Source organism: Podarcis cretensis (assembly GCF_951804945.1).
Source record: "Podarcis cretensis genome assembly, chromosome: 16".
NCBI classification, from domain to species: Eukaryota; Metazoa; Chordata; class Lepidosauria; order Squamata; family Lacertidae; genus Podarcis; species Podarcis cretensis.
In genome coordinates, this window is record NC_137186.1 from 24956826 (window position 1) to 25027707 (window position 70882).

Here is a 70882-nt window from a genome sequence, read left to right on the forward strand (position 1 = left end):
TGGTGCAGGGGAGGGACGGACTCAGAGGGGACTTCTAACATCTAAGGGTAACAGATGTGGAGCCACGGAGTTTGGATGTAATGACGACAATGATCTTCAATAAAACCTTTTGTATATAACTTGGACTGGACTTTGGTCTCTTGTGAGCTGGGACCCAGGGTGGCTCTGACACATAGTATTGCAGTAGACACATTCCAGCCTTCTCCAACCGGGTGCCCCTCCAGATGCTTTGGGCTACAGCTCCCAGCAGTCTCCGATTTGTCCTGCCAGGTTTTCAGGCAAGAAACCTTGCCCTGACAGACCTAGAGATGCCAGGGATTTGAACCTGGAACCTGCTGTGTGCAAACTAGAAGCTACAGCACTGAGCTACAGCTTTTCCCCAACTCCATCTACCGGTAAATGCTGGCAGGATGTGGCTTAACTTTGGCACTGAGATCCCACAACCAATCTTGGATGTTAACTGGGGCACAATTTTGTGGTTAAGAATGGAGGGAGGGGTGTCCCTAGATTCAGCCCCATCCATGTGCATTCTTTTATTTTTTCTTTATAAAAATAACTTCTAGGCCAGTCCTAAATTCCTCTCCCTCTCGCCTCATTTTACTACATATTGCACATCGACTGCAGCTGCCTTTGGATCAGGATCCTTGTACACTTAGAACAAGGTGTTCTTATGTCGACCAGCATCCTTTGGAAAATGCCCTTTGGAAACAGCCCTAGTGGCTCTTTCTGGCTGCTGAGTGGGTAGCTTTGGGGAATAGATCTCTACTTCCTTTTTTTTGCCTGCTTGCGCTTCTTCTTTGATGGCATGGGGGGTGGCATGATGATAAACAGAGAGGAAGTCCTTGCAGGCTTCCCCTAGGCTGGCCACTGAGAGGAAAGGATGCTGGAATAGGTGTGTGGTCCAGGTGTAAAGGTAAAGGGAGCCCTGACCTTAAGATCCAGCCGTGGCCGACTCTGGGGTTGTGGCGCTCATCTTGCTTTATTGACTGAGAGAGCCGGCGTACAGCTTCCAGGTCATGTGGCCAGCATGACTAAGCCGCTTCTGGCGAACCAGAGCAGCGCACGGAAATGCCGTTTACCTTCCTGCCGGAGCAGTACCTATTTATCTACTTGCACTTTGACATGCTTTCAAACTGCTAGGTTGGCAGAAGCAGGGACCGAGCAACGGGAGCTCACCCCATCGCGGGGATTCGAACCGCCAACCTTCTGATCGGCAAGCCCTAGGCTCTGTGGTTTAACCCACAGCGCCACCCGCGTCCCTGTGGTCCAGGTGAACAAACAGCAAAGTCTCTCTCCCTCAGCTTTATACACACACACACATATGCGCAGACCACCAGTTTTTGTTCTTCGTTCCAGGTGACATGCAAAATTCTTTTTGTGAAGACTGAAGGCACCATCAGAGGAACAGCAAAGCATAGTTAAACTATGGAACTCGTTCCTACAAGATGTTTGGACGGCCACCAATTTTGGCAGCTTTAAAAGAGGATTCAACAAAGTCACAGAGGAGAAGGAGGTTAATGGGAAGGATGATAGCAGTCAACAGATATTGAAAGGGTCTGTCATGCAGACAGGACCCACACATTGTTGGGAGGGGGCATTACAAACTTATAGCATGGGCCTCCTCCCACACCCATGCCGTAATCTTGTCTCAACTCATACAGCCTCATGAACTAAAAGTTCTCTCTGACATTACATTTTCTATGTTGCATAGAATCTCAGTGGCAGAGCATCTACTCTGCATGCAGAAGCCCCCAGGCTCAACGCCCGGCATCTCCAGGTGGGCCTGGGAGATACCCCTGCCTGAAACCCCGGAGAGCCGCTGCCAGTCAGTGTTGACAATGCTGAGCTAGATGGACCAGTGCTCTGACTCAGTACAAGGCAGTCCTGTGTGTCTGTTTCATTCAGTCCCTTCTTTAGAACCATAAGGACTAGAATCTTAACATTTTTAAAAAAGGGATCATAGTCCAGATGCTGAGCATCTGCTTTGCATGTGGTAGGTGGACTAATGGTCTGACTCTGTACAAGACACATTGCTATGCTCACATTTCCTTAAGGGAAAAGCCATAAATCAGTGTTTCAATCACCAGCATTTCCAGGTGGGTCTGGGAATGCCCCCTATCTTGAAACCCTGGCTAGTCATTGCCAGTCAGTGTATACAATACTGGGCTCAGAATAAGCCTATGTACATTTCTGGAAATTATGCTGAAGAACGTAAGATAATTCCTGCAGTTGATGCGTCTAGCATTGAACAGGGAATGCTGTCTGCTCCCTTTCCCAAACAACAGCAGAGGCAGTCGCTAGGCAGAGTTTTTAATGGCCTTGTAAAATCCAGCTCTGCAGTCTTCGCAAGCCGTTGCCTAGAACCACCAGGAAACTATTTTATGCTTGCAGAAAGGCTTATCTATATACTTGGTGATGAGGCACCCTCCTATTACCAGCACTCTTCCAAAGATCTCAGGAGACAAAAAAGAAAAGGTCTACTGCCTTTCCCCCTTCCCCCCTGGAAACCTGCCACACACTAAGGGGGATTGCTGCATTTGCAAAAATTTGTTGCATAGCTATTGGGAGCTCTCCAGCAATTGTCTGCAGCTTCCTTTCTCAACAGGCAGGAGAGCTTATTGCAGACGATTCAACAGCGAGTTAGTCTACCTTACTTTTATGGGTGAATTGTGCATGGATATTGACACGGCAGTACGTTCGTTGGAAGCTTGGCCCATGGAGTAAGCCCCCCATTCCAAGCAAGAAAATAAAATCTGGGTTCAGCTACTTTAGGGGAGTTTGCAAACCATTAAGGGGGGGGACCGTTTAGACCGAGCACACTGTTTTTCTGTAGAATTCGCTGAAATTTCAAGAGAGCCTAGGTGGTTTGAGGTAGCATAAGGCGGATCCACATTGTAAGAAGAGTTTGCTGGATCAGACCACCATCTAGTCCAGCATTCTGCTGTCACAGTGGCCAACCAGATGCCCCCATGGGGAAACCCTCAAGCAGAACTAGGGAGCAAGAGTCCTCTCCCCTCCTCTGGCTTCCAGCATCTGGTATTCAGAAGCACTGCTGCCTCCAACTGTGGGCAGCTCTCATGGCCAGTAACCATTGACAGCCCTCCCCTCCATGAATTTGTTTCATCCTCTTTTAAATCCATCCAGGTTGGTGGCCATCACTGTTTCCTGTGGCAGAGAGTTCCATAGTCTAACCAACATTCAGCTTAATCAGATGTCCACCAGTTCTTCAGGTCTTCGTGTTTACTATCCTGAGTTTATGGTACGGAGCTCTGATCTCTAACTCAGAGTTACCAGGGGGTCCAGGGTTTTTTCAGAGGACAGCCTACTTTTTGAATGGAGGTCTTGTCCAAGAACATCAGAAGAGCTTTTCTGGATCAGGCCAGAGGCCCACCTAGTCCAGCATCCTGTTCTTATAAGGTCCAATCCTTTCCCAATCCCAGCAGAAAAAGTGCAGTTAGGAGAAGCATCGAGGGAGTTTGGGGAACCGCCCTCCCGTTTCCTTTTTTCCTCCCACTTGCGTTTTTGTTCCGCCGAGGGATAGCCTTTTGCTGTCGCCTTTGGCGCCGCGCCTTAGTTGATTGACTGGGCGCTCTCGTTGCTGCGCTTTCATTCATTCGTTCCTTCGGCGCTTGCTGCTGGCTGCGCGTTCATTGATGCGTTTTTTCATTCATTTATTGAGCGGGCGGCTGCGTGGGCGGAGCAGCCCGGCTCCCCCAGTTACCAGCAGCAAAAGCGAGGCAGCCCCAGGGTAGGCAGAGGAGGTAAGGGTTGGCCGTCGGAAGTAAAGATCTCCGCTCAGTACGGTGTTTCCCGTCGCCAAATATTTTGGGGCCGCGTAGGAACTCCTCCTCCCCCGCTTAAAAGGTCCATATCGGTCTGGGGCCTGAGTGTTTTCTTTCCGGCTGGGGCTAGAGAGATTCAGGTAGGCAGGTTCTTAAATGAACGGTAGAGGCAGGTGGGGGGTGGAATTAAGAAGAACACAGTGGATGCTTTCAAAGTTCTGCCCATCATGGTTGTGAGGTTTGGGGGATGGGATAATAGAGTGATGCGGGTGGCGCTGTGGGTTAAACCACAGAGCCTGGGACTTGCAGATCAGAAGGTCGGCGGTTCGAATCCCCACCATGGGGTGAGCTCCCATTGCTCGGTCCCTGCTCCTGCCAACCTAGCAGTTCAAAAGCATGTCAAAGTGCAAGTAGATAAATAGGTACCGCTCCGGCGGAAAGGTAAACGGCATTTCTGTGCGCTGCTCTGGTTCGCCAGAAGCGGCTTAGTCATGCTGGCCACATGACCCGGAAGCTGTACGCCGGCTCCCTCGGCCGATAAAGCGAGATGAGCGCTGCAACCCCAGAGTTGGCCACAACTAGACCTAATGGTCAGGGGTCCCTTTACCCTTTACCTTTTATAATAGAGTGGACAAGAGTTTCTCTTTTTTAAATATACTGTATATACATATTTTACAATCGTTTTAACATTTCGAAACTCAACTTCCTTCCCCCTCTTTCTGCGGTTTCCTTAAATTTATTTTTTATATTTTCTACTTTATATTTTATATTCCAAATTAACTGAAGCATTTATTCATCTGCTTTAAATGTATACTTTTATAAAACGGCAGGTTATTACAATAATCCTGCCAATGTTCTTATCTGTTTACAATTTGTTTGCAGATATTCAATAAATCACTTCCATTCTTTTATTAAAAGTTTGTTATCTTGATTTCCAGGAAGTTTCACCATTTCTGCAAAGTTTTTGTATCCATTCTTCTTTTGGCGGGACTTCTTCTTTCTGTTTTTGAACAAGTAACATTCTTGCCGCTGTAGTCGCATACATGAATAAATTTCTATACAGTTTGCGTAGTTCTGCCCCTACAATTCCCAAAAGGAAAGCTTCTGGGTTGTTGTTTTTTACAAATGTTATTTTAAACATCCTTTTTAATTCCTAATATATCATTTCCCAGTAAACTTTAACCTTACTACAACACCACATGTGATAAAAAGAACCTTCTTTCTCAAGTTTCTCTTGAGGCCTGTCTGACTTTCCCCTCCAAAGCTGTGTGGCTGATGGGGCCTCTCGCTGCCGCTGCGCCACCGGAGCATGATTTCTGTTCTCATCCTGAAGCAAAGTTCTTAACCTGAAGCACTATTTCTGGGTTAGCGTATGTAACCTGAGGTACCACTGTAGTCCTCTGGAAGGACAGTGTGGGCTGGCAGCCAGGTGTGAAACCTTTATTATTATTATTATTATTATTATTATTATTATTATCTTCTTAATAACCATTATTGCAGGCTCTTCGGGGCAGGGCCCTGCCCTTGCCCGTTATGCCTGCCGCCTTGTGCGGGGAAGGAAGGAAAGAGGGAGAGAAAGAACCTCTCGCTAACCAAAAGAACCCTCAGCAGGCCAAAATCCGAGAGCCCGGGCGGATGAAGCCGGCGCCTCTCTTTTTCTCTTCCCCCGCCCTCCTTCCGGTCCGTCCCTCCTCCCGCCCCGGCAGTGCTTCTGCGTAGCGTTTTCTTGGCCCCCCCGCCATCCACGGCTGCTCCTCCTCCTCCCGCCGTCACTTCCGCTGGGGCCAGAGCCAAGAGAGGGCGAAGCGGCTGCAGCCGGAGAGGAGCTCAGCGCCAGCGGCTCCGGAGGTAGGCAGGGAAGGGCCCGCCGGGGCTGCCTGCTCGACGAGCCCCGAGTGACCCCACTACCCCTGAAGGGTTAAATGCTTGCGTGCTCTAGGGGCGGGGGGGGGGGTCAGAGCCCCTTTGCCCCCACTGCTTGTGGGGAGGAGGGTCATGGGAGACCCTGCGAGCTTGCATACCTTGCTTATGGGGCAGGGAGGGCTATATGGAGCTCGCTTTGCCCGCCCTTTGGGGAGGGGAGTCTATGAAAGAACCCCCCTTGCCTGGCTGTACTTGGAGGTTGGAGGGCAGATATCTCTACCCCACCTCGCCTGCTTTTGGGGAGGAGGGTCGTGTAGGAGACCCGGCCGGCTTGCTCAGCTATGGGATGGGCAGGTTGTAAGAAGCTCTCTCTCTGCCCTCCATTGGGGGCCCGTGACAGACTGCCTGCCTAGGGGGCAATAGGGGATATCCACTCCCCACCCATCGGCCTGTCCGCTTATGGGGGGTGGGATGGGGCAGTAGGAGACCTGTCCGTCTGCCCTTGAGGAGGGGGGGTCCGTCTGCCTGCCTCTCTTACCTATCCGTACATAATCTTCAGGCTAGAGGAGATTGCTTTCACACACCCCCACGTCTGCCTGCTTATGGGGAGAGGGGCTATTAGGAGACCTTCCTCCTTGCTTGATGTCTACCCCTTGGAGGGGTCTGTAAGAAACACCTCCCTCCCCGCCGCCGCCGCCGCCCTCTCAGTCTGTTCTTGGAGATTAAGGAATATAGGAGATTACTCCCCTGCTGCCACCTGCCTGATGGCCTGCTTGCTTATGGGGAGGGGGGGGCAATAGGAGACCCTGCCTGTCCATCTGACCTTGAGGAGGGGACTGTAAGAGACACCCCCCAAAAAATTGCTTGTCTCTATGCATTGGGGGCAACAGGGATAGACCTTTACTGTACTTGCCTGCCTATATTATATCTATGGGGAGGGGGCAGTAGGAAGCCTGGCTTGCCCCTCAGTGGGGAAGGGGCTGTAAAAGACGCTGTACCTGTGTTTCTGCATGGAGGTGGGGAGCCAACCTCCTTATGGGAAAGGAGGAGAATAGGAGATTGGCTGCCCTGCCGAGGGGGGTCCCCACTTCCTAAGTGATGTCTGGAGAGCCCCATTGCACAACTCTTTGCTTCCCCCCCATGCCCTCACAGTCCGGGTCAGGTCTAAAACTCCCCCCGCACACACACATAGACACCCCGCCCGTGAAAGCCTTTTAATAGTCATGGGTCGATTCTCCTACCTCTTGTTTGTGTGTGTGTTTCTGTGAGCTTTACAATATTAAGTTTTTGGGTGGTGGGGAGTGTGATTTGGGCTCTGGTCCAGCCACTGCATCCGTTTCTAATCACTGGCTTGTGCTTCTTTTCAAAAATGACTACAAGCCAGTGATCCCTGAGCATGCACAAAGTGCATTTGATGAAGAGAAAAATGGGTTTCATGATTTTGGAAGATATTACCAGTCTCCAGTCAAGGCTTGAGTCTTGTTTGCCTTTCCCTAGAAATACCTTAGTTGCTGGGAATGGTTTGGCTTGGTCAGTTGGGCAACAAATGACCAACAAGCTAGTGTGTTTTTCTGGTCTTACAGTGCAAAGGTCAATAGGCTCCCTCCTCAACCTCTGACATGTTCCTGGGTCAGGGGCTCTGCTTCTTTTTAAAACATCAAAGGTTGTGTAATGCATTTGTGTTGTGGCAGCATTTTATTTGTGTGGGAGTGGGAATCTAGGCCCTATAGATTTCACTGGGTTACAGCTCCCATGGTCTCTGACCATTGGCCATTCTGGCCTAGGCTGATGGGAGTCCAGTAAAGGTAAAGGGACCCCTGACCATTAGGTCCAGTCGTGGCCGACTCTGGGGTTGTGGCGCTCATCTCATTTTATTGGCTGAGGGAGCCGGCTTACAGCTTCCAGGTCATGTGGCCAGCATGACTAAGCCGCTTCTGGCAAACCAGAGCAGCGCATGGAAACGCCATTTACCTTCCCACCAGAGCTATACCTATTTATCTACTTGCACTTAGACATGCTTTGAAACTGCTAGGTGGGCAGGAGCTAGGACCGAACAACGGGAGCTCACCCCGCCGCGGGGATTCGAACCGCCGAGCTTCTGATCGGCAAGTCCTAGGCTCTGTGGTTTAACTCACAGCGCCACCCGCGTCCCAGGAGTCCAGTAGTACCTGGCAATTTACTACCCCTTTAAAGGGGTATCTGCACACATAGTGTATGTGTGTGTTTTAGGGGGGAAACACTATTGACTATTAAGAGCACACGTAGAATTGCAGAGTTGAGAGGGACTCCAAGGGTCATCCAACCCCCTGCAGTGCAGGAATCACAGCACATAAGATACAATCCATGAACTGGAACATAACAATGTTCTTTTTTCCTCCTTTTTTTGGGGGGGGGTACACACAGCTGAGCTATGATTGGTGCCATGCAGTTGTCTATCAAGCAAACCCTTGGTGGTATAGGAAAATAGGAAGCTGCCTTATTGGTCAGACCTTTGGTCCAACTAGCTCAGTATTGCCAACACTGACAGGCAGTGGCTGTCCAGAGTTTTAGGTGGGGTCTTTCCCCCAGTCCTACCTGGAGATGCCAGGAGTTGAACCTGCCTGCAAAGCAGATCCTCTTCCCAGTCCTGGCTTGCTGTGATGTAACGTGTTCAGTGGTGTAAAGAATATAGAGGCAGGGAAGTTCCTGGTGCAAATCTCACCTCTGTCGTTTGCTAGAGATTGTAGCTCTGTGGGAGCTCTCAGCAACCTGAACAAACTACAGTTCCCAGGATTCTTTCTGGGGGGAGGAAGCCACGACTTTTAAAGTGGCGTTGGAGTGCTTTAGGTCATTGTCACGGTACTTCCAAGTGGTCGCTAGATCTTCCTGCTGCTGCCTTTAATTGGATGTGTGTGGATGGACACTCACTTGGTTCGGTTGCTGCAATAAGTAAGAATCACATTGAAATGAACAGGCAGCTAAGTTTTCCTGGATTCCCCCCCCCAACCCATTTCCCCTTAAGCCACAAGTAACTAACTTGAGAATATGTAGGTGAGCAGGCAAACAAGGTAAAGAGTTGTGGACTAAACTTACAGCACTGTTTTCTCCCTGAGATCTGGTTTTCTCTCTCTCTCTTTTGTTTGAACCATTGTGCTTGATTTTCTTGTTCTTTCATCCCAGTCCTTTTATAGGTGTGAGGGTAATAATGCGTGCCTGTTAGGCAAATTCTTCACCTTAACACTCTAAATAGTCATTCCCCCAACCTGGAGCCCTCCGGATGTTTTTAGACTAGAACTTCCATCATCCACAGACAGAATGTGCTTGTTGTAGATGATGGGTGTGGTAAAGGTAAAGGGACCCCTGACCATTAAGTCCAGTCGCGGATGACTCTGGGGTTGCGGTGCTCATCTTGCTTTATTGGCTGAGGGAGCGGGCCTATAGCCAGTATGTGGCCAGTATGACTAAGCTGCTTCTGTTGAACCAGAGCAGCACACGGAAATGCTGTTTGCCTTCCCGCTGGAGTGGTACCTATTTATCTACTTACACTTTGACGTGCTTTCAAACTGCTAGGTTGGCAGGAGCTGGGACTGAGCAACGGGAGCTCACCCCGTCGTAGGGATTCGAGCCGCCGACCTTCTGATCGGCAAGCCCAGGGCTCAGTGGTTTAGACCACAGCACCACCTGCTTCCCTGATGGGTGTTGTAGTCCCAAACAATTGAAGGGCCTCAGGTTGGGAGAAGGTTGTTTTAAACATTGTCGAGGCACTCGTGTTGCAGTCCTTTGTGTGCCTGCTCAAAGTTACTCAAAGGGAATCATTGAGCTATATATTATGCGGCTGTTCATCTTAGTCCTGTGTTCGCAAAAAGCAGTTCTGTGGAAGAAATCCCTCTGCTTTGTATCGCGTGTTTAATGTCAATTCTTGCCTGTTTTGGGGATTGTCGGTCTCTAAGCCTGTAGTTCTAGCTAGCGGACTTTCAACTCCCTCACACAGGTAGCGGGGAGTTGTTTAAGAATTTGCTGCAAAGGCAACTGACCTGTAGGGTGAACTCTGCTTATTTATATTTTTAGGAATTGCAAGCCACTGATATCTCTCTGCCCCCATTCATCTTTGTAAGAGCCAAGTTGTGTGAGATCTGCTTAACCAATTATTTGGCTATCTCCCTCTGTTTCTGAACTTCCCTGGCCCGTGCCGTTGCTCACAAAACCCAAATGGCGCTTTCCTTGTTGAAGAGGGAAGTATTGACAGGCTTGAATCCCAAGGTTTGAAAAAGCAAATTAATTTTTCAAAAAAGAAAACGGGATAGGAGAAGCCCCCTAAAGGGGGTAAATGCAGACTGTTATATAGACTCTCCCTTGTAAACAAACAAAAAAATCAGCCTGCAGGTGGAAAACTAGCCTGCTGTGCTAGATTTCTACTTGCAAGGAATTCCTCCTCCACATAGCAAGAACGTCAAAAAATGTGATTCTCCACCTCCAGTTTGGGAAGTGGCATAGTCTGCTGTGGCATCTTGGGCCTCTACCACCTGATGTTTCCGCTTGCCTAGGCCAGCTCTGAGGAAAGTTGAGGGAAAGCTACTTTTTGGTTTCCCAACACCCTGAGTTGCTGCTTTGCAGCTGGGCTTGCAGATGACTCAAGGGAGATGCTTGCCTATTTTCAGGCTTCGAGGAAAGCTGCTTCCTCTGGAGGTTCTCCTTTCTCTGACTTCTCTGTTCCCTTCCTCGTAATTACAAAACAACCTCCGCCTCGTGACTCGCTGCTCTTCCAGCACTAAACTTAGATAAAAGCGTTAAGCCAGCCCTTGCCAAACTGACACCCTCCAGATGTTTTTGGGCTGCGATGCCCATCAAACCCAGCCAGCGTGGGGCCGGTGAGAGTTGCAGTCACAAACTTCTGGAGCCTACCATTTTGTAAATTCTTATGTTGTTGTTTAGTCGTTTCATCATGTCCGACTCTTCGTGACCCCATGGACCAGAGCACGCCAGGCACTCCTGTCTTCCACTGCCTCCCGTAGTTTGGTCAAACTCACGTTAGTAGCTTCGAGAACACTGTCCAACCATCTCGTCCTCCGTCGTCCCCTTCTCCTTGTGCCCTCCATCTTTCCCAACACCAGGGTCTTTTCCAGGGAGTCTTCTCTTCTCTTGAGGTGGCCAAAGTATTGGAGTCTCAGCTTCAGGATCTGTCCTTCCAGTGAGCACCCAGGGCTGATTTCCTTAAGAATGGATAGGTTTGGTCTTCTTGCAGTCCATGGGACTCTCAAGAGTCTCCTCCAGCACCATAATTCAAAAGCATCAATTCTTCAGTGATCAGCCTTCTTTATGGTCCAGCTCTTCCATACATACTTCCATTCCTCACTACTGGGAAAACCATAGCTTTAACTATATGGACCTTTGTTGGCAATGCCAACTTCCCTTTTGAGTGAAAACGGGTAGCAAAGAGAGTCTGGCATCCCCGACTTGGTGCCTTCCAGATGTTTTCGGCTGTAGCTGCCCTTCGAGCCAACCAATGTGTCATAGGCTGAAGAACTCTAGATCTCGAGGGCACCAGGTTGCAGAAGCTACCATGGACCATTTGCCCTTTGAGCCCAGAAGACCTGAGAAGGAGATTTCTTTTTCCCCAGACCTGCTGTTGAAGAACGTGTGGATGGCACCTGCAGCCAGAAGTGGCTAACCTTGTAACTCTCCAGAGGTGATGGACTCCCCTTAGCCACAGCAGCCAGCTTGACCAGGGACAGGGAGCTGTCAGAGTACAGCATCTGCAGCAAGGATAGCCAACGTTGTGCCCTCCAGGCATCATCAGTCCCAGTTGAGGTAATAGGAGTTGTAGTCCAACAACTTCTGGCTGCCCCTACAGGTCTCTTGAACCCCTGCCTTAAGTCAAGGGCTCTATCACTTTTAGAACAGAACAAGTGCAGGATGGATAAGGCCCATCTGGTCCAGCACCCTGTTGTCACATTGGACAACTAGGTGCCTCTCTGCACAAGAGCACTCTCCTCCCCTGTGGTTTCTTGGCAACTGGTATGCAGAAGTATGCCTTTGACAACAACAACAACAACAACAACAACAACAACAACAACAACAATAATAATAAATTTATTTATACCCCGCCCTCCCCGGCCAGAGCCGGGCTCAGGGCGGCTAGCATCAATAAAATCACAGTAAAAACATAATAGGGGAAAAAGGGGGGGGGGACCCAATTTAAAATACAGGTTAAAATGCAATTTAAAATGCAGCCTCATTTTAAAGTAGCTGATAAAATCAAGACCATAAGGGGAGGGAAACATAAGGGTCAGACCGAGTCCAAACCAAAGGCCAGGCGGAGCAGCTCTGTCTTGCAGGCCCTGCGGAAAGATGTCAAGTCCCGCAGAGCCCTAGTCTCTTGTGACAGAGTGTTCCACCATGTCGGGGCCAGCTGAAACCAATCTAACCTCCTTGAGGCTCGGGACCTCCAAAGTGTTGTTATTTGTGGACCTTAAGGTCCTCCGTGGGGCATACCAGGAGAGGCAGTCTCGTAGGTACGTGGGTCCTAGGCCGCGTAGGGCAGAGCATAGCCATCAGGACTAGTAGCCACTGAGAGCCTTACTTCTCCGTGAATTTAACTTTTAAACAAGCTCTTCTAAAGCCACCCAAGTTGGCGGCCATCACTGCCTCCTGTGGCAGTGAGTTCCGCAGCTATGCCTTCCCTGAATCTTCCCACATTCACCTTCCTTGGATATCCCCGACTTCCAGTGTTATCAAAACAAAATAAAAAAATTCCTTCCAGTAGCACCTTTTTTCTTTTGTTTTGACTATGGCAGACCAACACGGCTACCTATCTGTAACTTCCAGTGTTATGAGAGAGAGGGGGAGAAAAACATTCCTCTGTCTACTTTCTCTGTGCCATGCATCATTTTCCTATCGTGTCTCCTCTGAACTCCCCCTTAACTTCCCCAAACTGAAAAGTCCCAGAGCCGGCAGCTTTTCCTCAGTGATCCCCTTGATCACTTTTATCACTTCGCTAGCCCTTTTCTGAACTTTTCCCAACTCTTACAATATCCTTTTTTGCGGTGTAGCAACCAGAACTATACTCGCGGTGTTCCAAATGCAGCCGCACCGTGGATTTCTTAGAAGGTCGTTATGATATTGGCCTCCTTTTGATATCCTTCAGTCCTCAAAGACACAGAAAAGGTGACTAGCAAGTGTGCTGCTGGCTATATTCTGACACAATTGATCCATGTTCCCCCCCACCCCACGCACACTCGGCTTGTGAATCATCTGTTCATCCCGGAGACTAGAAGATGTTATTTGCAGATCTGCTGTTAACAGAACATGTTTTTAAAACTGGGAAAGCGAGAGATAAATTGTATTTATTTATAAAATAAAATGAAATACCGTATTTTTTGCTCCATAAGAAGCACCTGACCATAAGACACACCTAGTTTTTAGAGGAGGAAAACAAGAAAAAAAATATTCTCAATGAAACAGTGGATGTATGATTTTTGTGGTTCATGCTGTGGCCACAGACATGTGATTTGACGGTGAGTTTGGGGTAGCCCAATGCAAAAATCCTGAGGATCCATGTGGATCCATGCTTTGTAACCACATTTATGTGCCATTGCGGCCCCACGAAACAGTGGATGCGTGATTTTTTTGGTGCAGGCTATAGCCATGGACATTCTATGTGATCTTAATTAAATAATCGAAACATTTATATACCACTATGTCACGTGGACTGCAAGAAGATCAAACCTATCCAGGGAAACCATCCCTGAGTGCTCACTGGAAGGACAGATCGTGAAGCTGAGGCTCCAATACTTTGGCCACCTCATGAGAAGAGAAGACTCCCTGGAAAAAACCCTGATGTTGGGAAAGATGGAGGGCACAAGGAGAAGGGGACGGTAGAGGGTGAGATGGTTGGACAGTGTTCTCGAAGCTACGAACATGAGTTTGACCAAGCTGCAGGAGACAGTGGAAGACAGGAGTGCCTGGCGTGCTCTGGTCCATGGGGTCACGAAGAGTCAGACACGACTAAACGACAACATGTCACACACACACACACACACACACACACACACACACACAAAAATCAAAGCTGGTTTGCAACAATACCTATACACAATAAAAACCACTTAAGAAATCTAAAAAGCAGAGATCATCAACTAGCTGCTACAGAAAGGCTTTGGCTGGGGCATGGCAGTTTCCTGGAAGGGGTTTCTCCAGTGAGGTCATTGCTTCTAAGGCTTTCCCATTGGAGTGATGTGGATTTCACCCACCCTTACACAGGAGTGAAAGTCACTGGACAAATCCGAGCTTCCTTCTCATAGCTCCCCTTTTGGATTATCAAAAATATACTGATTTAGTCTTCCGAGATTGCAGCGACCAGCTGCGTCCTTCTAAGTTGCAACAGTGAGGACTCGGAGTACCGGTAATTAAGGAGGGTGGCTTTGGGTCAGGCTGGACATCTGTGCAGGACAGGGTTGGCTCTGCGCTGTGAAAATCTCACTCCGGAGACCTTGAACTTGCTTGATTACCAAATTGTTTCCTGAAGACAGTGGAAAGGGAATAGCAGATAAACAAGTGATGTAATGTGATGCCTCCTGAATTTCAGGTCCTCCTGGAAAGTAGTGGTTTCTGTAGCGCCGTGGTGTATCCAGCGTGGGATAGCGGTTAGAGCAGCAGTTCTCAACCTGTGGGTCCCCAGATGTTGTTGGACTACAACTCCCATCATCCCTGAGCTCTGGCCTTGCTAGCTAGGGATGATGGGAGTTGTAGTCCAACAACATCTGGGGACCCACAGGTTGAGAACCGCTGGGTTAGAGTGCCAGGCTAGGACCTGAGATACCAGGGTTTGAATCCGCACTTGGCCATGGGTTGGGTGACCTTGGGCCAGTCGCTGCCTCTCAGCCTAACCTGCCTCGCAGGGTTGTTGTGAGAATTCATTGAGAGGGGCAGAGCAGCACACACACACCACCTTAAACTTCCTTGGTGGGACCTAAATGCAATCAACCCATGAGTGAGATAGGTCTTTGCCCCAAGCAGCTTACAATCTGACCCTCTCTGCTGCTAGGTGAGGAGAAACAGGTGAAAACAATGTGAGTGTAGTTTTATTAAATTTGCAAATCTCTTCTCATAGCAACGTTCCGAAGCAATTTACAACACAATAAAACACAATAATGAAAATACACAAACATGATGGCTATATGCTGCCTCCGTATATGCTGGGGCAATAACACTTCTGAATACCAGTTGCTGGAAACTTCAGGAGGGGACAATGCTGTTATGTTCAGATCCTGCTTGTGGGTCTTCCACAGGCATCTGAGTGGCCAGTGTGAGAGCAGGATGTTGGACTAGATGGGCCATTGGCCTGATCCATCAAGGCTCTTCTTCTTTTCTTAGGTTTCAAAGTGTGGTTTCCAAAAACCTGAGGCTGGCTCAGATGTCACAGCCAGCCACATTTTGGTGAAACGTGAGCAAGCCTTGAATATCACCTTGGGGTTTCTTTGACATCCTCCATATCGTAATTCCCTCCTCCCTCTTTCTGCTGGTTTTGGTCTGCACGAGCGAAATGTTTTTTGCTTGCTTGCAAAGTTGGAAACCAGTCGCATGCCTCCAGTGCAGATTTGAAAGAAAGTGCAAAGCCTGTTTTTTTCCTGCATTCAGATGATTTCTCAAAAGCCGTGGCTTGCCTCATAAACCAGGAAAGGGGAAACAGCAGTGAGTGAGCCATTTGGCTGTAGCTCGGTGGTAGAGCAGCCACCTTGCGTGCAGGTGGTCCCGGGTTCAATACCAAGGGTCTCCAGTTAGGGCTGGGAAAAGCCCTTTCCCCAAGCCATCAAGAGCTGCTGCCCGTCAGTGCAGACAGTACTGTGCCAGATGGACTAAGGACTTCAGACAGCTTCCTATGATGAGCAAAGTACCAAGCTGTAGATGGACCTCAATGTCTGAACCAGTCCTTAAGTGTCCGGAAAAGCAGTTCAACAGTGCTTAGTCCGGCTCGGACAGTGGCTTCAAAGAACCAGCTGTGTGCTGTGCTCCTCCTTCAGGGATCCAGTTGCTTTGCTGAAGCTTCGGCCTTTTCTTCTGCTCTGGAGCTCAGAATTCTCCCAGAGGCTGGTTTTGAATGAAGACTTCTTTCTGAACCAAAAACATCCAAGCATCACCAAAAACACCCAAGCATTGACTGTCTTTAGCAGTCTCTCTTTGAATGCAGTGTCTCTCTGAAAGTTGGTGGTGGTGTTTATATAATGCAGGAACAATCCTAAGCTTCCAGGAACAGGCCTGCAGGGACCCAGGTTTATGGAGGGCAATAGACCCACGGTGCTATTAGCTGGTCTCCATCATTCTGTAGAGAAGGGCAGATTATGCTTGGTTGGAGGAAAGAGGTTGGTCCATCTAGCTCAGCATTGTCTACTCGCACTGGCAGTGGCTTTCCGGGGTTTCAGGTGGGGGAGATTTCCAACCCTCGAAACGCCGGGAATTGAACCTGGGACCTTCTGCATGCAGGGCAGGTGCTTATACCTCTGAACCATGCTCCTTCCCCTAATTTAGGCACCCCCAAACTCGGCCCTCCATCTGTTTTGGGACTACAACTCCCATCATCCGTAGCTAAAAGGACCAGTGGTCGGGGATGGTGGGAACTGTAGTCTCAAAACAGCTGGAGGGCCGAGTTTGGGGATGCTGGCCCTAATTGAAACCCTCTTTCAAAGGCCATGTGCTTCGTGCATGCAAGGTCCTAAGTCCAATCCTGGACATCTCCAGGTCTGATTGGGGAAAGACTCTTGGCTGAAACCCTGGAGAGACCGGCTTCCAGCCAGTGTAGGTCGGTCGACTAATGATCTGAGTAGAAGGCACCTTCCTCTGTTCTCCTTGAAAGCCACTTAGCCTGAAACCCACCAAGAGCTGTTCTCCTTGAAAGCCACTTAGCTAGAAACCCACCAAGAGCATCCCATTATGACAGTGGATTCCTGATGTGAACTGGGTGTTTGCAGTTTGTGCGTGTGTGGCACTTCTCTTTAGAACTGCCTTGCTGATCCTTTCGTTGGCACTGAATATGCTGGTTGTTTCTTCGCTCCTGGCATCTCCCCAGATGGTGTGGGTTTTTTGGGGGGGGTTGTTATCCAGCAAACCTGCTGGTGTATCTCTGCGCGTAGTGTTTTTAAAACCTGATCTGTGGGTCTGACCACCCACCGTTGCTCTTCTGAGAATTCCCCTTCCACGCCCTGCCAAAGGCTCCTTCCAGGGACTTAGCAGCCTCTGGCAAACCTTGTTAAGGCGTCTCTGAAAGTCCCAGATAAGAGCCTCTTCTCCAAATGCTGGTTTCTCTTCCCCTCTCCTTTGTAAATTTCTGAATTTGTCCTTTCTCTCCCTTTGTGTCCTTCCTTCCTCTCTGTTTATCCTTCAGGGTTCGTTGGGCGTTAAAACCTCTTCTTCTGCCGCCTGCTATATTTTTATTCTTTTTTTCCTCTTTCAGAAGCAGCAACAAACCAGGAACCAAGATGTCAGACTCCAAGTATTTCACCACCACCAAGAAAGGTAATATGGGTTGCTTTTAGATTGTGTGTGTGTGTGTGTGTGTGTGTGTGTGAGAGAGAGAGAGAGAGAGAGAGAGAGAGAGAGAGAGAAGTGCGTCGAGAGCCTGATTTCTACAAATGGCAATCCAATCAAGGCTATAAAATTGTTCCAGGACTCTTTCCATGTCAGAGCGTCAGGTTAGACTCTCCCTAATCATAGGAGAGGGACGCAGGTGGCGCTGTGGGTTAAAGCCTCAGCGCCTAGGGCTTGCCGATCGAAAGGTCGGCGGTTCGAATCCCTGCGGCGGGGTGCACTCCCGCTGCTCGGTCCCAGCGCCTGCCAACCTAGCAGTTCGAAAGCACCTCCGGGTGCAAGTAAATAAATAGGGACCGCTTACCAGCGGGAAGGTAAACGGCGTTTCCGTGTGCGGCTCTGGCTCTGGCTCTGGCTCTGGCCAGAGCAGCGATGTCACGCTGGCCACGTGACCCGGAAGTGTCTCTGGACAGCGCTGGCCCCTGGCCTCTTAAGTGAGATGGGCGCACAACCCCAGAGTCTGTCAAGACTGGCCCGTACGGGCAGGGGTACCTTTACCTTTACCTTTAATTATAGGAGGAGAAGCCATTCCTTGCACATAGAAAACATATCAGGGAGACATGTTTGACGTGCTTTTTAATATTTTAATATATGCTGCAAGCCACCCAGAGTAATATACATTTTTATATATGCTGTAAGCTGCCCAGAATAGTGGTATTATTGTTATCATCCTCATCATCATTATTTTCTTTTCTTTTTTCTTTTTTTATTGTTTGTTGCTTCATTCGTTTTAACAAGAAAAATTACAATCAACCAAAAAGAACCAAAGTATATGATTTACAAAGGATAAGTTAAATTCTTACAACATAACTTCCGTTGTGACTTCCAGTCACCCCCTCAAGGGTCCCAGTCATCATTATTTTCTATTCTTGCCTCCTTCCTGAAATGCTATCTTTCAATATGGAGAAATCTCTCCCCCCCAAAAAAAAAAAAAAACAGGAGAAAACTCTCAACCATGTGGGAAAGCTTAAAGAAACATTATTTTTAGTTAGTTATTTTATATTTTTGGTAATGTGTATAAAAAAAAGAGAGAACAGTTATAAAGACAGGTGAAAATTATAATTTGAAGAATAAAACAATAAAATAGGCACGCAGAATAAGTACAGTTGCAGATGGATTAAAATAGCAAAGGCGAAAGAAGAAAGTGAGAATAAATGTTTCCTTCACATGAATAATATTAGGGTTACTTGGTTGTCAAGTCTAGTTTTATTCTGTTGTGCATGTAATTAAAGGAATGGCAAAACATATAACAAGTTTCTGGAAGTTCTAATATTTTTATTTATGAATTTATATGAATCGCCTTTTGCATATATCTCAAGGCAACTTGTAGGCTTTCCCCCCATTTATTTTAATAACTTGCATACCATCTAGCATCGGTATCTCTAAGCAGCTCGTATAAGTTAACAGCCATGAAACCACAAGCAAAATCTAAGCACGTAGCATCAAAATACCAGAAGTAAAATGTTAAAAGTGAAGTGATGCTTATGGGCTTGTTGTAATGCCTTCAGAGACAGGGCATAGTTTCCCCATGACCCTGGCTGAAACCCTAAACCCAGGGGCCAGAAACCTTTTTCAGCCATGGGCCGGTCCACCGTCCCTCAGACCATGTGGTGGGCTGAACTGTATTTTGAAAAAAAGAATAATGAACAAATTCCTATGCCCCACAAATAACCCAGAGATGCATTTTAAATAAAAGGGCACATTCTACTCATGTAAAAACACCAGGCAGGCCCCACAAATAACCCAGAGATGCATTTTAAATAAAAGGACACATTCTACTCACGTAAAAACATGCTGATTCCCAGACTGTCCGCGGGCCGGATTTAGAAGGCTATTGGGCCAGATCCGGCCCCCGGGCCTTAGGTTCCCTGCCCCTGCCCTAAACTGTGGTTAATCTTAACTGCTGCCTGTTGAAACAAGCCAACTTCACAACTGTGCAAAGCAACTCCAAATAGTTTTTAAAGGGGTACGAAAAGCAACCGAAGGTAGCTGTTCCTTTTGCGTTGTTTTTAAACCTAAAGCAGAAACCATTTTTCCAGCTTGAAAAGCCGGCTAAAACAGAAAAATCCTTCACCTTGTTTCCACAGGATGGGAGCATGCCATATGTCAACAGGGATGCTGTTCCATGAAACCGGGGCAGCTGCGCCGAAGGATGATTATTATTATTATTTTAGTTTTTCGTTGTTCTTAATCTTTTTTTAAATTGAAGGATTATTACATCCTGCATTTTGTCTGCTGCCGCTGGGATTTGTTCGGATGAGCGGCAATTGAGAAAACTGCAAAATAATTCATAAGCTGGTTGGAGAGCATAGGAAGCAGAATATTGATTCATTTCCCACGTCGCTTTGCCCGCTCCCCTTGCCAAAGCAGACTCTGAAAACCTGAATCGTGGAGGCAGAACGCATGAGCAAGTGGTGGCTCTGTGGTAGAGCCATCTGCCCAGCATCTCCTGGCAGAGCCGGGAGAGCCTGAAACCTGGGAGAGCGGCTGCCTGTCACTGTAGGTCAGGGCTCCGGAGCCGCATGTGGCTCTTTTACACCTTTGCCGCAGCTCCGGGGCGGATACTAGCGAGGGGAGGAGGCGCATTGTGCGCCCCAACACTCCCCACTGTGGCGGGCGCTGTACTGGCTGTGACGTTGCATGGGGGCGGTGCGTGTGTTAGTCACGCACCATCCCGACGTCACCTTCCCGCCCGCCCGCCCGCTGCATTGTAAGGGGCATGTACGCTGGTCACTGTTTTGAAGGGGAGTGAAGAACACACACACAAAAAAGGTAACTTGTTAATTTAATGTTTATTTCTATGAGGAGGAGTAATTCTGAGGGGTCAAACAAAGAAATAATAAAAAAGTGACAAAAAAGTTGTTTTTATAATGACGAGTTTTGCGGCTCCCAGGTTTTTTTTCTTCGGAAACGGGTCCAAGTGGCTCTTTTTGTCTTAAAGGTTGCAGACCCCTGGTGTAGGTAGTCATAATCATAATCATAATTTTTATTTATACCCCGCCCTCCCCAGCCAAGGCCGGGCTCAGGCCGGCTAACAAGCAATAATAAAAACAAGTTGAATGAGTACAACTTAAAAACAAGATTAAAATACAACATTAAAATATTGAAACATTAAAATATTAAAATGCAGCCTCATCACAGGAGGAGAAAGGAAAAAGAAAGAGGGGGAGGGAATCAAATTGGCTCCGAGCCAAAGGCCAGGTGGAACAACTCTGTCTTACAGGCCCTGCGGAAAGAAATCAGATCCTGCAGGGCCCTGGTCTCATGAGGCAGAGCGTTCCACCAGGGTCCTAAGCCGTGAAGGGCTTTAAAGGTCAAAACCAGCACTTTAAATCTGACCCTGTACTCCACCGGGAGCCAGTGCAGCTTGAAAAGCACTGGGTGAATATGCTCCCATGGCAGAGACCCCGTGAGGAGCCTCGCTGCAGCATTCTGCACCCGCTGGAGTTTCTGGGACAGCTTCAAGGGCAGCCCCGCATAGAGCGAATTACAGTACTCAAGCCTGGAGGTGACCGTCGCATGGATCACTGTGGGTGATACTGGGTTAGATGTGTCATTGGCCACCTGGGATTATCTAATTCTTTTGGTGTTCATAGTTTAAAGGTAGAGCACCTGCTTTGTCTGTGAAAGGTCCCAGATTCAGCCCCCAGGGGCATCTCCAGGTGGGGCTGGGAAAGACTGGCACCTTAGAGAGCTGCTGCTGGTCCGTGTTAGCAGTACTGAGCTAGACTGGGCTTCCTGTGTAAGCTGCTGCTCTTGAGTGCTGTTGTGCTGCCAGTTGGGGTACTTTCTCTAGGTGCTGAGCGGGACCTTGATTTAAACTTCCACGGTTTTTCCCCCCTCTCCAGGGGAGATATTTGAGCTGAAGGCTGAGCTCAACAGCGACAAAAAGGAGAAGAAAAAGGAAGCTGTGAAAAAGGTGATCGCGTCCATGACGGTGGGGAAAGATGTCAGGTACGTTGCCATTCTGGAGATGCGTTGGTCCAACATCTGAGCCAAACTGGGGTCTCCAAATACGGTGTTGGGCTACAGCTCCCATCGGCCTCAGCCAGCGCAACTGGGGCTCAATGGCTGTGCTGGCCATAGCTGTCAACCTTCCCTTATTTGGCGGGAAACTCCCTTATTCCAGCGCCGTTTCCCGCTGCTATCCCAGATTGTTGATATCCCGTAAATTTCCTGGATTTCAAAGGAAGCAGCTCCTCTCCCTCCCTCCCTGCTGGCCAGGGAGGCTCTTCAACTGCGTTGCTCAGCTGCGGAGTCTGAGAACGACTGGGGGGGTGGAGCTTGCATGCCTTGTGCCTCCCAAATTGGCCACGTTGTCTGGGGACTTGCCTTTGCTTCAGCGCTTCCCAGCAGTGTGGTGGTTTCCTTGCTGCTGTATCCCTTTGCTGGGTCGCTGCGCTGTGGGAACCACCACTTGAGGCTTCATTTGGCTGCTGGCTGGGCTTTGGGCCTTTGGCTTGGAATGCACCTGTGCTTGGAATCGGATGGATATATCGTCATTGATGGCCCACTCACCCTTGCTGGGGATAAGGTCTGTCTGGAGCAGGGGCACATGGGAGAAAGAGAAGGAGCGTTGAGTACATTGGTGGGCAGCGATCTCGTGGGAGGGGAGCTTTTGGATTTGTTTTGGAGGCTCCTTCCATTGACTGTTATGGGGGAAAGGAAAGGAGCTGGTTGAGTACAATGGCGGGCGGTGAGCTGCTGCTGATCCCTTATTTTGGATGCTGATCCCTTATTTTCAAATCTGAAAGTTGACAGCTATGGTGCTGGCTGATGCTCTGCCCCATTGCAGGTGCTCTCCCACTGAGCCTATTGCCTTCCCCATGGATTACCTGGTAGATTATGCTTCATGGTGAAGCCCCAGCAACTGTTTCTCTTCCCCAGGCAGTCTTGACTGCCTGCAGACTGTCTTGCTTGCCAGAGTGGTGCATGCTCTGGTTATCTCCCGCTTGGACCACTGCAATGCGCTCTACATGGGGCTACCTTTGAAGGTGACCCGGAAACTACAACTAATCCAGAATGCGGCAGCTAGACTGGTGACTGGGAGTGGCCGCCGAGACCATATAACACCAGTCTTGAAAGACCTACATTGGCTCCCAGTACGATTCCGAGCACAATTCAAAATGTTGGTGCTGACCTTTAAAGTCCTAAACAGCCTCGACCCAGTATACCTGAAAGAGCGTCTCCACCCCCATTGTTCAGCCCGGACACTAAGGTCCAGCTCCGAGAGCCTTCTGGCGGTTCCCTTCCTGCGAGAAGTGAGGTTACAGGGAACCAGGCAGAGGGCCTTCTCGGTAGTGGCACCCGCCCTGTGGAACGCCCTTCCATCAGATGTCAAGGACATAAACAACTGACTTTTAGAAGACATCTGAAGGCAGCCCTGTATCGGGAAGTTTTCAATGTTGTTTTTTATGTGCTGTAAGCCACCCAGAGTGGCTTGGGAAACCCAGCCAGATGGGTGGGGTATAAATAAAATAATAATAATAAGAAGAAGAAGAAGAATAAGAAGAAGAAGGCTGGGTAGTTTTAAGCATGGCTGTGATTTTTGAGAACATAAGAAGGGTCTGCTGAATCGGGCCACTAGCCCATCTAAGCCACCCAATGGCCACCTTGATTCCCCAATCGGAAGCCCGCAAGCAGGACCCGAACACAAGAGTGCACTCCTGATTCCTGTGGGAGGAAGTTCCACATTCCCACCATACGCTGCGTGAAGAAGTCCTTTCTTTTGCCTGCCCTGAATCTTCTAACGTGAGTTCCGCCCACGAGTTCCGTTGTCATGAGAGCCGGGCTGAGAGATTCCTGGCTCTCGACTCGCTGGTGCCGTTCCTAGAATGATCATTTTGGAAATGAGAGAGAGGTGGAACAAGTGGTGATTCTCACAAGGTCCTCTGCCTGGTTTCATTGACTTGGCCTTTGCCTTCTGCCATAGCTGTCACCCGTCCCTTATTTGGAGGGAAACTCCCTTATCCCAGCGCTGTGTCCCGCTGCTGTCCCTTATTGATGATGTCCCTTAAATTTCCCGGGTTTCAATGGAAGCAGCTCCTCTCCCTCCCTCCCTGCCGGCCAGGGAGGAGGGAGGCTCCAACTATGTTGCTTGGCTGCGTTGCTCACCCAATAAGGAGTCTAAGAATGACTGGGAAGTGGAGCTTGCATGCCTTGTGCTGATCAAATCGGCCGCGTTGCCTGGGGACTCGCCTTTGCTCAGCGCTTCCCAGCGGAGAGGTGACGGTGGTTTTCCTTGCTGCATCCCCTTTGCCGGGTTGCTGCGCTGTAGGAACCACCGCTTGAGACTTCGTTTGGCTGCTGGCTGGGCTTTCTGCCTTTGGCTCGGAGGGGCTCAGAAGTTGAACATACCTGTGCTTGGAAAATCCCTTATTTTGGCTGCTGATCCCTTATTTTCGAGGCTGCTGGTCCCTTATTTTCATATCTGTAAGTTGACAGCTATGCTTCTGCGCACCAAAGCTTCAAGTCATCAGCCTCGCTTCTAGTTAAAGATGTGTGGCGTAGGAATAATCCGGATTCTGGGCTTCTCTGTTTGGATTAAGGAGGTCGGCTGCATCCTTGACCTTCAGGGAGCAGGACTCTTCGCACATGCTGAGCATTTTGCGGCTTTGAAATTGGACCAGGGAGCAATTCCGTTCATTTTTATTTATTTGACAAGGCCTGTATACCACTTGGTCATGGCAAAACCTCAAAGCGATTTAGAAATAGAACACTGAAACAGTTGAAAGCAACTATTTATAGAGCCCTCCTGCGGTGCCATGGGGTCAGTGCGTCTGGCTGTTAACCAGAAGGTTGGTGGTTTGATCCCACTCAGGGATGGTTGTGGGCAGAATTCCTGCACTACAGGGGGTTGGACTAGATGACCCTCGGAGTCCCTTCCAACTCTACAATACTACATTCAAAAATGAATTAAACTCTAGGATAAGGAGGGCTGGGTGGGAAGCCCGCACCGAAACACATGTCAACGTGCCTGGATTGACTTGCCTGAACAGAAATGTTTTTAGCAGGCACCAGAAAGTGCACAGCAAAGGCATCTATCTGATACCAATCGGCAGGGAGTTCTGAAGTGTCAGCATTGCTGCACTAAATACCGTATTTTTCGCTCTATAGGACACACACGACCATAGGACGCACCCTTGTTTTAGAGGGGGAGAACAAGGGGGGGGGAATCTCCCCCTCTCTGCTCAGCACCCCTTTAGCGAAGCGGCAGGAGAAACAGAGCCCCTTCCATTTCTCCTTCCACTTGGCTGAAGGGGCTCTGCGCAGCTCTCCCTCTCTGCTGAAGCCAGGAGAGTCTTGCTCTCCTGGCTTCAGCGAAAGGAACCCGAAGCCTTTGGAGCACAGCGCAAGGTCCCTCTGCGCTCCAAAGGCTTCAGGCGGCTATCCCTGAAGCCTGGAGAGCGAGAGGGGTTGGTGCACACCGACCCCTCTCGCTCTCCAGGCTTCAGTGAAAGCAACACGTAGCCTCCGGAGCGCAGAGGGAGCGCTCCCTCTGCGCTTTGAAGGCTTCGCATTGCTTTCGCTGAAGCCAAGGAGCCTGCATTCGCTCCATAGGACGCACAAACATTTCCCCTTAATTTTTGGAGGGGAAAAAGTGTGTCCTATAGAGCGAAAAATGCAGTATATAATTTTCTTACAAATGCGGAACGTGTATTTTGTGGCACGTGTAACTTTGCCAGTTCTGTAGATCAGAGCAGTCTAGTGGGGCATCAATGGGGTAAGACGACCTCACAGGTAAACTTGGTTCCAAGCTTTCATATACTAATAGTCACAACTTTGAACTTGGCCCGGGAGCAGATGAGCAACCAGTGCAGCTCTCTTGAGCAGAGGAGCTGTATTCCTTCCAGCAATTGCATAAGGGAAGCCCCACTTAGAGCATATTGCAACAATCCAGCCTTGAAGGAACCAATGCACGATAACAAGGAGGGAGGGAAAACGTAGTAGTCGGGGCCAGGAGGAGAGGCCTCTGAATGGTGAAGCCAGAGCAGTGAATCTCAACACAGGTACTGATTTAAAAAATGAGGATGAAAAAATAACATTTAACTCTGCTTTCTCCAGCCTACTGCCCTCCATCTGTTCTGGGCTAGAAATCCTATCGGCCTCTGTTAGCACAGCTCTCTGGCTGGATTTCTTTGTGCAGGGAATTTTGGTTATGAACGTCAGGAGTGCAGTAGGAAGCATTCAGTGGTGTGATTGTCCAGTGGTCATTCTCTGCAGGGATATTGTAACCAAGCAACAGGCTGTCTGGACAGACTTAAGTTAGCAAAGCAGTTGCAAAGCCTTCAGGCAGATAGTCCAAATCTGGCACGGCAACCTGGGAAAAGTTAATATCTTTTTCTAGCTGGCCTGGTAGATTTAGGGATTCCTCGTCTTTCTCCGGTGGGGCGATGGGAGGAGAAATTGGTCCATCTCTTTCAGTACGGTCTATACCAGGGCTTCCCAAACATGGGTCTCCAGCTGTTGTTGGACTACAACTCCCATCATCCCTAGCTAGCATGATGGGAACTGTAGTCCAAAGACAGCTGGAGACCCAAGGGAAACCACACTGTCCTCATCAGCCTTCTAGGTGTTCCCAGCCCTTACTGGATATACCACTGGGGATTGAACCTTAGGACCTTCTGCATGAAAAGCAGATGGTCTACGCCACCAAGCCCCAGCACTTGACGCCCCTGGAAAGTCCAGAAGCAAGAGCTGGGTGCGAAAGCAGCCCCCTCTCTACTCCCAGCAGCTGGAATTCAGAGGCCTCCAGCGTGGCTGCCTGTTGTCTTCCTGCTATAGACATCTGAAGGCTGCCCTGTATTGGGAAGTTTTTTAAAACTTTGACATTTTTATTGTGTTTTTATATGTGTTTTGGAAGCCTCCCAGAATGGCCGAGGCAACAGAGCCAGATGGGCAGGGTATAAATAATGAAATCATCACCGTTATTACTATTATTTCCAAGGCTTACGTTTTTCCTGGCCCATTGACCAGCTGCTCTAAAGCAGCGCTGCCTGGCGTCAAGGGTGTGTGTGTGTGTGTGTCTCCCCATCTGTATCCTGGTTCCTCACGCCGCCTGCCTGTTCTCCGTTTCCAGCGCTCTCTTCCCCGACGTCGTGAACTGCATGCAGACGGACAACCTGGAGCTCAAGAAGCTGGTTTACCTGTACCTGATGAACTATGCCAAGAGCCAGCCAGACATGGCCATCATGGCTGTCAACACCTTTGTCAAGGTGAGTTGCAGGAGCAGGAGCAGCACCTGCTTTCTAAACCATGGGTAGGCAAACTAAGGCCCAGGGACTGGATCCGGCCCAATCGCCTTCTAAATCCGGCCCGCGGACGGTCCAGGAATCAGCATGTTTTTACATGAGTAGAATGTGTCCTTTTATTTAAAATGCATCTCTGGGTTATTTGTGGGGCATAGGAATTTGTTCTTTTCCTCCCCCCAAAAATATAGTCCGGCCCCCCACAAGTTCTGAGGGACACTGGACCGGCCCCCTGCTGAAAAGGTTTGCTGACCCCCGCTCTAAAGTTTTAAAAATGGAAGTGCCCATTTTCCCCAGCGGACGAGCGTTTCGATCTTTCTTTGAGTGTGTGGGTGTTTCATAAGTATTATTTATTTATTTCACGAAATTTGAAAGCTGCCTGATTGTAAAACAACAACAACCTCAAAGCGGTTTACAAAAAGAATAAAACAATGAAATGACTCAACTATTTTAAAACATTCAAAAGTGAGTTAAAATCAACGAGAAGCTAAGAAACAAACAAAACCCCCAGCTTTGAACGCAGGTCAGCATTCTGTGATGTCCATATAAATGAAAATAATTTTCAGCAGGTGCCAGAAAAAGTCCCCCAGAGTGGCCTATCTGATGTCAATAGGCAAGGAGTTCCGGGGGGTGGGGTGGTGTGTGCCACAATCACACTAAAAGAAAAGTCGATTTCTTACAAATGCGTATTATGTGGGACCTGTAATCGTGCCAGTTCCGTTGATCAAAACAGCCAGCTTAGGCGAAGAGGGGGGTCATGCTATTTTTCTATGGCTATCTCATACAAAATCTCAGCTTTAAGGCAAAGCTAAAGAGTGATCAGGACGCGGGTGGCGCTGTGGTCTATAAACCACAGAGCCTAGGGCTTGCCGATCAAAAGGTCGGCGGTTTGAATCCCTGTGACAGGGTGAGCTCCTGTTGCTCGGTCCCTGCTCCTGCCCACCTAGCAGTTCGAAAGCACGTCAAAGTGCAAGTAGATAAATAGGTACCGCTTCGGCGGGAAGGCGAACGGCGTTTCCGTGCGCTGCTCTGGTTTGCCAGAAGCGGCTTAGTCATGCTGGCCACATGACCTGGAAGCTGTCTGCGGACAAACGCCGGCTCCCTCGGCCAATAAAGCGAGATGAGCACTGCAACCCCAGAGTCGTCCGCGACTGGACCTAACGGTCAGGAGTACCTTTACCTTTTTTAAAGAGTGATGATGCAGTCTGTTCTCCCAGTCATCACCCAGGAAGACCACAAGCAGGACGTGAGTGCAACAGGACTCTTCCCACTTGTGATTCCCAGCAACTGGGATTCAGAGGCATTGCTGCCCCCCACTGCGGAGGCAGATCAGAGCCTTCATGGCTGGTGGCTGTCGATAGCCCTCTCCTCCTCTTACAAATTTGTCCAATCCTCTTTCAAAGCCATACGGATTGGTGGCCACCGTTGGCTCCTGTGGCGGTGAGTTCCACAGTTCTATCTGCCCTGAAATTTCCCACAATTGGCTACGAGTTCCAGTGGACATCGGTGTCTCCTGTGGAAGAGAGTTCCATAGTTTGACTACGAATTGTCCTTTTTTTTACCCGTCCTGAATGTTCCAGTATTCAGCTTCATTGGATGTCCAGAAGTTTCTGGTGTTACGAGAGAGGGAGAACAACTTTTCTCTATGTGCGCCATGCATAATTTTATAAGCTTCTGTCATGTCCCCCTTTGCTCGTCTTTTCTCTGAACCAAGAAGTCCCAAACGCATATGTGGTGGCCTTGTCGTAAGGTTAAAAGCTTACTGGGAAATGATATACAATGAATTGAAAAGGATGTTCAGAATAACTTTTGTGAGGGGAAAAAACAACAACAACCATAAGCTTTTCTTTTGGAAATTATAGGGACAGAACTACCTAAATTGTATAGAAATTTATTTATGTATGCAACTACAGCGGCAAGAATGCTACTTGCCCCAAAGTGGAAAGAAGTCCCAGTAAAGGAAGAATGGATACGGAAACTTATGAAATAAGCAGAAATGGCGAAACTTGCCGGAAGAATAAGAAATCAAGATAACAACCTTTTTATAAAAGAGTGGAAATGCTTTATTGAATATTTACAGATAAATTGCAAACAGATAAAAACATGGGCAGGATTATTGTAATAACCTGCAGTTTCATAAGAGTATATATTTAAAGTAGATGATTAAATGAGTAAATTAAATGAATTTGGATATGCAGAAGATACAAAAAAATAAATTTAAGGAACCACAGAAAGAGGGGGAAGGAAGTCAAATTTGTTAAATTGATTGTATAAGTAATGAAATGTATAAATTTGAAAAGTATAAATAAAAACTTTTTTATGGTAGCTAAAAAGGTGAAATACCTGGGAATTTGGCTGACATCGAAAAATATAAACCTGTTTAAAGACAATTATGAGAATGTATGGAAAGAAATCAAGACTATTCCTCATAGGCGAGTCACTCCACACCTCGAGTGTTTGGGTTGCCCTATTCCGAACCTTTTCCCAACTCTGTGATGCCTTTTCCATACCCCACAGGACTGCGAAGATCCCAACCCCCTCATCCGGGCCCTAGCGGTGCGCACGATGGGCTGTATCCGGGTCGATAAGATCACCGAGTACCTCTGTGAGCCGCTGAGGAAGTGCCTGAAGGATGAGGACCCTTACGTGCGCAAGACGGCGGCTGTTTGCGTGGCAAAGCTCCACGACATCAACGCGCAGCTGGTGGAGGACCAGGGCTTCCTGGACACCTTGAAGGACCTCATCTCAGACTCCAACCCTATGGTGATGGACCCCTTCTTGCCTGGGGGCAGGGAGGGAGGGAGGCTTGTGGGGCTTGTCCAGGCTGCTACTCCCCTGCTCCAGCTGAACCAAGCTCCGCTAAAGGCTTTGGGTCCGGAGGGATTCCCAGGTAGTCGAAGGGAGGAGCCACTACTCCCAGCCTTCGCTAAGTTTGTAGTAATAATAATAATAATAATTTTATTTATATCCCGCCCTCCCCAGCCGAAGCCAGGCTCAGGGCGGCTGACAACAATAAAATAGTACAACATTCTAAAATCATTTCATTATAAAAGTAATTCAAATCAAATTGATGGCAACCATTGGGCCAAAGTTCTGTGAAGATTGCCAAAGGAGGGAGTCAGGCTGTGCCCTGGCCAAAGGCCTGGTGGAACAGCTCTGTCTTGCAGGCCCTGCGGAAAGATGTCAAGTCCCGCAGGGCCCTAGTCTCTTGTGACAGACCAGATTGGAGCCACAGCCGAAAAAGCCCTGGCTCTGGTTGAGGCCAGCCTAACTTCTCTGTGGCCTGGGACCTTCAGGATGTTTTTGTTTGAAGACCATAAGTTCCTCTGTGGGACATACCAGGAGAGGCGGTCCCGTAGGTACGAGGAACCAGGCCGTATAGGGCTTTAAAGGTTAAAACCAGCACCTTAAACCTGATCCTGTACTCCACCAGGAGCCAGTATAGCACCGGGTGAATGTGATCTCGCGGCGAAGACTCCGTAAGGAATCTCACCGCGGCATTCTGCACCCGCTGGAGTTTCTGGGTCAGTCTCAAGGGCAGCCCCACGTAGAGCGAGTTACAAGAACCAGCTGCAAAAGGTTCTTCTCCTCCGTTCCCTTACATAGTTAGCTCAAATGTGTAAGGGCCGTCGGGAATTGCTAGCGTCCGTGATGGTTACCAAAAACAAGGAAAGATAGCAGGTCAGGAATACGTCCCCCTGATCCGGCTATCTTTCTGTCTGCAGCACCTGGCCTGGAGCCAAACTTGCATCTTTGAAATGGAAGCAGTTGAGCGGCAAAGTGTTGCCTGCCGTCTTGCACGTTAAACCAGCGTTGGAGAAACGCCCAACCCGAGCGCTGCTCCTTTTCTTCACCCCACCCCACCCCACCCCGCTCCACGCTTCCTACATTTTTAAAAGGAATGTAATGAGAGAACTATCGGCCGCCTCTGCAAACCAAGTTCCAAATGAATTTTTAATTTAGGCCAAATGGCCTCGAATACTCCTTGGGCCCGTGGGTTGCTGAGAGGAATAGTGGTCTTGCTAGGAAGCCTTGCTTCACGCAACAATAACATTCGGTTTAATTTTCTTTCTTTTTCGGTAGGGGTGTGTTCTTTTCCACACATCTCTGTACCCCCGGTGCCTCCAGGAGCATTTTCTGTGGAGAGGTTTTTTTTTAGAGGCAAGAGCTGCTGATAACTGTTTGCCTGGTGAGGCCTACAAGACTTAGGCCACATTCACACCCTACGTTTAAAGCACTACGGTACCACATTAAACAGTCATGGCTTCCTGCAAAGGATTCTGGGAACTCTGGTTTGTTATAGAGCAGGCATGGCCAAACTTGGCACTCTAACTGTTTTTTTGAGACTACAATTCCCATCATCCCTGACCACTGGTCCTGTTAGCTAGGGATGATGGGAGTTGTAGTCCCAAAACAGCTGGAGGGCCAAGTTTGGCCATGCCTGTTATAGAAGAAGCCTCCTTTCCCCTCATGGAGCTACGATTCCCAGAGTTCCCTGGGAAAGAGAGATTGACTGTTGGAGCACTCTGGGAATTATACTGAGCTAGACAGACCTGCAGCTGTAGCTCAGGTGGCAGAACATTTGCTTTGTATGCAGAAGGTCGCAGTTCACTCCTCAGTATCTCAGTGGGCTCGGCAGGACTCCACCTGAAACCCTGGAGAGCTGCTGCCAGTCAGAGTAGGCAGTACTGAGCCTAGATGGACTAACAATTTGACTCAGGATAAAGCAGCTTCCCATGTTCCTATTTTCACAGATTACTCTCTTTTGTTTTCCCCCAGGTGGTAGCTAATGCTGTAGCAGCCCTCTCAGAGATAGCGGAATCTCACCCCAGCAGCAACCTGCTGGATTTGAACCCACAGTCCATCAACAAGCTGCTGACTGCCCTGAATGAGTGTACGGAATGGGGCCAGATCTTCATCCTCGACTGCCTGGCCAACTACATGCCCAAGGATGACCGCGAGGCGCAGAGGTGAGAGCTGCAGCTTGGCTCACTTACTCGAGCCCCGTGTCGACCATGCTGCTTTGCAGGCACCGTTGTGCGAGGTGCCCTTCCTTGCCCAGAGACAGCCCAGTCTGTGTGCAATTTGTGTGTCTGTCTGTCTGTCCGTCCCACGCCTCTGTTTTTGTTATCAACGGAGCCAAATTCTTTACTGTAGTACTCTGCGATTCAGAAGACTCTGTACAGATTTTTTTTGAGAAAGGGCATCATGTTTAGAGGAAAAGCGAGTAAGAGGAGATATGGAGAAAGTGTTTTTATCCTTCTCTAGAACTCCTGGACATTGGAACGTTGGAAGATTCAGATGAAAGAGAGGATTTATTGTAAACTATGGAATTCGCTGCCCCGGGAGGCAGTGACAGCTACAGACTCAAATGATGTTAAAAGAGGATGAGAGAAAGTCAGGGAGGGCAAGTCTATCAATAGCTCCTACCCACAATGGCTATTCTTGGCTTCCCCAGTCGGAGGCTGCATGCTTCTGAATACCAGTAACTGATGGAAGCTTTGTATTTTCCTTCCTCCTCTTTCTCTTTCTTTTTTATTGTTTTTCTTTTCTTTTCCTTTTTGTATTTTATTTTTATTGTATTGTGTTTTTTATTTTTTATATTATTAATTTAAACATTTTTATTGAAAGTTCAAAAAGTACATAATTATATGTGCACTAAACATGGAGAGACATAAATAAAAGAGAGAAAAAGAGAAACAGCACCTGTGTAGAAGGGAAAATAAAGGGGGGAGGGAGGAAACCCAAAACTGTATACCGTATTTTTCACTCTGTAAGACGCACCAGACCACAACACGCACCTAGTTTTTGGAGGAGGAAAACAAGAAAAAAAATATTCTGAATCTCAGAAGCCAGAACAGCAAGAGAGAAAAAGTGAGTCATACAGCAAAAAATACGGTTCTTTACAAGGTTGTTATTGTACTTTACCAGATCTTAACCTGCTACAGTATTTGTAAGAATGGATTCCAAATATCATTGAATTTATCCGTGGCAAGCCTGTGTTTATATGCAAGTTGTTCATATGTTGCAAGTTTGTATAAGTCTTCAATCGTAGAAGGGAGACACATTTTTATTTCTCCAATCCATCGGTATCAGTCTTTTTGCTGTGGTAAGGGCATGGAGAGTGTTTTTATTGTTTTTATTTGGATTAGTTTGTTTTTATTGTATTGTATGTTAAACAGTTTTATTTTATTTTATTTTATTTTATTTTATTTTATTTTATTTTATTTTATTTTATTTTATTTTATTTTATTTTATTTTATTTTATTTTATTTTATTTTATTTTTAAATGAAAAGAAATAGCAGCTGGAAAATGCAGGTCCTCCTTGTGGTATCCTGAGCAGGGCTAGCACAGAGCACAACTCTTCCTTTTCTGCCATTTTCCCAGATTGCCCAATGGCTGCAGTGCAGGACTACAGAAAACAGGGTTTTGTTGGTTGCACCTAGGAGGCTGGACTGGTGGGTCAGTGGCTTTGTGAAAAATCTCCTCTGGCATTTGTCTGCTGCATCTTCCTTTTCCTTCTCTTCCCCCCACTGCAGCATCTGTGAGCGAGTCACACCCCGGCTGTCCCACGCTAACTCCGCTGTGGTCCTCTCGGCTGTGAAAGTGCTGATGAAGTTCATGGAGATGCTGTCAAAGGACCTGGATTATTACGGCACTTTGCTGAAGAAGCTGGCTCCCCCACTCGTCACCCTGCTGTCTGCTGAGCCAGAGCTGCAATACGTGGCTCTCCGAAACATCAACCTCATTGTGCAGAAAAGGTGATGATGGATGCTCTGTTGGCTACAGGTGGGCAGGGTGGTTGGCAGGTAGCACTGCTTCCAGGGATACAGTGAGATGTTCTCAGGCATGTAACTGGGTTTGTTGGGGGTTTTGCTAAAGAGGTTTCCTTTTATAACAAATATAAAACAGAGAAGCTGTTGTAGCAACAGGTGAAAAACCAGAAGATGAGAAGCAAAACTATAAAACAGGCACATGGGTTAAAATACCAAAGTCCATGGGAAATGATCCACAATGAATTGAAAAAAAATGTTTAAAAAGTACTTTCCCAAAAAACCCAGAGTCCTTTCTGTTGGGGATAATTCAGAATGAAATTCCCAGGTGTCAAAAAAGGTTATTTATGTGTGCCACTACTTGCGACCCGTGTTTTGTTAGCCCAAAAATGGAAAACGAGCGAGGTCCCAACCAAAGACGAATGGCAACTTAAGTTGACAGAATATGCACTGACTTAACATATTGAATAAGAGAACAAGAAGAACATACGTTTAGAGAAAATTGGAATACTTTTATTGAATATGCGGGAAACAACTGTGTACAGCTGAAAACGCTGGCAGCATTAAATTCAACAGTGTAAATAAGTTACGTTGGATGTAATAATGGAATACTGAATGGTATAGTTCTGTAAAATATGCAGGGATTTATGATATGTAAAATGAACCATGGAAAGAGAAGAAGGGAAGTCACTGATATCTTAAGGATGTAAAAATGTCAAGTATAGTTTGAGATTTGCCAGGCTTGTGACGAGGGCTGACTTGAAAATGATGGTTCCATTACAAAACATACCGTATTTTTCGCCCCATAGGACGCACCGCCCTATAGGACGCACCTAGTTTTTTGGGGGAGGAAATAAAGAAAAATTTTTATTTCCCCCCCAGGCAAGGGGCTGGCGCAGGGGGAGCCCGAGCTTCCCCCGACCCCAGCCCCCAGAAGAGCCTGCTATCCGCAAGCCTAGGGAGCCGCGCCGGTCTCCCCAGGATTGCGGACAGCTGTGCGAAGCCCAGGTGCGCTGAGGCTTCCCAATGCAGGCAGCTCTGCGCAACCCTCCGGAGCCCGGCACAGCTTGGAGGGTCGCGCAGAGCTGCGCGGACCCTGGGAGGGCAGGCAGCTCTGCGCGACCCTTCGGAGGCCGGCACGGCTTGGCGCCGGGCTCCGGAGCGATGCGCACAGCTGCGCGGACCCCGGGAGCGCAGGCAGCTCTGCGTGACCCTCCGGAGGCCGACGCGGCTTGGCGCCGGCCTCCGGAGCGTCGCGCAGAGCTGCACGGAGCCCGGGAGCGCAGGCAGCTCTGCACGACCCTCCGGAGGCCAGTGCGGCTTGGCGCCGGCCTCCGGAGAGTCGCACAGAGCTGCGTGGAGCCCGGGCTCCGCGCAGCTCTGTGCGACCTTTCGGAGGCCGGCGCGGCTTGGCGCCAGGCTCCGGAGCGATGCGCAGAGCTGCGCGGACCCCGGGAGGGCAGGCAGCTCTGCGTGACCCTCCGGAGGACGACGCGGCTTGGCGCCGGCCTCCGGAGAGTCGCACAGAGCTGCGTGGAGCCCGGGAGCGCAGGCAGCTCTGCGCGACCCTTCAGAGGCCGGCGTGGCTTGGCGCCGGGCTCCGGAGCGATGCGCAGAGCTGCGCGGACCCCGGGAGGGCAGGCAGCTCTGCGCAACCCTCCGGAGGCCAGCGCGGCTTGGCACCGGGCTCCGGAGGGTTGCGCAGAGCTTCCTGAAGCCTGGAGAGCGAGAGCCTCTCGCTCCCCGGGCTTCATCAAAAGCCTGTATTCGCCCCATAGGACGCACCCACATTTCCCCTTCATTTTTGGAGGGGAAAAAGTGTGTCCTATAGGGCGAAAAATACGGTAATTAAAGGAATGCCAGATCAAATGAAAAGTGTCTGGAGGTTCTAGACCTTGTCGAAATATCAAATTATGCATAGTTTTTCCATTATAGCTATATTTCAGAGTGAGTGGTACCAAGCTCCCGGTGTAAAATTTGGGGGCTATTTTCCGTTGAGTTGCAATTGCTATGCGAGCTGCCAAGATCATATATAAGACCTATGGGCATGTAAATATGTCTGTATAGAAGGTAGATCTTTCAACGGTCCAGAACTGAGACCCACCTCTGACTCCCAACCTGCAACATGGCACCTACTTTTACAGTTTCATTTTTGATTTACAGTATAATTACTGTACCGGTGCTAACAAGGCACACGATTCATCCTAAAGTGACACTTCCGAGAGCAGTGTTGCCTAATAGCTCAGTCGGTAGAGCACGAGACTCTTAATCTCAAGGTTGTGGGTTTGAGCCCCACGTTGGACAAAAGATTCCTTCAATACAGGGGGTTGGACTAGATGACCGCCGCGGTCCCTTCCAACTCTACCATTCTATGCTATTACTAAATGAAAACATCCGATTTATTTTTTTTACTTAAAGATTCTTTTGCAATCTATAAGTTGCACAGCTGGGTATGTTTCTTCTCCGGATCTCTTGATCGCATCTTTTCCTCTTCTCCCAGACCTGAAATCCTCAAGCACGAGATGAAAGTCTTCTTTGTGAAGTACAACGATCCGATCTACGTCAAACTGGAGAAGCTGGATATCATGATCCGCCTGGCCTCGCAGGCCAACATTGCACAGGTAAATCCTCCTCTTATCTCTCTTCCTCCCCACCCCCTGAATTTGCTTCGGAGTCTCCACTGCCCTGCAAGGATGAAGACTGAAAGGAATTGCAATCCCGCAAGATCTGGAAGGCACCCACTGTTTGGGAAGGCTGAAGCCAGCTATTGCCTCTAAAGAACACATTCCACTCTTCTCTCCTTCCTGCCCCAATTTTTCAGCGCGTGCATTTTCTAGCTGCCACTCAGCACTTCAAAGTTACTGAGTATGCTCTGCCCTGGGCTTGCTTTTTCCTTTTTTTCTTTGCCCCACGTCTTCTGATAAAATGGCCTTGGTCCTGTATATACCTGAAGGAGCGTCTCCACACCCATCGTTCAGCCCGGACACTGAGGTCCAGCTCCCAAGGGCCTTTTGGCGGTTCCCTCCCTGCGAGAAGTGAGGTTACAGGGAACCAGGCAGAGGGCCTTCTCGGTAGTGGTGCCTGCCCTGTGGAACGCCTTCCCAGTAGATGTCAAGGCAATAAACAACTATTTTACTTTTAGAAGACACCTGAAGGCGGTCCTGTTTAGGGAAGTTTTTAATGTCTGACGCTGTATTGTTTTAGATATTTGGTTGGAAGCCGCCCAGAGTGGCTGGGGAGACCTAGTCAGATGGGCGGGGTATAAATAATAAATTATTATTATTATTATTATTATTATTATTACTACTACTACTACTATTATTATTGTAGGTTCTTGCCGAGTTAAAGGAGTACGCAACGGAAGTTGATGTGGACTTCGTGCGGAAAGCCGTCCGGGCGATTGGCCGGTGTGCCATTAAGGTTGAGGTGAGCCAAAGTGTGGTCCAGAACATCTGGAGGGCACCAGTTTGGGGGAGGCTGGCATCTATCCGGGAGAGTGGCCTGATTCTGCAAAAGGCTTCACTTCAAACATACTTGGCTTTCCAAGCTTTTAGAGGCTGCAAGTAGGAGAGCACAAATGAATTTTGCATTCTGTGTTGTGACCCTCCCCCCCCTTTTCTCTTTTTGGGGAGGGTGGGGGCTGAAGACATTAGGGAGAGGAGCAGAGAGTGTTCTTGCACTCGAATCGTGCTTGCAGACTTCCCTTTGAGGCACCTGGTAGGCCCCTATGAAAACAGGATGCTGGAATCACTGGCCTGATCCAGCACGTTTTTCTGACATCCGGTAGATCTTGGCTCTTTGGAAACGGGGGTTTGACCTCTACAGAGTCTTCCAACATTAAAACTGGTTTTTCGAGGCAAGCGGTGTCCATAGTGCTGGAGATCAACATGTCTTTGCACAGAGAGCCAGGTTTTTTAAAATACAGTGGATGCTCGGGTTGCAAACGTGATCCGTGCGGGAGGCACGTTCGCAACCCGCAGTGCCGCATCTGCGCACACGCAGGTTGCGATTCGAGGCTTCTGCACATGCGCGACAGCCAAAACCCAGAAGTAACCCATTCCGGTACTTCCAGGTTTCGGCGCATCCGTAACCTGAAAAAACGCAACCTGAAGGGTCTGTAACCCGAGGTAACAGCGTTGGAGGCATCCCTCATAGCATGGGGATCCTGCCTCCCCCTTCCCAATTGGTCTTCTCTAGTGTGCAGAAGGCTGCATGTGACTCTTGTTTTGTTACAGCCAGGAAATTCCTGGCTTTCCTGCTGCTGACAACCCACCCTGGCTGGGAGATAACCTAGGTGTCCTTTAACTTCCCTGTTTAAAAACAAGTATCCGTAGTTTCTCCTAAGCCTCTTGGCTAAACCCCAGTTCCTCTCCACGCAGCCCCAACCCCCTTTCTCTTTCTTCCTGCCCAGCAATCGGCAGAGCGTTGTGTAAGCACCTTGCTTGACCTCATCCAGACCAAGGTCAACTATGTGGTCCAGGAAGCCATTGTCGTCATCAAGGACATCTTCCGCAAGTACCCCAACAAGTAAGAAGCCCTCCTCCAAAAGTTACCATCTTGATAACACATGGGAACATTTTATTGTTTATTATTCGTTGCTGTTTTTAAAACTGGTGGTTTGGAGTAGCTCAAGTCGGTAGAGCGCGAGACTCTTAATCTCAAGGTCGCGGGTTCGAGCCTCACGTTGGGCAAAAAATTCCCGCAGTGCAGGGGGGTTGGACTAGATGACCCTTGGGTGTCCCTTCCATGATTCTGTGAGAAGGCAATAATAATAATAATAATAATAATAATAATAATTTTTATTTATACCCCGCCCTCCCCAGCCAAGACCAGGCTCAGGGTGGCTAACAAGCAATGATAAAAACAAGTTGAATGAATACAACTTAAAAACAAGATTAAAATACAACATTAAAATATTGAAACATTAAAATGCAGCCTCATCACAGGAAGAGAAAGGAAAACGAAAGAGGGGGAGGGAATCAAATTGGCTCCAAGCCAAAGGCCAGGCAGAACAACTCTGTCTTGCAGGCCCTGCGGAAAGAAATCAGATCCTGCAGGGCCCTGGTCTCATGAGGCAGAGCGTTCCACCAGGCCGGAGCCAGTGTTGATAAAGCCGTGGCTCTGGTTGAAGCTAATCTAACTTCCTTAGGTCCCGGGACCACTAGGGTGTTGCTATTTATGGACCTTGAGGCTCTCTGTGGGGCATACCGGGAGAGGCGGTCCCGTAGGTACAAGGGTCCTAGGCCGTGATACATGAGCAATGATAATGATACAATGAAACCTATCCAGAAATATAGAGCCTTCGATTTTTCTTTTATTTATATGTTTTGCATCAGAACTGGCTCTTGATGACACGGGATGCCCAGCACATGCAGAGCTAGTTCTTGGCCTTTGAAAGGATCTATCCTGTTGTTCAGAGGCATTCCTATCCTACTTTTCCACCAAGGGCCCTTACATAGTTCTTTCTCTCTCTCTCTCCGTATTTAATCCCCCAGAACAGCCCTGTAAGGTAGGTCAGGCTGAGCAGGGGCAGTCGGCCAAATGGTGGGATTTGAACCCTGGTCCTCTCCCGGGTCGTAATCTGATGCTTCTCTAACCGCTGCGCTGCACTTGGTTCTCCGTTGTCTCTTAGCTCCTCCCACCCCTCCTGTCCCCCCTGACACGCAGGTACGAGAGTGTGATCGCCACCCTGTGCGAGAACCTGGACTCCCTCGACGAACCTGAGGCTCGGGCAGCCATGATCTGGATCGTGGGCGAATACGCAGAGCGCATAGACAACGCCGATGAGCTTCTGGAGAGCTTCCTTGAAGGCTTCCACGACGAAAGCACCCAGGTGAGACGGGGCAGAGTCTTCCAGGTGGGGTGGCTGAGGATTAGGCAGCAAAGGCTGCAACGATTCCCTCCAGATTTCCCCCCATGGTGCCTTGCCTCCCCCAAGCAGCCAACCCGTGAAGATCTTGCCCCACTCCAGGAACCCTAGAGGTTGTGTCTTGGGCGATGCACCTCTCAGGTTGCACGTCAACTTCATTGGCACCTCCTGTAGATGCCCATCAACAGTTCTGATAATCAAGATGTTTCTCTTCCTTAATTTATAACTAGTATCTTGTAAACTTTGGCTCAACCTTGCATTTGGCACTGCCTAGCCAACCTTGGCTCAGCCTTGCATTTGGCACTTTGATCGCCAAAGAATTGATGCTTTTGAGTTATGGTGCTGGAGGAGACTCTTGAGAGTCCCATGGACTGCAAGAAGATCAAACCTCTCCATTCTGAAGGAAATCAGCCCTGAGTGCTCCCTTGAAGGACAGATCCTGAAGCTGAGGCTCCAATACTTTGGCCACCTCATGAGAAGAGAAGACTCCCTGGAAAAAACCCTGATGTTGGGAAAGATGGAGGGCACAAGGAGAAGGGGACGACAGAGGACGAGATGGTTGGACAGTGTTCTCGAAGCTACGAACATGAGTCTGACCAAACTACGGGAGGCAATGGAAGACAGGAGTGCCTGGCATGCTCTGGTCCATGAGGTCACGAAGAGTCGGACACGACAAAATGACTAAACAACAAAGCAAAGTGCTCAGCCCAGCCCAGCTTCATGCAGCCTCCCAGTTTAGGGGAGTTAGAACAATAAAACAATGAGATAAAACAATAAATGAAAACAACAAAACGAAGCACTAAAAGGAGTTAAGAAATAAAATGGAAGAGGGGATAAAAACGAATGCTAAGGGTTGGTTATAGAGCTGAAACTTGCCTTAGAGTTGGCCTTAGAGCTCAAAACCCTGCTTCAAGCATTCAGCAGCCATCTTCCTCCTAGATGCCCCCTTTCCCTCCTGCAGCCTCCCGTTCAGACTGCTTGTGCCAATTTCTTCCAGGATGGTAGCAGTAGAACGCCACCTGTTGCATGCAGAAGATCCCAGGTTCAGTCCACCTTTTTTTCTTTCGTCCACTGCAGGTGCAGCTGCAGCTGCTGACGGCCATTGTGAAGCTTTTCCTGAAGAAGCCCACCGAGACCCAGGAGCTGGTCCAGCAGGTCCTCAGCCTGGCTACACAGGTAGGGGAAGAAGAGGCGGCCTCGCTTTGCCTTTGTAAACCTGGAGGCCCCCTTTACGTCTTTGCAGGGGTTCTGCAAGGTAGCCAGTGGGGCGGAGGCTTTGTCAGTCTGGACGACCTCCTGAGGACCACATGCCAGGGGTGGGAGGGGCCAGAAGCAAAAGTGGGCGGAGCTACAGATGCAAATTTGACCCTCTGTACACTAGAGGCTAGTTTCTACGCAACAGTTGCAGGCTCCTTTCCCCCCTTCATCCAGGGAAAGCAAGAGGCACGACTGGAGTTCAGGGACACTTCCAAGCCAGGAGAAAACACTCCAAGGAAGGGGGTGGTGACCTGAGGAGAGGCTTAAGATCCAGAATTATTTATTTATTACATTTATATACCAAGGGACTGGAGTTCAGACTGGAGTTCAGGGACATTTCTAAGCCAGGAGAAAACACTCCAAGGAAGGGTGCGGTGACCTGAGGAGAGGCTTAAGATCCAGACTTATTCATTTATTACATTTATATACCAAGGGCGGTTCACAGAGTGAAATACAGCCGTACCTCGGAAGTCAAACGGAATCCATTCCGGAAGTCTGTTCTGTTCAACTTCCAAAACCAAAATGCAGCTTCCGATTGGCTGCAGGAAGCTCCTGCAGCCAATCGGAAGCCGTGCCGGACGTTCAGCTTCCAAAAACCATTCGAAAATTGGAACACTCACTTCCAGGTTTCGATCGTTCGAGAGCCGATTTGTTTGGGAGCCAAAGCGTTTGAGATCCAGGCTACGACTGTACAAGATAAAACACAAGCAAATGATTAAACAGTTTTAAACTTGCCCTGGATTTATGTTCGTCGCTTTAAATGCTTTCAGGCCTTTTTTTTTTTTTTTTGGCAGTCACAAGGACTAGAAACTTTGCTTTCTTTTTAAATGAGAAGTGTCAGCACTCTGACATCTGGCCTCTGCAAGGATGAGAAAGAGTGAGGCAGAGCGGCCTGCATCTATTAAGATATCCAGTGTGTTAACTGACCTCTGGGCAGGTTTGGAGAGTCCCTGGTGTGAAAACACACACACATGCTCCTTTCCTTGTCTCTCTCCCCCCCCCCCCCACCGCGGCTACCACCACTTAGGATTCGGATAACCCCGACTTGAGGGACCGTGGCTACATCTATTGGCGCCTGCTCTCTACCGATCCTGTGGCAGCCAAGGAGGTGGTTCTGGCAGAGAAGCCACTCATCTCTGAAGAGACGGACCTGATTGAGCCAACTCTGCTGGACGAGCTGATCTGCTACATCGGCACACTGGCCTCCGTCTACCACAAGCCCCCCACTGCCTTCGTGGAGGGGAGCAGAGGCATCGTCCATAAGACCCTCCCTCCAAGGACAGGATCGTGAGTACTCTTTGGTGGCAGTGGTGGTTGTGCAGGAAGAGGTGGTTCTGTTGTTCCTCTCTACAGTCCCCTTGGTCTTTGGCTCTCTTTTTTTCATTCTATTTATAAAAATACCATATTTTTCGCTCCTGACCATAAGACGCACCTAGTTTTTAGAGGAGGAAAACAAGAAAAGAAATATTCTGAACGAAACAGTGGGTGCATGATTTTTGTGGTTCATGCTGTGGCCACAGACATGTGATCTGATGTTGAATTTGGGGTGACCCAATGCAAAAATCCTGGGGATCCATGTGGATCCGTGCTTTGTAACCACGTTTTTGCGCCATTGTGGCCCCATGCAACAGTGGGTACGTGATTTGTTTGTTGCAGGCTGTAGCCATGCAAATGCTATGTGATCTGATGGTGAATTTGGGGTGACCCAATGCAAAAATCCTGAGAATCCATGTGGATCCGTGCTTTGTAACCACATTTTTGCACCATTGCAACCCCAGGAAACATCTTTTTGATGTAGGCTATAGCCATGGACATGCTTACATACCGCCATGCATTTAAAAAATAAATAAATCTAGAGTGGTTTGCAATGATTCTGCATAACGCCATACAAGAGAAAGCATATAAAAAAAGAAACCAGCAAACTGTTAGGGAAAGGAGTGTTCGGCATTCCCTGCAGAATAGGAAGGGTTTTCGGCAGGTGCTGGCACAGGTGGCGCCTGCTGGATTTCTAGTGGCAGAGAGTTCCACAGGGCCGGGCCAACGACACAGAAAAGGCTCAGTTTCCCGCTGTTGTCTTGCCAACTCGAGGAACGGCCAGATGATCCCACTGATCAGGCTTGAGATACAAGGGTTCGGGTGGTCCCTGAGGCACCCTGGACCTAAGTCATTCAGGACTTTACAAATGAATGCCTTGAGTAGTAGAGGGGCAGCTGGTGCAGGTGCTTTAAGAGCCATGTCTCATGTTGCTTGCCAGATGCCCCTGTCAGCAGCAGTCTGGCCTCCGCATTCTGCACCAGCTGGAGCATCCAAACCAGGCCCAAGGGCATAGAGGATGTTGCAGTGATTAGCCTCAAGGTTACCAATACATTGACTACTGTGGTTGTAGCCAATGTAGCACAAAGCTGAAATTACTTAGCGGTCCATGTATTCCACGGGCGAAATGTGCTGTGCCAGCAAAACGTCACTGTGCCAGATTGCCGGAAACTTCGCTGCACAGCAGATTTCACAATCTCTTTCATAGCCGGTTTCCGCTAGCCACAACTTCTGCATTGGGTTCCACCCGTCTGCTGGTGCAAGGGACCCTGGGGTAAGGTGGCTGGGTAGCAGAAATAGACACACACTTTTTCTTTTGGGGGTGGTGGTGGTTTAAAATAATTTTTTATTAATTTTTCACAGTTACATTTTCACAAGTGAAAACAGTAATTAACTCACATTTCTACCAAATCTAAATTTATACAAGTACCTTTTCACGAACCTTCTCTTTGAGTCCAGAGATCCAGAGAAAGACACACTCTTGAGTCAGTGGTTCCCAAACTCCCCTCCGCACCCCACCCCAGGCCACTTGGAAATTGCTCATGGTCTCCGTAGACTGCAGTTGCTACAGCAGGCAGAATAATCATTAAGCCATGTGCTGGACGAGATCCTGTATGGTACATAATTGGGTTTTTATTGCTGATTTTTATTTTTATTCCATTGAATTCGGATCGGGATACAATAAAATGCATTTAACCATCACGCAGCATCTCGCCCAGTGTATTATAATCACTACGGCAGACAGAAAATTCACTGATTATATATGAATATTTTATGCAGGCATGCAATGAAACACACACACACACACACTCCAAAAAAATGAAGCATGCAACCCGCTGGTGGAACATGTGCCACAGTTTGCGTACTCCTGATCTGTGTCTCTTTTTTTGGAAGGAAGGAAGCAGGCCATTTTTAAATTGTCGTCTTCGTCTCTTCCTCACCACCCCACCCTATACTATGAACACAGGAGCGAAAGCGCTGAGAGCCCGGATGTTGCTCCAGCGGGTGCCCCCCAGGCTGAGCAGCCAGCGGTCATCCCGACACAAGGAGATCTCCTGGGAGACTTGCTGAACCTTGACCTGGGACCCCCCGTGAGCGGCACTCCCGTTGCCACCTCGTCGGTGCAGATGGGCGCCGTTGACCTTCTTGGCGGTGGCTTGGACAGCCTGGTAAGCCCTAATCCTGCCCTCCCGAGGATTTGCAACATTTTCATTGGAGGACCTTGAATCCTCGAAAACAGCAGCATTAAGTGTGGCCGCTGACGTTATGCTCTGTTGCTGTTGGTTCCCTGTCTGCACATGTTTCACGCTGCCTGTGTGTTTTAAGACTGTGTGTAGATATACAGCCGTGTCCAGCTTAAGTAATACTGAGTAGACCCACTGAAATTAATGGACCCAAGTTGGGCCGCGTTCATACATTTAAAGCTATGGGATACCACTCCAAACAGCCATGGCTTCCCCGCAAAGGATTCTGGGAATTCTCCTTGAGAGTTATTACTAAGCCCTTCTATTCCCCTCCCGTAGCCACGGTTTCCAGGGCGGTTTAGTGGTCAATCTTCCTTCCCTGGAAACTGGGAATTGTAGCTCTGTGTGGGTAATGGGGGAGTCTCTCCTAACAACGCCATTAACAAACGACAGCTCCCAGAATTATTTGGGGGAAGCCATGACTGTTTAAAGTGGCACCGAAGGGCTGAAGACATAACCTCTTCGCTCTTGCCTTTTCAGCACGATTTGTATGTTTCAGGAGCTGCCTTGTTTTTTGTTATTGTCCGTTGTTTCAAATCGTGTTTTAATTCAGTAACCCGCTCTGGGACATTAGGGTGGTGGGCAGGTAATAGATAACAGCAGCAGCAGCCTCAGCAGCAGTAACAACAACAGTCGTTAACAGTAAGAATAAAAATAAATAATGTGCAGTCTGAATGTGGGCTTAGCTGTGTCCTTTCATTTTCCTACTCTGAATATGACTTCAAACAACTGGACACAATCCATTAATCTTTGGTCCCGTTTTGCACAGAGAGGCAGCTGAGGAATCTGTCCTTTCTCACACCTTTTTTGGATCAGGGTGGCCAAAAGGTGCCCGCCAGATGTTGCCCGGGGTCTCATCACACCCCCAGGCAACATATCCCAGTGGTCAGGGATGATGGGAACTGTCGTCTTATCTGGAGGGCATCAGGTTGGCCACCATCCACTTTAGGACATAAATGGTTAGGTATGCATGGGCAGTGGAGGATGAGCCCCTTTTCGCAAGGCTGGCAGGGACACGAACTCAAAGCTCCGCTGGGAGTTGGCAGAGGCGAAACTGTTCAGTGCGAACGATTCCCAGTATAGCTGAAGGAGCGTCTCTGCCCCCACTGTTCAGCCACTGAGGTCCAGCTCCGAGGGCCTTCTGACGGTTCCCTCACTGCAAGAAGTAAAGCTACAGGGAACCAGGCAGAGGGCCTTCTCGGTGGTGGCACCTGCCCTGTGGAACGCCCTCCCCTTAGATGTCAAGCAAATAAACAACTATCTGACTTTTAGAAGACATCTGAAGGCAGCCCTGTTTAGGGAAATTTTTAATGTTTGATACTTTATCGTATTTTTAATACTCTGTTGGGAGCCGCCCAGAGTGGCAGGGGAAACCCAGCCAGATGGGTGGGGTATAAATAAATATATTATTATTATTATTATTAATATTATTAGAACGGGCAAGGCAGAGCAGAGGGGGTGCTGCGTTCTTCTTGTGGGGAGCTGTCTTGTAGTGCTGTGGCTGATAGCATCTGTGTGTTGTAGTCTTGAGTGACTAACCACTCTTTCACCCCTTCTTGTTTTGTCTCTTTCCCTCCTCCCCCCCCCCCCCAAATCCTGGCTATTCTCTCTCTCTCTCTCTCTCTCTCTCTCTCTCTCTCTCTCTCTGCATGTGGCTGTCTCTTCTCTTCCAACTTGCCTGCTGCTTCTTGGAGATGGGGGACGAAGCTGAAGGGGTATGGTCCAGCCCTCTTACTAGCTTTCCCTTCAGTGAGCCACCCCCTTCCTCCCCACCCTTCCCTCCACTCTTTCCTGCTGGGAAACCGGGGCTGGGGGGGGCGGGGTGGGGAGGACGAGGTGGATGGTACTCTTAGCAGCATTAATTGCCTTCTACCTGATCATCTCAAAGTGTGAAGTACACTAAAAATGCAACAAACCAGATCTATCTAAATACATAAATTAGTCTGACCCAACAGGCATGTGTGTGTGTGTGTGTCTCTGTGTGTTAATGGCATGTTCTTGGGAGAGTCCCCCCTCCCAGCCCCCTCCCATGTGTTGGTTTATTCATCCTGTGTGTGTGTGTGTGTGTGTGTGTGTGTGTGTGTAAATGCAGACAAGGTCTGCAGCTCATGGCCTGCACAAGCTCCCAGATTCAACACCTGGTTCGACTCCAGGTAGGACTCAGAATTTGTCCTGCCTGAAACCTCGGAGAGCCACTACCTGTCTATATAGACAAGGCTGGAGGTAGATGGACCAATGGTCTGATGCAGTAAAAGCTTGTGCATTTGCCTCTTCTTTTAAGTCACGAAGTGGCCCTTCCCAAAGGGGTGCCAACTGCTGCAGCTCTATGTAATGTCTTTTGCTCCTCCGCTCCCTACTCTCAAGCCACCTCCTGTAGGCACATGTCTCCGCCCACCCCACTGCCTTTGGAGTTGCCTCTGTGAACTTGTAACATCTTGGTGTCTTTGTCTCCCTGCAGATGGCAGGCCCCAGTTTCACAGCACCCAGCGCGGTCATGCCCTCCAACTTGGGAGCGCCCCTGGGCGGGGGCTTGGGAGACCTCTTCGACCTGGCCGGCGGCGTGGGAACATTGTCCGGGTCCTACGTAGCTCCCAAAACGGTGAGTAGCACTGGCCCCCGAGGAGTGCCGGGGTCCAAGTGGCTCTCGATACCATTGCTTGTAAGATGCCTGGCACCTCTCTGTGGGTAACGGGCTTCTTTGCTTTGGCTAGACCCAATGGTAGGGCCGGCCCCAACAGGGAAAGAGAAGGCCTGAGCTCCCTAGGTGCTCCATGAGTGCATTGGACTAGAGAAGGGATGGGGAATGTCTATGATCCTCCAGATGTTGTTGGACTCCAGTTCCCATCAGCTCCCCCAAGCAGCATGACCCGTGGTGAAGAATAATGGGAGCTGTAGTCCAACAGCTTCTGGAGGCCACAGATATTCCCCATCCCTGACCTGGTCTGATGCTCTCCTGGAGCTCCCAGTGAGTATCAGGTTCTCTAATACTCTGTTGGGGCCGGCCCTACCATTTGGTCATCATCCCTGATTATTGACCATGGTGGTTGGAGCTAATGGGAGGACTACATGTTCCCCATCCCTAGACTAGTGCGGGGTTATGTAACCTGCACCCACTAGTTCTCCCAGCAGCAGCAAAATCCACAAATTATTGTTATTATTTATTGCGTCAAAAACTTCTAAGTACTATAGAGTAGTTTAAAAAAATCAGGCCCTGCTAAGTAGACTTACAGTTGAGAGGGATGAGGCGCTATCCAATGTCAGCCGTACTCCGAGCAATCAGTGGGGTTGTGTTACTAGTCAAATTATAAATTACAGGCTCCTCAATGTTGAGGACCCGTCCTGTAGAAGTGTAAGCTATAAAAAGAATGGATTGGGCCCAGGCTAAGTTTGCTGAACTTGGGTGTCCCATCAGAATTGGTGGGGAAAATTAAAGAGTGCTTGTACAACTTAATTTTACTCACAGTAGACCCATTTCAATTAACACCATCGTGTTCATTTGTTTTAGCGGGTCTTTTCTGTGTAAAACTGAACGCTGCCCTTAGTCTTGACATTGTTCCAGTTGAAATCCACATGATTTCAAAGTGAGACTGACTTAGTCCAGATCGCACTCCAACATTTGGGTAGGGGGGCAGGTTCTTGTTAGAATTTTTTTGTTTTTCGTTTTATAAGATACAGTTGTACCTCAGAAGTCGAACAGAATCTCTTTGGAATCAACTTCCAAAACATTCGGAAACCAAGGCGCCATTTCCGATTGGCTTCAGGAAGCTCCTGCAGCCAGTTGGAAGCTGCGCCAGACGTTTGGGTTCCAAAGAACATTCACAAACCGAAACACTCACTTCTGGGTTTGCGGCGTTTGGGAGCCAAAACATTCGAGTGCCAAGGCGTTCGGCTTCCAAGGTACAACTGTATATAAAAGAGAGCAATTATAACAACAGATGAAAACGAAAAGAAAAGAAAAACTGTAAAACAGGTCACATACGGGTTAAATAACAGAGGTAATGAAAGGAAAAAAGTGGAAATAAAAGTTGTATTTTCACAGATAAATAATAACATTGCCGTATTTTTCGCTCTATAGGACGCACCCGACCATAGGACACACCTTGTTTTAGAGGTGGAGAACAAGAAAAAAAAATCTCCCCTTCTCTGTGCAGCGCACCTTCAGCGAAGCGGCAGGAGAAACGGAGCCCCTTCCATTTCTCCTCCTGCTTCGCTGAAGGGGTGCTGTGCAGCTCTCCCTCTCCCACATTGCCTTCACCTTCAGTGAAGGCAACCTGAGGCCTCCAGAGCTCCCGCCACGCTCCGGAGGCTTCAGGTTCCTTTCGCTGAAGCCAGGAGAGCAGGACTCTCCTGGCTTCAGCGAAAGGAGAGGCAAAAGGAAAGGCTTCAGCGAAAGGAGCAGCCTTCCCGCTGCTCCCAGAGTTTGTTGGGGCTGGCGGGGGAAGCCCGGGTCCACCCCCCCCCCAAGCCCCAGGGACCACACATTCGCTCCATAAGACGCACAGACATTTCCCCTTAGATTTTAAGAGGAAAAAAGTGTGTCTTATGAAGCGAAAAATACGGTAAGTGTTCCTTGATTGTCAAGTAGAGTTCCAGATTTTCCAGGCTTGTGACGGTGGTTTCATTGCAACGGTGACCCTGCTATATGTGCAATGAAGGAATCTACCCCCAATGCATCAACTAATGTCGCCTCGCACCATTTCAGGTCTGGCTCCCGGCGGTGAAGGCCAAGGGTTTGGAGATTTCGGGTACCTTCAGCCGGCAAGTGGGCTCCATCTCCATGGACCTCGTGCTTTCCAACAAGGCCCTGCAAGTCATGTCTGACTTCGCCATCCAGTTCAACCGGAACAGGTAAAAGCCGCCGCCTCTTCCCTTTCTGTGCTGTGTTTCAGTGTGGCCTTCTCTCCCCACCCCCACAAGGAGTCCTCCCATGCAGAGGAGGCGCCATAGCCAGGGAGCCTCTTGTGATGATCTTTGTGTCGCTGAATGGCTGGTTTGATGAACCAACCTTGCCCTCTAAGAAGTTGACTGAAGAGGCTTAACCAGCTAGGATGGTGCGGGGAATATTCTTTCCAGCCCAAGAGCCACATACCCTCATATACGACCTTCCGGGGGCCACTTGGCAGTGGTGGGCAGGGCCAGAGTCAAAACTGGGCAGGGCCACAGTACTGCGCCCGCCAGTAGCATGGCCAGGGATAGCAGTCCTTGACGGAACATTTGAAAATTGCTGAAGTTCTTGGCAGACCGCTTAAGGCAGCAATTCCCAAACTTGGGTCTCCAGCTATTTATTTATTTTTTATTACAACTCCCATCATCCCTAGCTACCGGGACCCAGTGGTCAGGAATGATGGGAATTGTAGTCCAAAAAAACCCCAGGTGAAGACCCAAGTTTGGGAAACACTGACTTAAGGGGGAGTTTATTTATTATTTTTGCCTTTTGTAATGCGCTGTGCTAGAGGCGGTAGGATATTGAATTGGATCCTTATTGTTTCTTGCATATTGCACTCAGTTGCATGATGTGTCTATGCCATTTACTAATTCCTGTGCCAGTCGGTTCGTTGCAGAGCATGTGCTTGGGGAGCGGAAGTTCCCAGGTTCAGACCCCAGCAACTCCAGGCAGGGCTGGAAGTGTCCCTTGCCTGGAGCCCTGGAGAGCTGCTACCAGTCAGTGTAGGCAATACTGAGTGATATGGACCAATGCATCTGACCCAGTCTATACAGCAGCTTCTTATGTACCCCTCACACTCTTGCCAGCTTCCTGCCTCCCTGACGGAGAGTGACCCGGCATCTAAACTCCTTTGCCAAAGAAAGCCTGTTGCTGGTTTCTTTCCAGAGTCTCTTCTAATCTTAAACAGGAGGGTTTTGTAGCAGCCCTTTAAATATTTCCTTGTGTTTACACTAACTTGCATCCTTTCTTTACGATATGATAGAGATTTATATACAATAATTTTATTAGGAAATGCACTGAGCACTGTATTCAACAATGGATTATAGGAAGGGAGAATGCAAGAGGCAAGATGTATTTTTGCTATTAGCCTATCTTCTGAGATTAAACAAAGCACAACTGTTAAAATGGTTCCAGCTAATCCAGTGAGACTTCTAGGGTTAGCATTTTAAGTTCTCTAAAGACTTGTGTGTATGGGAATATAATGTTTAACCTTCTCTGAATCGTGTGTCGCTAGAGAGGTTTGTCACTGGCTAATGGGAATTTAATGAAGTTCAGACTGCATAATCTAGTATTAATTGTCATTAACATCTGTATATTTGTAAAGTAAAATGTCTGAAGCAGAAGTCATTTTACCGTTTTTATAGCTGGCAGCATTAAACCTTAAACGTTCATACTATCAATAAAGGTTTTTATTTTTATGATGTGAAGAAAAGAAGAGAAAAGAAAGCCTGTTGCTGCTGCTGCCACTGCTGGTTGCAACTTGCTGTCTTTCCTCGTCCGTATCCCTTGCAACCCCCGGTGTTGCAAGTAAATAAGGAATACCTGTTGCCCACTCAAAATGTGTCCAAGAATCAACAGACGCGGCAGTGGAGAAAAAGAAGACAAAGTTTATTGCTGAGCAATAAAGACCCAGTGGAATAGTTTCCAGAGCCTGGGCGCCAAAGCCACTGTGCATTGGGTTTTTATACCTGAGTACAAACAGCATAAAACATGACATATTTGTATGTTGCAGCAAAAATCAAACCAATGAGCGTGCACCAGCTCTTCCTCTGCCCATGTAAAGAATACTTCTGCTTTTCTCAGATGGTGCGTCAATTTGCCCTTTACCTTAATTTTCAGCAATAAAGAGGAAAAGAAACCTATTTGGCCGTTGAAACCTGAATAACCCCCACCATCTTAGACTTAAAACATTGCATTGTGGCTGACTGCTTTTTCCTGTTCCCTAACTCAGCCCCATCTCGAGAGCCTGAGAAGCTGTCTGGAGAAGGTTCCCTATAGAAAATGCCAACACATCAGATTTATCGTTTCCTTCAAGCACAATAGCAGGGCAGAGAGAGAAATAGGGCAGAGAGCAATTTCTGGATTTTTAAGATTTAAGCACTTTTAGCTCTGCTGAAGCCTTAGTGATTTGAACATCATTAGGATACATGGATATATAAAAATCATCATTAGGATATATGGTTATATATGGATATATGATTATATAGAAATCATAAAGGTAAAATTCTTCCAGGTGGTCTTGCCACACCGGGGGCCCTCCCCTTCTAACTGTCTGTTCCCTTTCAGCTTCGGCCTGGCCCCCGCTGCACCCCTCCAGGTCCACGCCCCTCTTGCTCCGAACCAGAGCGTGGAGATCTCCCTTCCCCTCAACACGGTCGGCTCGGTCATGAAGATGGACCCCCTGAACAACCTCCAGGTGAGCCAAGGTGGCAAGGGGCCAGCAGCAGGTCATGTGGTGCAGAGGCCGTAGTTCAGCGGCAGAGCCCCTGCTCTGCATGCAGAAGGAAGTCCCAGGTTGTGTGCCAGCTTCAGTCCCTGCCATCTCCAGCCTGGGCTGGGAGAGAGACTTCCCTGTGTAAAACTCAGGAGAGAGCTGCTGGCAGTCAGTGCAAACAATACTGCACTGGACGGACCCATGGTCCAATTCAATATTGGGTAGCTGTTTAACTCTGGTCTAGTTTTTTTAACCACATGGACTAGAATCTTAATGTGGTCTGTAGCTTAGTGGAAGAGCATCTGCTATGCCTATAGAAAATGCCAACCCCCAATGGCATTTCCAGGTAGGACTGTGAGAGAGACCCCTGCCTGAACTCCCTGGCTGTTGGTGTAGACAATGCTGAACTGGACATCTATTTATCATTGGGTATCTATTTATCATTTCTATTCTATTTATTTATATCCCGCCTTTTCCTGTCACAGGGATTCAAGGCAGCTTACAACAAAAATAGAAACAGCGAAAAACATTGGGGGGGAAAGCAATCATTTTATAAAAAACACAATTAAACGTCAGTAGAATTAAACTTTTAAAAAGTCATCTCTATATCCTCGTTTTAATCCCAAGGGGAAATACTGAAGAAAATAAAAATTCCTGCCTATTGCACAAAAGGTCATTCAAGGCAGTTAACAATGTTAAAAAGAAAAACCATTAACAGTGGCAAACTTGGAGTGATCCAACATCTAAGGATCGTCGGAGACTCCAGAAGCTGTAAAACAACAACACAGCTTTTGTTTGTCACTTGATGGCCACTTTCCAGAGCTTCTATCTGTAAGAAATCAGAAACAATCTCAGGACAAAACAGGGCAAGGAAATAATGAAGACAGAGCTCCAGTGGTTCAGGACAATTTGTTCTCCCTATTCCAGGGAATCCTAATATTTGTGCAGGCAAAAACAAAAGAGGAAGAAATCTGGTAGAGAAATAATACATTTCTTCTAGTATTTTTAGATCTGGCCATTTGTATCACACCTTTCCCTCCAGCGAGCTCAAGGTGGCGTGTGTGCTTCTCTTTCTCCCCGTTTTATACTCACAACAACCCTGTCAGGTAGGTTAGGCTGAGACATTGTGAGTGGCCCGAGGGAAACGCTCTTGTCTGGAGCTCTGGAGAGCCACGCATCAGTCACATTGATAAATAAAAGGACCCCCCCCCCTTTCGTTTTGCCCATCATCAACCCACACAACAATGTGGCAGGGTGATCCACATGCGACGTTATTGCAAGAACATAAGAAAAGCCTGCTGGATCTTTCAGGGGCCTGTCCTAGCCCAGCATCTTCTTCTCACAGTGGCCAAGCAGATGCCTGGAATTGTAGGTGATATGCTTGCAATTTGGCAAGTATTTATGTTTGTGGTTCTGTACAGTTCTATGGAAAATCAGTGGAAGCTTTTACACACGCACGTGTGTGCACATTTACGCAAGCCTTTGCAAGGCACCGGCTTCTGTTTCGGCAGGCTTTGTCCGTAACGCTTTGGAACACATCTTAAGGGCTAGAAACTTGAATAGTATTCTGAAACAAAGTTCTGTTCTGTGCTCCTGCAAAATTGCGGCTTGTGTTTCTAGCCCAGCTCTGGAATGTCTGTTGGTGGGTCCCAGCCTAGCCAGAGAATCTTATCTTCTTCTTCCCCACCCTGCTTCTCTGTTTGGTTCCAGGTGGCCGTGAAGAACAACATAGATGTGTTCTACTTCAGCACCCTCTACCCTCTGCACATCCTCTTTGTGGAAGACGGGAAAATGGGTAGGTTGGCAAGAGTCTGGGATGCAGAAGACAGGAAGACCCTGAAGCTGGAAGGATGAAAAAGACTTGGGTTCCTCCTCCAGGAGTAGCATTTTTGGCCGCATCCACACCATGTGTTTTAAGCACTGCAATACTACTTTATACCCTCATGGGATTGCCCCAGAGAATTCTGGGAGCTGTAGTTTGGTGTTGTTAGGAGAGACTCCCTATTCCCCTCCCAGAACTACACTTCCCAGAGTTCCTCAGGAATAATAATAAATTTTATTTATACCCCGCCCTCCCCAGCCGTAGCCAGGCTCAGGGCAGCTAACACCAATAAAATCACAGTAAAAACATAATAGGGGGGAAAGAGAGTGGGGGGGGGGAGAAAAAAAAACAATTTAAAATACAGGTTAAAGTGCAATTTAAAATGCAGCCTCATTTTAAAGTAGCTGATAAATCAAGACCATAAGGGGAGGGAAACATAAGGGTCAAACCGAGTCCAAACCAAAGGCCAGGTGGAACAGCTGTGTCTTGGAGGCCCTGCGGAAAGATGTCAAGTCCTGCAGGGCCCTAGTCTCTCGTGACAGAGCGTTCACGTCGGGGCCAGGGCTGAAAAGGCCCTGGCCCTAGTTGAAACCAATCTGTTGATGGTTAAATCACTCTGAGAATCGTAGCTCTGGGAGGGAAACAGGTGCCTCCTATCAACTCTCTCAGCACCCTTAACAAACTACAACTCCCAGGTTTCTCGGGGGCTGGGGAAGGCCATGATTGTTCAGAATAGGCTTCAGATGTTGTGGTGTGAAGGTGGCCCAAGTCTTCATGTGCCACAGAGAGTGGGGTTGATTCCCCTAGATCAGTTCAGCAAGCTTCAGAGCAGAGTGACAGTCTAAGCCTGGGGTTCCATAAGAACCCAGCAAGAACCTAGTGGCTGGATCTGACCAAAGGGGGCCTATCCAGTCCAGCATTCTCACAGTGACCCAACTGGATGCCTCAATGAGAACCCCACAAGCAGGACCTGAGTGCAACATCCACACACCCTCCCCTTGTGATTCCCTGCACAGCCTCTGGACAGCAGAGGCATGAACATAACCATGGACAGCTTCTACCCTCCATGAATTTGACTAATCCCCCTTTAAAGCTGTCAGAGAATTGGTTGCACCACTTCTGGGGGCAAATTCCATAGTTTTAACTTGATGCTGGTCGGAGGAAGTGTTTCCATTCATCTGCCCCGAGTCTTCCAACACCTTCCTTATGCTAGACCCCAAGTGAGTCTTGAAGACCACCATAAAGATAGAAGCACCTGCCATTCTACACTCTTTGGAGTACTAGACCTGGGGAAAAGGCTGGTGATAAAAGCAGTTGCGGACCCAGGTTTCTTAGGAGAGGTGGCTCCTGCGTCTCTTTAAAGGAGGGAACCTTTTCTGGAAAGGCTTCCCCCTCTTCCCCCCACATCCAACCCACACTGGAGAGCCAGTGTGGTGTAGTGGTTAAGAGCGGTAGTCTCGTAATCTGGTGAACCGGGTTCGCATCTTTGATCCTCCACATGCAGCTGCTGGGTGACCTTGGGGAAGTCACACTTCTCTGAAGTTTCTCAGCCCCTCTCACCTCACAGAGTGTTGTTAGGGAGGAAGGGAAAGGAGATTGTTAGCCGCTTTGAGACTCCTTCGGGTAGTGATAAAGCGGGATATCAAATCCAAACTCTTCTTCTTCTGCTTCTCCCTCCTCCAGAGCGACAAATGTTCCTGGCTACCTGGAAGGACATCCCCAACGAGAATGAAGCACAGTTCCAGATCAAAGACTGCCCTCTTGGTGCAGGTGAGAAGAGAGCTGTCTGATCTAGAATAGCTGCTGACCATGTGCTTATATGCCCTCCTGTTCTCTAGAGAGCTCAGGCCAGCTTCGCTGTGGTTCCTAGGCACATAACGGCGACGGCAAGCTGGAATTTGTAAACTGGTGTGCTGTTGTACTAAGGAGCTAGGGCAGGTTGCCACTTCCACTTGTATGGACCCAGCAGTAGAGACTCTCCAGTAGAGAGCCTTTTGACCTGTGACAACCGGTGCCCTTTGGGACCAGTAGGGCAGAAGGCAGGGAGCCCAACAGTAAAAGGGGCCACTGATTGTTACGTCCAGTCGCAGACAGCTCTGGGGTTGCTGCGCCCATCTCGCTTTATTGGCTGAGGGAGCCAGCGTACAGCTTCCGGGTCATGTGGCCAGCATGACTAAGCCGCTTCTGGCGAACCAGAGCAGCGCACGGAAACGGCGTTTACCTTCCTGCCGGAGTGGTACCTGTTTATCTACTTGCACTTTGACGTGCTTTCGAACTGCTAGGTTGGCAGGAGCTGGGACAGAGCAACAGGAGCTCACCCCGTCACGGGGATTCGAACCGCCAAGCTTCTGATCAGCAAGCCCTAGGCTCTGTGGTTGAGACCACAGCACCACCCGCGTAGTAGGTGGCGCCAAAGCTAGTGACAGGCACAGCCAACTCATTCTTAGTTTCTCCTCTGTCCTCCTCCCTTCTGAGTTCTATAGGAACAGCTCTGAGACTTAGGAGGAGGAAGAAGCTGATTGGACACTCCCATGCCCTTGACTGGTGGTTAAGTAGGAAGGCTTGCAGGTGGGGGCTGACTGAGTTTGGTGGGGCAGGGCCGTTACATTACCCATTGCGGTGTAGCGGTTAGGGTGCCAGACTAGGACCTGGGAGGCCAGGGTTCAAATCCCCACTTGGCCATGGATCTCACTTGGGTGAACTTGGGCCAGTCACTACCTCTTAGCCTAACCTCCCTTGCAGGGTTGTTGTGTGGATTAAAGAAGGGGAGGAGAAGAATGTTCATCACCTTGAGCTCTTTAGAGGGGGAAAAAGCAGGATGGAAATGCACTGAATAAATTTAATTTTCCTAGGAAGCTCCTTATACTGAGTCAGACTCATGGGTCCATATCGCTCAGTATTATCTACACCAACAGCCAGCAGCAGTGCAAACATAAGAACTAGGAACTTGATTCTTTCTTTTCATCCAAGAGCTGGACATCTCAGGCAAACTGAAGCTGGCGCCCATTCCGTTTTGTGTGCATGTGCAATAGCGCCACGATTTATTTGCATGTGTGTGTGTATCTGGTCCCACAGATGCAGTTAGCAGCAAGCTTCAAGGAAGCAACATCTTCACCATTGCAAAGAGGAATGTTGAAGGCCAAGACATGCTGTACCAGTCCCTCAAGCTGACCAATGGCATCTGGGTCCTGGCAGAGCTGCGGATCCAACCTGGGAGCAATAACTTCACGGTAGGGCCCTTCTTGTGCACCTCCCTGCTCTTTGCAGAGGTTCTCTGTATAGTTCTATCATTGTTTTAGGCATAGATAAATCTGTGATATTAACAGGTGCTTTTAAAATTTGCTGGGTGTGGTGCAAATATCATTGCCCACCTGCTCACCCCACAGATAGCACCTTAGATCTTCCCTTCCCACCTTATGAAACTCCATTTTCACAGAGCGACCTTTCCCCCACCCTTTAGAAGATTGGAAAACAGCCAACAAGGACAAAGTGATGAAAACCTTGCAGTTTTATTGTATAGTAAGATAAGCCATACCCCAGGCTTGGTGCAAGTAGTCAGCTGGGTTGGGCACTGGCCAAGTGTCCCTCTCCATCCTGACCTGGCCACACCGCTACTTATCAGACACATGCCACCAGGGCCCACAAGTGCCTGATCTGGCTGACTACTGGTATCAGGCCTGTGGAATTTCTAATTTTTGCACAGTGCCTAAAAAAGCAGCCTCAAAAAAACAAAACAAAACAAAAACAGGTGAGGGAGGAGGAATTGGCCAGGTTAAAAAGCTTGTGAATTTCTTAAAACTCAAACCTCATTGGGGTGAGAATTCCCTAGTCAGGGTGCTGCCACCAAGAAGTCTCTCTGGTCCCCCCCCCCCATTATTTGGGGTCTCTGGAGAAGGGCCTGTAGTTGAAGCCCCACCCTTTCCATACATCTGAAATGAGACATTATTACCAAAACCATATCCACCTGCTTCCCCGCCCCATTGGATAGAACTGGTACTGTGTTCTTGTTTTCCCTTCCTGTTTTGGTTATGAAACATTCTTCCCCCCAACATTTGGGGTGACAATTTAATCTATTTGTATGTGTGTGTTTTTGTTTTTCCATGTCCATCCGCCCTCCCCATGGGCCGCCCCTCCCTGATCTTTCAGGATTTGGAGGTTAGCAGAATATTTGTGTGCTTTTCATTTTCATTTTTTTTTTTTTTAAAGAAATCTTCTGAATCCAGCTGCTTACTCTCCACTTCACCCCCTTCCATTTTATTCCAGCCCCTCCCCCTGCCAGCTTGCGCCTGATGTTCTTTTTGGCAGTGCTGCACCACCAAGCCAGCACCATCCTAACAAATAACAGATCGTGCCAGTGGTGGGGGGGGGGGAGACTTCAGAAGAGCAATGACACCGCTGATGGGGGGGAGGGAATGGGTGCTAATCCAGATGTTGTGGGACTCCCATCAGCATCGGCAACCATGTCCACAATGGTCAGGGATGATGAGAGTTGTAGTTCAGCAGATGGCTGCAGGTTTCACTGTCACTGAAATAATACCTTGCTCATTACCAGAGTTTCTCCTTTCACCTTGTTTGGCAAGGCCAGCCTGCCCTTTCAGTGGGTACTAGGGCGGTTCATAAGACATGTGGTTTTTTTAAAAAAATGCCTGCCCCAAAGGTTTTATCTTACTACACTAGGGATTATATAGCTATATCTGAAATTTCATACACATCAGTTAATATCTTGACCCTCCTTCACGAAAACAGCTGTTTACTTGGCTGTTTTCCTGTGTCGTGAAGGCTGAAATTTCAGTTCAGTGGAGCAGGGTCAATATATTAACTGATATAGCTATATAATCCCTAGTGTAGTACGATGAGACCTTTGGAGCAGGCATTTTCTTAAAAAAGGTTTTTTATGAACCGCCCTAATGGGTACCCCTCCCTTTCCCAGGTTATTAACACAAGCTGGACCAGTGCTGTCTCTAAAAACCCTAGAGAGACAAGGTGGTGTAGTGGTTAGAGCAGTTCCACCGACCTGGCAGCTTCCTGATGACGCTGGACTTGCAAGTCCCATCATCCCTGACTCAGTCCCTTGCTGACATCAGTGCCTTTGATAGAGGGAGGGATTGGCTGTGTCCACAATGGCTCCTCCCCCCAGCCCCGAAGAATCCTGGGAGTTGTAGTTGGTTAAGGGCACTGAGAGTTGTTAGGAGAGAGCCCTCTAGTTCTGCTCACGGAGCTACAATTTGCAGAGATGCCTGGAAAAAGGCATTGACCACTCTGGGAATTGTAGCTCTGTGAGGGGAACTGTAAAGCTCTCTCCTAACATCTCTTAATGAACTACAACTCCCAGGATCCTCGGGTGGGTGGAGCCATGACTGCTTAAAGTGGTAAAGCGGTGCTTTGATTATATGGTGCAGATGTGACATTTGTTTCAGGGGAAGGGAGAGGAGGGGAAACTTCCAATCTGGAAAAGGCCGCCTTGAGCTAAAACTGCAGCTGCCGCTCTCTTTTCCACCCACTGATAACTTGGCATAACCGTCCTCCTTTTAATCTCTGAGCATGTCGTCTTTTGTTTTTTTCCTCTCCCCCCATCTCCTGGATTAAATATGCTCCAGTTTACTAACACTGCAGGCCTAGTAAGAAACTCTGCACTTCTGTGTTCAGAGGGAGAGAAAGAGAGGGATGCATACATAAATACATATATCTCCTTCTTCCTCCTTTTCTCCTGCAGCTATCTCTGAAGTGTCGGGCTCCTGAAGTGGCCCAGCACGTTTTCCAGGCCTACGAAACCATCCTGAAGAACTGAAGTCTCCTCCATGCGCTGCTGCTGCTGCCCTCCCGTCTCTTTTCTTCCCCTTCCCTCCTGAACCCACCTCCTCCTCCCTGCCCCCCCATCCCAGAAGCGGTGGTGAGATTTCATTGGGACCAACAAACAAAACACCCCAAACCCCTCCAAGCCTGCCCCTCTCTTTGTGGAATCGAACCCCTCCCGATGCAAGCTGTGTTTTCAACGCTTCTGAAATGATGGCATTAATCGCCTAAAAATTGGGAACCGGCAAGGAGGGCAGGGGTGGGGTGAGGTGAGGTGGGGGGATGTTGGAGAGCAACCGGGATCCAGTCTTCAGCTTCGGGGAAAACGTAGAGGTGCTGGGAAGAAGATCTCTGCAGAGGGAATGGGAGATTTTTCTGTGTGGGTGTGTGTTGCATGTCAACTTCAGAATTCCTTCCTCCTTGTTCCCCTCGGCTGACGTTCTGCCTGTTCTTGAGAGCCCTGCACTCAGCTCTCTCTCTTTTGCCCTTTGTACATGTGCAGAAGTTGATCAGCGTGAGATCACGCGCACCGTGCTGTGGCTACGCGAGTCAGGGAGGTGGTGATGTTGATGATGATGCCCATGCACCTTCTTAGCGTCTCCCCACCCCCACCCCACCCTTTGCCGTCTTGCTAGTCTCTCATCTGAATAAACAATCAAACGCTCCTAGTGCTGAAAACGAAAGCGAAGTGGTTTGTGCTTTCTTTGCCCAGCCTTAAAAAAAACACCAAAAAGATATCTGTGCATGTTGGGGGTGGGAAAATTAATAATAATAATATTTTTTATTTATACCCCGCCCTCCCCAGCCAAGCCCGGGCTCAGGGCGGCTAACAAGCAATAATAAAAACAAGTTGAATGAATACAACTTAAAAACAAAATTAAAATACAACATTAAAATATTAAAATGTAGCCTCATCGCAGGAGGAGAAAGGAAAAGAAAAAAGAAAGAGGGGGAGGGAATCAGATTGGCTCCAAGCCAAAGGCCAGGCGGAACAACTCTGTCTTCCAAGCCCTGCGGAAAGAAATCAGATCCTGCAGGGCCCTGGTCTCGTGAGGCAGAGCGTTCCACCAGACCGGAGCCAGAGTTGAAAAGGCCCTGGCTCTGGTTGAGGCTAATCTGACTTCCTTAGGGCCCGGGACCACTAGGGTGTTGCTATTTATGGACCTTGAGGCTCTCCGTGGGGCATACCAGGAGAGGCGGTCCTGTAGGTACGAGGGTCCTTGGTTAAAATTGTGGGTGATCACTTGCTTATAAAGCAAGGGAGGTGGGATCGGTGACCCTGCAGATGTTGCTGCCTGTCATTTATGCCAACAGGTCTGTAGGAACAGAGGATGCTGCCTTACACCGACTCAGACCATTGGCTCGGTATTGTCTTTGACAATTGGTTAATCTGCGGAACTCACTCCTGCAGGAGCCACTGACTCGTGTGTGGCTTTAAAAAGAGGGCAGGGCAAATTCATGGAGGAGAAGATGACATATCCAGGGTTACCAGCCACAATGGCTATGCTCTTGTCTCCACAGTCTGAGGCAGTAATGCTTCTGAGTGCCAGTTTCTGGAAACTGCAAGAGGGGAGTGATGGGTGGGGTATAAATAATAAATAATAATAATAATAATTATTATTATTATTATTATTATTATTATTATTATTATTATTATTATTCCTGTTTGTGGACTTCCTATTGGGGCATCTGGTTGGCTATTGTGAGAGCAGGATGCTGGACTAGATGGGCTACTGGCCTGATCCTGCACGGCTCTTCTGGTGTTCAGGCCAGTGCCCCATCTAGTCCAGCATCCAGGCCTCACAGTGGCCAACCAGATGCCGGAATGGGAAGCTTGCAAACGGAATCTGAGCACAAGAGCACTCTCTCTTCATGTGGTTTTCAGCAGCTGGAATTCAGAAGTTTTGTTGCCTCTGACAGTGGAAATAGAATGCAGCCATTAAGGTTAATAAGTTCAATAGCTGACATTTCAACTTTTCTTTTTTTTCCTTTTTTCTTTTAAAGATCTGGTTGCAGATTCTGAGCATCTAGGTAAATTTAGACTCTGGGCTTAATGGTCCTATGGGAGGACTCAGTTAGACAGCTGTCAGTATTGCATCAGTGGTGAAGCATACGATGCCTGAACCAGATTGGCCTGGGATTAGGCAATTTTCTATATTTAGGGTTGGGGTGGGGAGTGAGATTTCTCTCCTGCTGGTGTTGGCCTCCATGAAAAAATGGGAACAGTTGAGTCTGCCCCAAATGTTCAGCAGCTGCCTCAAAGGAGGAAAACGTCTGTTTTCCCTATGTGTTGTGTAGGCAAAGGCTTGGCTGTCTGTCGCAACGAATGTGTGAGGATGTTGTGTGAATGTGCCCACAGGCAGCTGGTGCCAACCATCACGGCTGCCTCCTAGCAGGCAGGTGTTCACACCCACGGAATTCATAAAGAATGCTCAGCAACCGAAGAAATGTGAACTTGTAACTTAGGAAGAGAACACCCGAGCTCCAGTAAATCCCCATAGATGTTCGTGTTGACCTTTAATTTTCTCCAAACTCTATAGAGCGGCAATGGGGTCCTTCTGGGTGATGTCGGGCTCCAGCACCCCATAAGTATCGGCCACCGACAATCACGGATGGTGGGAGTTTTAGCACAGCAACATCTTGAAGCTGCAGCCTCTGGACTGTCTTCAAGGGCTGCCCCACATTCAGTGTAATACAACAGTCTAGGCAGGAGGTCAGCAGAGTGAAAAGGGAAATGCTCGTAATAGGTGACATGATAGAAGTTTATAAAACGCAAGCATGACATGGAGAAAGTGAGCAGGATTCGGACTCGTGGGCATCCCATGAAGCTGAGTGTTGGAAGATTCAGGACAGGATTTCACCACATAGCAGAGAGTTACAACTATGGAACTCACTCAGGAGATGGTGATGTCTACCAACATAGATGGCTTTAAAAGTGGATTTGACAAATTCGTGAAGGAGAGGACTACTGATGGATGCTAGCCACAATGACTATTGTCTGTCTCCACGATCGGAGGCAGCCCTGTTTCTGAATACCAGTTGCTGGAAATTGCAGGAGGGGAGAAGGTTCTTGTGTTGTGGGTTTGGCTGTTTGGCTACTGTGAGACCAGGATTCCGGTCTAGATGGGCCGTTGCCCTGATCCAGCAGGTTCTTATATTCTCATTCCTGCTCTGGGTGCCCTCCATGTTCTAGGCATTCTGGCTGGGGAGATGATAGGAACCCGAAAGACCTGGAGCATACCAGGTTTGGGGAGGCTGGCCTAAAATAAGGGAGAGGAACTCATGACCCACCCACCCCGAACTACAACTCCCATCATCCCTGATTATTGGCTATGGCAGGTGTGGGGCCTAGTTGGAGTCATATTCCGGCAGACTACACATTTATCAAACTGCTGTACTGCTCAAGTACAACAATCAGCTGGTTCGATATATATAACTTTTGCAGCACTTTCCAGAGTGCTTATTTGCAGGCTTGGTGAAGAATACTTAAAATATGGCCTTTCCTGTTGGCTCCTTCTGCAAGGGCATCTCTCCCTGGCCTCTCTTTGCATAGTGCTAAAAAGCCATTGCTGTTTATCCTCCTCTCCCACCGCCACTCCTCCTGGCTCCTGGGTATCGTCCCCATCCTATTAAAGCTCTCAAAAGCCTCCTGCCTCTCAGCCTGCCATCAAAGTTCTCAGTGTGCTGGGATGCTTGTCCACTGGCCCCAATTTTATTTTTTGCTGAGTGAGCTGCACAGATTTGTGGGCAAGAGCTCTCTCTGTGTGCCTTTCTATCGCAGCAGTTTGGCCAAGGAGGACCAGACACTGTGGCAAAGCCTTGGGAGTCCACCAGAGGTCCAGTTGCAAGTCCGAGGATGTAAACAAAGCCCTGCTGAACTGCACTTCTTGAATCTAGGATTCTGCTTCCAGCCGCATCCAGTAGGGAAGGACTGATCTGCCAGTTTGGGGGCACTCTCCGTTTCTTGTTTTTCCACATTTCCACCTTGACTTGCAAACTTTTCTTTAAAAAATGGCACACAAAAAGAAGGCAGTGACTCACCCATGGCTGGGTCAGTATTTGAACCCGGGGTATCTAGCCCCCACCACTGGCATGTGGCCCCCAGCAGGTCCCCCAGAAAGGAATGCAGCCCCTGGAGCAGGGGGGGGGGAGTTCCTCAGCCCTGATAGTAGGCTTGGGTTTTTGTTTTCCTTTTTGCCAAACCTGACGTCTCACTCTCCCCGTTCCTCAAACCTTGTTCCTAAAATACTCTTTCCCCATGCCTCTGTTTTATATTGCCAGGCCGCCTCCACTCTGAACAGTCACATGGTCTGCTTATTCCTCTCCGCAAGTTTTGCCCATCTGCTCCTTAAATGTGCTAATTCCTTCCAGCTACACGTTCAGCCTTTCCATCTGAAACAGCTGCTCTCTTGGAGCAAGAGGTGTGCCTCGTGCCTCCACAAACCCCAAAGGAGCCTTGTCCGTTTCCGGCTCCTCTAGGAAGCTCCTTGCAGCCTCAACCCAGTTTGTCTGGCCTTTATAAAGCGGGATGAAAGCTGAAAGTGCTGTATTGTTTACACATGCCATTTCTACACTTCTTTGGATATAAACCTTATCTCTATGCGGTGTGTGGAAAGCGAACGCAACGCCAACGATGTGTGGGGCTTCCCTTGTGCTTGATCCAGAAGCTGCAGCTACTGCAAAACGCTGCGACATGATTGCTGGTGGGAGTTTGGCCTTGTCAGCAACTAACACCTGTGAAACCAAAGGGTGTGACGGAGGCAGGAAAGCTACCTTTGCTGCCTTCACAGCCATGCAGTGATGGTATACTCTTAACACAGTGCTTCCTGCACTTATTCAGGCTAAAAAAAATATTATTGTAGGTTTGGGAGATCCATCTGGATCAGGCATAGGCAAACTCTGCCTCCCAGATGTTTTGGGACTACAACTCCCATCATCCCTAGCTAACAGGACCAGTGGTCAGGGATGATGGGTGCTGTAGTCCCAAAACATCGGGGGGGGGGGCAAGTTTGCCTATGCCTGTTCTTGATGATCCCATAAGTCAGGGGTCAGCAAACTTTTTCAGCAGGGGGCCTGTCCACTGCCCCTCAGACCTTGTGGGGGGCCAGACTATATTTTGGGGGGGAAATGAACGAATTATTATGCCCCACCAATAACCCAGAGATACATTTTAAATAAAAGCACACATTTTACTCATGTAAAGCACCAGGCAGGCCCCACAAATAACCCAGAGGTGCATTTTAAATAAAAGGGCACATTCTACTCATGTAAAAACACGCTGATTCCCGGACCGTCCATGGGCCGGATTTAGAAGGTGATTGGGCTGGATCTGGCCCCTGGGCCTACCCATGCCCTAAGTCCCTTCTAACTGCTGAGGTCCTGTGCCCAGTGAGGTTAAAATAGGACAAGAAGAGGTCATGTGGCCAGCATGACTAAGTCGCTTCTGACGAACCAGAGCAGCTCAGGAAAACGTCGTTCACCTTCCCGCCAGAGCGGTACCTATTTATCTACTTGCACTGGTTTGCTTTCGAACTGCTAGGTTGGCAGGAGCTGGGACAGAGCAACGGGAGCTCACCCCATCGCAGGGATTCAAACTGCTGACCTTCTGATCGGCAAGCCCAAGAGGCTCAGTGGTTTAGACCACAGTGCCATACGTGTCCCAATAAGTGACTACCAATAAGTGATGGTGAGCTCCAGGCTAATGGGTGGGTCTTTTCTTCACACACCCTTACCTAGCTGCTCGGTAGAAGAACAGCCACTGTTGTGGGGAAGCTGGAATCAGGCTGTGGCTAAGCAAGAAGCAAGATCTGCTGGGATGTTAATGATGTGAGCCGCTCCATCCTGTGCTCAGGTTGCATACATGTGTATATATCTTAAAGGCACCACAATCTTTGCTGAGCCTCGTTCCAAGGAAACAGAATCCTAGGCCTGAGTTGCCTGGAATTTCTTGACTGCTCTGTGATTGGGGTGGCATGTAACATGCTTAATAATAATAATAATAATAATAATAATAATAATAATAATAATTTATTTATATCCCGCCCTCCCCAGCTGAAGCTGAGCTCAGGGAGGCTAACGACAATAAAATAATACAATATTCTAAAATCATTTCATTATAAAATTAATTCAAATCAAATTAATGGCAACCATTGGGCTAGAGTTCTGTGAAGATTGCCAAAGGAGGGAGTCAGGCTGTGCCTTGGCCAAAGGCCTGGTGGAACAGCTCTGTCTTGCAGACCCTGTGGACAGATGTCAAGTCCCGCAGGGCCCTAGTCTCTCGTTCCACCAGATCGGAGCCACAGCCAAAAAAGCCCTGGCTCTGGTTGAGGCCAGCCTAACCTCTCTGTGGCCTGGGACCTCCAAGATGTTTTTGTTTGAAGACTGTAAGTTCCTCTGTGGGACATACCAGGAGAGGCAGTCCCAAAGGTACGAGGGTCCTAGGCTGTATAGGACTTTAAAGGTTAAAACCAGCACCTTAAACCTGATCCTGTACCCCACCGGGAGCCAGTGCAGCTGATATAGCACTGGGTGACTGTGATCTCACAGCGAGGACCCCGTAAGGAGTCTTGCCATGGCATTCTGCACCCACAGGAGTTTTTGGGTCAGTCTCAAGGGCAGCCCCACGTAGAGCGAGTTACAATAATCCAGTCTGGAGGTGACCGTTGCGTGGATCACAGTGGCTAGGTCAGGGCGAGAGAGGTAAGGAGCCAACTGCTTAGCTTGGCGGAGATGAAAAAATGAGTGGAGTGGGGATTTAAAGCTATTGTACCCAGCTGGGGATGATGGGAGTTGTAGTCCAAAACACTTGGAGGGCACCAGCTTGGGGAAGTCTGACGATGCGATTATCTTTCTCACGTAACATTCCCACCACGGAGGGTGTTTTTGACTGGCATCCCATGAGGGTCTGCTAAGCCCCTCTTTGTCTGCCCTCTTAATCGCATTCCCACATCGATTTGCCACAGTGCAGACAATGATGAGAGCCCGTCCTCTGGCGAGAGCAAGCTACGCTTTTTGCCGCAATCAGAAATTCCTCCTCCTGATGAGCTTTTGTGCCAAGTGGAAGCTGACAGCCTCCTTGCAGCGAGCAGCCCCCTCTCTGCTCCTTTCAGCTCAGGACAATCAAGAGATTTCAACATTCTGGAAGGAACAGCATTTTCCAGGAACTCAGGCGGGCGGGCGGGCTTTCTTCCCCCTCGCACAAGCCAACGGATGGAGTTCGTTGAACAAAAGGGGCCTGACTTAAGGCTTGCAATCATGGAAACACCAGGCAGAGACTGGCCGTCAGCCTTAAACGTTGTCTTGTGGTCTACAATCTAAGCAGGAAGATGTACAGACTGTGAGCAACTTCATCTTGTTGCAGAAATAAGGTGATTCAAGGTTGTTTCAGCTGCACAGGCACCTGGGGGGGGTGTTCTTGGGTCATTCAGAGGTCACTGTGTTTCTCTGTAGAACTTGGAGTTCTGCCTGTCCAAGACAATCAAGATCCTTCCCTCCCTCTCCCCCCCCCTCCCTCTCACACACACAAGAGGGGAGAAATGAGAATTGCTTATATACCCAGTAAATCACTGTGGCTCGCAGGAGAGCTCGTCTTCCAAATTCCAGTGTAACCCGGAGCAGGGATTTCAGACTGACAGCCCTGTGCTTTGGAACAGCATGCCTGTTGAGATATAACAGGTGTCCCCTCTCTGCACTTTCTGGGAACAACTGAAGACATTTCTGCAAGCATTCCCAGCTGGGTGAATGTCTCCATGGGTATCTGTTTTGAATTTTCTTAATTATTTATCTGACGTCATTTTCTGCAGCTTTTAACGGTCCTTTAGCTGTTTTATTGAGGTTTCTGAATCACCTCGACGCATATGTGTGGAGGGCAATAAATATATTAAACACACACATTGCTATGTGTCTGCATGAAGACCAGGAGATTAAGATCATGGGCAAAAAAAGAGCTTTAAGCTGAGTTTGAGAATTGGCTATGCCCTGACTGCAAGGACTATCCAGGGTCTACAGCAGAGGGTCTTTCCCAATTCGGATATATTGTATCCCACTTGGGGTTGCTAAGTTGGATGAGTTTGTTCCCTAAAAAGTGACTTGGGTGGAACTTGAATCTGCAACTTTTGAACACCTTTGCCTTGCCTTCTGTAAGCCCAGTATCCAGTTCCAATTTATAGAGGCTCTCAATGGCTACTAGCCACAACAGCTGTTATACCTCCACCGACAGAGGCAGTGTGTCTCTGAATGCCCTTTGCTGGAAGGAATCAAAAGCAGAAGGAGGGCTGTTGAGTTCATGTCCCGCATTTGGTTGGCCGCTGTGAGAACAGGATGCTGTACCAGATGTCTGAACCTGATCCAACAGCCAGATTTTTCTTATGTTCTTCTGAGTAACAGTAAAGGAGCACTGTTGCCTTCATGCCCCACCTTTAAGTTTCCTGGAGCCATCGGAAGGGCCACTGTGGGATACAGGGTACAGGATACTGATCCAGCAGAGCTGCTCTAATGTTCTCTTCCATGCACCCTTACCTGGAAAACAGGGGTCAGTGAGAGTCTCTAAACCCCCTACCCTGCAGGAACAGGAGTAGAACAGTCTCCCATTCATCCAGTTCACTTCAGTATTGTCTGCACTGACTGGCAGCAGCTCTCCAGGGTTTCAGGCATGGGACCTTCCCAGCCCCACCAGGAGATGTGGCAGATCAAACCTGGGACCTTCTGTATGTTCTACCAATGAGCTACTGCCCTTCTCCCACTTGCATGTTGGAAAGATTCAGGGCAGGTAAATGGGAGGACTTCCTCCCACCGTGCCTAATTAAACTATGGAACTCCCTCCCACAGTAGGCAGGGATGGCCACCAGCTTGGACAGCTTTGAAAGAGGATCAGACAGATTCACGGAGGAGAGGGCTATTGATGGCTACTTTGATGGCTACTTTGGCCACCTCATGAGAAGAGAAGACTCCCTGGAAAAGACCCTGATGTTGGGGAAGATGGAGGGCACAAGGAGAAGGGGACGACAGAGGACGAGATGGTTGGATAGTGTTCTCGAAGCTGCAAACATGAGTCTGACCAAACTGCGGGAGGCAGTGGAAGACAGGAGTGCCTGGTGTGCTCTGGTTTATGGGGTCACGAAGAGTTGGACACGACTAAACGACTAAACAACAACAACAACAAGCTATGATGGTTATGATCTGCCTCCACAGTAATGCTTCTGAATACCAGTTGCTGGAAACTGCAAGCATGGGGAGTGCTCTTGTATTCGGGTCTTTCTCGAGGGTTTCCTATTGAGGGCATCTGGTTGGCTACTTTGAGAACACGATGCTGGACTGGATGGGCCACTGGGCTGATCCATCAGGCTCTCCTTATGTTCTGCCATTTGCAAATATTAAACAGTAAGTCTGGGGAGAGTTGTGATGTTCGTGATGGTTCATTAAGACCTTCACCTTCCTGCCAGACTCCTCGTTTCTCAATCAGGCTGAGTCGGGTGTTTTGAGTGCAAGGCTGATATTTCTTTTTATAGCTGCGGTAATTAAATCATTTCGTTAGCAGCAGGCTTAAGGCAGGGAGCTGCTCTCCTACACATTCCACTGCGCTGGGTCTCCAGAGCAGACTTGGGAATGCTGGAAAGTTGTCACGATTTCCTGTTAGAAACAGCTGGTTGGCGGTAGGAACGTGGGTACTCTATTATTTTTCTCACAACAATTTTCACGGGTGTTGGGAACGCCAAATATACTTTGGTTTCTATAGTCCTATGAACACATAGCTGGGAAATTAAAGACTTATATCAGAGTAAACTGTGCTGTTAAATCAACTCAAGGCCAAGCCGCCATGCACGTTCCTCGTTAAAATAATTATCTTGGGGTCTTTTTCTTGTTGAACTATTTTACTTAGCTCAGTGATAGAGCATCTGCCTTGCATGTAGAAGGTCCCAGGTTTACTCTCCAATGGCATCTCCAGAAAGGGCTGGGAAAGTCTGCTTGCCTGAAACCTTGGAGACTCACTGCCAGTCAGTGTCAACAATACTGAATTGATATAAGGCAGCCCCCTGTGTTTCCACTTACCCTTAATTAGAATCATGTGGACTAGTACCTTCATTTTCTTTTAAAGCGGTAGGATCATAGCTCACAGGCAGAGAACATGATTTGCATGCAGATAGTCCCAGGTTCAAGACTCAACATCTCAGGATAAAACTGGGAATGTCTCCTGCCTGAAACCCTGTCAATCATTGCAGACAATCCTGAGCTAAATGGACCAGTGGGCCGACTCAGTATAAGGCAGGGTTCCTAGGTTCCTGTGCTCTCCTTTAACCAAGGGCACCTTGAGACAACCTGTTTATTGAGCATTCAGTGAAGGGTGATTAGATGACACTGGCTTGTATAACAAGCATTCACTCTGATTTGCTTCGCTAGAACTAATGTGCATCCAATGAAAGCTGAATGTTGGAAGATTCAGGGCATATAATAGGAAGGACTTGTTCATGCAGTGCATAGTTAAACTGTGGAACTCACCTCCACAAGAAATAGCCACCAACCTTTAAAAGAGGATTAGACAAATTCATGGAGGTCCATCGATGGCTACTAGCCATGATAGTTATGCTCTGCCTACACTCTTTGAGTTGGGGTGGGTTACCCCAAGAGCTCCAAATCTATTTCCATGGCTCAAGCTGGATTCGCCAGTATGTGACTTAATCTCACCCCCCAAATAGTGACCGTCTGAAAGCTTCCCCCATCAGAGGTGCAGAGCAGCCCAATTCTCATAGTAAAGACTGCAGAACTGTGAGGTTTATATCATCACTGCCCCCCTGAGGTTAGAATGGAGACATACACACCTGCCTCCAGCATAGCTGGAAGTCTTTTTTTCTTTTTAATGTCCCAGTTGGCACTTGCTAACTAATTATTAACTTAAAAAGGTGCGAGCTGCTGCCAGTCAGTGTAGACAATACTGAGCTAAATGGCTCAATGGTATGACTTGGGATTAAGGCATCTTCCTGTGCTCCTGTGTACTAAGTGCCAAGACTCATAGTCCCTCTATGGATCTAACCATCAGGAAACTGAAGTTTAACAGTAGAAAAGTAAGATCAGTAGAAATTCACTCAGGCCCAAATAATGACAACATAAACAAACTCAAAATTCTCAGTTTCCCTGGCAGATCACAATGCACCTCTTTAAAACGCACCTCTTTTAGTAAAAAGAAATGTTAAAATAAATTCAAGTGCAGTGCTTGCATTGGCTGGTACACTTCAGATGAAAATGAACCATGCTCACTTGCCCCCTTGTATTTAAAACCTTCACTAAGGGATGCATTTTAGACAATTTGACATTTCTGATGTCCATTTATTTCATTCACAGTATAGCACAACTTTTCTCCAAGGAGCTCAATGTAATGTACATAGTTTACATATCTCTCCCTCTCCTAACTTAATCCCCACAACAACCCTACGAGGCAGGTTAGGCTGAGAGGCAGTGACTGGCCCGCAAGGTCGCCCAGAGAGCTTCATGGTTGAGTGGAATTTCGAACCCTGATCTCCCAGGTCCTAGTCCTAGTCCGACGTTCTAACCACTACACCACCCTGGCTTTCTTCTAGACACAGCTTATTCCTGTGATTCTAAGCTGTTTTCACTATAGTGGTACCTCGGGTTACATACGCTTCAGGCTACATCAGCTTCAGGTTACAGACTCCACTAACCCAGAAATAGTACCTCGGGTTAAGAACTTTGCTTCAGGATGAGAACAGAAATCATGCTCCGGCGGCGCGGCAGCAGCAGGAGGCCCCATTAGCTAAAGTGGTGCTTCAAGTTAAGAACAGTTTCAGGTTAAGAACAGACCTCCGGAACGAATTAAGTACTTAACCCGAGGTACCACTGTATTGTGTTTTGATTGTTGCAACCTGCCCCGGAACCTTGAGGTGAAGGGCGGGTCATTAACAACAGCAAACAAACAAATGTTTATCGTTCATTATAATCATAATACTCATTGCTTGTGAAAACACTCCC

General features: G+C 48.5%; 1 protein-coding gene across 3 annotated transcripts; it reads left to right on the forward strand.

Moving 5' to 3' along the window:
* The first annotated feature begins 5535 nt into the window (after window positions 1–5535).
* AP1B1 (adaptor related protein complex 1 subunit beta 1) lies at window positions 5536–59030 on the forward strand. 3 transcript variants are annotated; one of them, XM_079956553.1, is made up of 22 exons: window positions 5536–5630; window positions 17071–17132; window positions 21053–21158; window positions 26284–26419; window positions 28970–29215; window positions 31232–31422; window positions 32993–33214; window positions 35727–35847; window positions 36557–36652; window positions 37638–37753; window positions 38894–39059; window positions 40173–40271; window positions 41380–41639; window positions 43633–43834; window positions 45604–45624; window positions 46368–46508; window positions 48612–48757; window positions 51141–51270; window positions 52999–53083; window positions 54794–54880; window positions 56186–56340; window positions 58824–59030. In XM_079956553.1, exons 2-22 carry the CDS (start codon window positions 17096–17098, stop codon window positions 58896–58898), a joined length of 2838 nt encoding a protein of 945 aa, XP_079812679.1. In that variant the 5' UTR covers window positions 5536–5630; window positions 17071–17095; the 3' UTR covers window positions 58899–59030. The 3 variants fall into 3 exon arrangements, with proteins under 3 accessions (XP_079812679.1, XP_079812681.1, XP_079812680.1); XM_079956554.1 differs by lacking the exon at window positions 5536–5630 and adding an exon at window positions 16894–16915; XM_079956555.1 differs by lacking the exon at window positions 45604–45624.
* The last annotated feature ends 11852 nt before the right edge of the window (window positions 59031–70882 follow it).

Bases quoted from the DNA above. Each gene is read 5' to 3' on its own strand.
- AP1B1 (XM_079956553.1), top strand. From the start codon at position 17,096: ATGTCAGACTCCAAGTATTTCACCACCACCAAGAAAG. The intron at 37,754-38,893 runs GTAAGAAGCCCT...CCTGACACGCAG, and splicing joins TTCCGCAAGTACCCCAACAA to GTACGAGAGTGTGATCGCCA. The intron at 40,272-41,379 runs GTAGGGGAAGAA...ACCACCACTTAG, and splicing joins TCCTCAGCCTGGCTACACAG to GATTCGGATAACCCCGACTT.